Source organism: Paramormyrops kingsleyae, chromosome 25 (assembly GCF_048594095.1).
Source record: "Paramormyrops kingsleyae isolate MSU_618 chromosome 25, PKINGS_0.4, whole genome shotgun sequence".
Lineage (NCBI taxonomy): Eukaryota > Metazoa > Chordata > Actinopteri > Osteoglossiformes > Mormyridae > Paramormyrops > Paramormyrops kingsleyae.
The window spans coordinates 2150382-2222470 of NC_132821.1; the positions used below are offsets into that span (position 1 = coordinate 2150382).

A 72089-nucleotide genomic window follows, 5' to 3' on the forward strand; every position below is an offset into this window, starting at 1 on the left:
GTATGAAGACAATAACTTCTGTAAAGATCCTCGTAGGTAGCAGTTTCAACATAGATGGCTGCAGGACAATGACTTTCTAAAATATCTAGGGAAACAAATACACACAGTTTTTTAATTCAACACAACTCAGACAAGGCCAGGTATAAGGTGGGAGGCCTTCAAGGCATTTCTTAGAGGGCATATAATTAGCTACACTAGTTCAGTATCAAAAAATGGACGACAAAAAAGAATGCAGTTAGAAAAAGAAATGAAAGAACTTCAAGAAAAAAATTGTCAGCAAAAAAATTATCCTGAACTAGAAAAAAAATTGTTAGTTTTAAGGGCAGAATATGACAAATTATCAGCCTCAAGAGCAGCTGCAAGCTTATTGATGCTCAAACAATCTTTCTATGAGCATGGTGATAAAGTTGGCAAATTAATGGCCTGGCAGACCAAAAAGTTGGAAACTAGAACACCAATCATCTATTTTAGTGGAGGATACGACTTTAATATTGTTGAAAATGTCTTTTGCCATCTTGATCACTTGATGTCAACTGTGTTGACTAATGAATTGCTAATAATCAACATAAAGAATTGCATGGCAATTCATTAGTCAATAGAGAGAGATAGAATGCCGCTTCTTTCAAAAAGATTTATGACCTAAAGGTCAAAAGGTTACGGGTCAAGAGTTCACTGGTGGGGCGGGGTTGGGGTGGAGCTAGGTGACGTCACGACTAGTGGTGTTGCGAGAGGGGGTGTGAAATTTGTTGCGGGGTGTTTTTTTTTAATTAATTTATTTATTTTCATTATTATTTTTTAAATTATTTATTTTATTTTGACTAGTTTGGAGAGTGAAATGAAGTTTCTGTGAATTGGGTGCTTATGAGTGGGATTTGTCTGAATAGCCCCGTGCTATGAGGTTGACGGTGCTGAGCGCGGAGCTGAGCGGGTTGGTTACCTGATGCAGTGTCAGCATATGCTGTGCATATCTGCCTGTGGTGTGGTACTGTGGGAAGGTCCCGGTCGGTCCGGAGCATGTAAATGTTGCGGATAAGGACTTTGGACATTCTGCAAAGGAGATTCTGAGAGCGATGTTGGAGCTTATCCCTGTGTTGCGCGAGTCTGATTCTAATAATAATGGAGCTAAGAATGAGAAGAGGAGGTGGGTCTGACGCTATCCTCCAATAAACGCTTAGCAGCAGCAGTTTGGTCGTGTGCCTGTGTCTGTGAGGGGAGGGGGAGTGGGTAGTGTCTGACCCCGCCGCAGCAGCAGCAGTTTGCCCATGTGCCTGTGTGTGTGTGTGTCTCTGAAAGTGGGAGGGGGAGCAGGGTAGTGTCTGTCCCCCATGCAGCAGCAGTTTGCCTGTGTGTGAAAGTGGGAGGGAGTGAGGGTGACCCTCCTTTTTTTTCTTGTTTGAAGTTTTGGTTTTTCTCATGCACCTGTTATTTACATCCCTGTAGGTCATCCCGGGGCCAACTGTATCGGCCACACATCAAATTGGACATTTTGTCTTTCAGTATATAACAAGGTTTGAAGTTTTGGTTTTTCTCATGCACCTGTTATTTACATCCCCGTAAGTCATCCCCGGGTCAAACTGTATCAGCCACACATGAAATTGGACATTTTGTCTTTCAGTACATAACAAGGTTTGAAGTTTTGGTTTTTCTCATACACCTGTTATTTACACCCCCGTTGGTCATCCCGGGTCGAGCGTATCGTCTGCGGATAACTACAAATATGAGTTAAAAGAAAAAAACACCGCAATGTATATCAAATAGACTTAAGAAAAAGAAGATAATCCTAAAACTTGACAGGCTGTATATTTCTCATTATTTCTCATTCTTGTCTTTGCCTACCCCCCAAAAAAAGATGCATGTCGGGAGGCCGTGGAGAATATAGCGAGCTTTGCGCGGTAGGCCCAACAGTAATTTTTAAAAACACAGACATGTCTGGCACTACTGAATGGAAAGATTCACCCTCAAGGCCTAAGATTCAGGAGCAGGAGGGTGGTGTGCGACCTCTGGGGGCTCACAAGAAGATTCCTATGACGCGTAGATGGGTACCTACAATGCCACCGTCAGAAGACCTGAGAGCTACCTGGGAGATGCCCAACCAGGATAAAGTGGTCTGCCTCCTTGACTATGATGAGGAGGAACTGCACATCTTTCAGGTCACTGGAGACGCCGCAGACCCTGCGATAGACGACCCGCATCTGGTGAGTTTTTCGGAAACGGAATGGAAAAACTTGAAGTCTATCGTTATCCCGATGATGAATGAGAGCACCAATCCTGACTTTCAGTTGGACATCGGTAGAATGGAGATGCACTATAGAGATGCTAAGGATGGTAAAGAACGGAGCACCTTTAGGTAGTTTTACTTACTCAGCTGATGGGAGAGAGATCATCACCCGAAAGTCTCATACACGCGTGTCTATCTTGTATTCCTGATGATGAATGAAGTTGCCTTTAAATTTCATAATAAGCAGCCTTTCGATGTTAATCAGATGCTTTCTACTCTGCATACATGTATCGCTGAAAAAGCCACTATATGGACCTTACTGCATGTGACATCGCTAATCTACCTCAACAACTGTCACGACTGTAACTGAATGTATACCCTTGTAATACAAATTTTAAACTATATCTTTGACTAAATGTATGCCCTTGTAATAAAATTTTTAAACTGTATCTGTTGCGTTGCGAGTCCGGGCGATCCGGGAAGCAAGCGAATAAGCCGATGACACGGTCAAAAGGGGTTTATTCAGGGGAACAAAGCCGACAGGGGAGCTCACAATAGACAACGTCAATGACAGACCTGGGGAAACTAACTCAGACACGGACTAAATACACAAGACAGGCTGAACATAACAGGCAACAGGTGATCACAATTGGGGATTAACACGAGATAATGAGGGGGGCGTGGCACACACAAGGATCGTACGGAGCTGGGCATGACAGTATCTTTGACTAAATGTATACCCTTATAATACAATTCTTAAACTATATCTTTGTCAAAATGTATACCCTTATAATAAATTTTTTTAAAAGTTGAATAGCTTTGTAATAGTCTTTTTAAATACCAAGTGGTTAAGGCGTTGGACTTAAGATCCAATGGATCTTAAAGATCCAACAACTCTTTTTTAGGGCTGTCAAAATTAACGGGTTAACGCGGATTAATCCATCATCAGGATTAATCTGATTAAAATTTTTAACGCAATTAACCCATCTGCAACGTAAAATGATTTAAAATCACTGAAATATCTCTGTCAACCCATTTCGGGTAGTTTTAGTGCGTTCCATTTCCCCTCGAAACCGAGTCGGATTCCGGAGTTTTGAAGCCGGAAGTGACTACATGCGCTCCCGTTTCTCGGACATCCGAGAAATATCTCGGAGCAGCACAGAGGATCCCGAGTTCAGAATCCAAGATGGCTGCGCCCTTTATCAACAGAAGGGAAAGTTGTAGTCTTATACTGTTTAAGCACTACTTCTCATTTGTGGCTCATTAAATCGGTCACACACGCTATACCGTCCAACTTATCTGTGGATGTGTTGCTACAGAGTTTTATATGTAAAGCACCGCACGTTATGTGTTGCTAACAATGGCAATTAACCGGGCTAGAATTGGACTTCATGATTAGTTGGATTATTTGTCGGATTTACGGTAGTTCGTGCTAATTGTAAGCGAACGAAGATAAAGACCATTTAAACTGAGGTACCTTAAATCCGACAAGTTGTCCGGCTAAGCAAAAAATCTTGCTTTTTGATATGGGTCCATGGTATTGCACTTCTGTGGCAGATGGAATGCATCCGACTCATGTTCAAGATGTTCAATAAACATGTTAAGTGCATATATATTCCCTTTTTTCTTGAGTCTGTTTGCTAATGCAAAATTAAATGTGATTAATATAGATTAAAAATGAATGATATTTAATCATGATTAATCAAAATTAATCCACAGGAACCCTGTGAATAATCTGATTAAAAATTTTAATCATTTGACAGCACTACTCTTTTTGTAAACTCTACACATATGGGTTAAATGCAGAAAACACACATTTCATTGTTGTGTGTCAACAATGACATTTAATCACGAAATTCTAAAACAAACCCACATATAAAACCCCCCTCCCCAGACACCTATAAAAACGCAGCATCCTCGCTCTCACCCCCTATTCACTGTGTGAAAAGCATGTTTGTTGCCAAGACTACAGCTCGTGTCTTGAGCCGTACATACTATGACCCCAGCCACCCGAGGTCATACGGGGGTGCCTCCATACTGCAGAGAGCCGTGGAGGATGATACGGGGAAAGAAGTGGCTAACGATGACATCAGAGAGTGGCTGTCTATGCAAGACAGTTATACTTTACATAAACCGGTTAAAAAGAATTTCCCCAGGAACAGAGTGTTTGTACAAAGAGCCATGTATCAATGGCAGGCCGATTTATGTGACATGCAAGGGCTGGCCACGTACAACGACGGGTTAAAATATCTCCTTACAGTGACTGATGTTTTTTCTAAAAAGGCCTACGCGCGTGCGTACCCCCCTCTGTAACTGAGGTGGGCGTACCCCTCAAGTTACAGACGGATGCCGGTAAGGAGTTTTTAAATCGGACTTTTCAGAAACTTTTAAAAAGTCATAAAATCACCCATTTCACCACGGGTAGTGAACTTAAAGCTTCCGTTGTAGACAGATTTAACCGAACCTTAAAAGAGAGGATGTACAGGTACTTTACGGCTAAAAACACTCGACGATATGTGGATGTGTTGGACGATCTAATAAAGGGGTACAATCAGTCATTTCAATGATTAAAATGAAACCTTCCGAGGTCACGACCGATAATGCTCATCGTGTATTTGATAATCTATACGGTCCTCTGAAAAAAAAAAGCAGATGGCCACATTTTAAGTTTAACATAGGGGACACTGTGAGAGTATCCAAGCACAGTCAGATATTTGACAAAAAGTACGAGCAGACATTTACGGGCGAGTACTTTGTCATATGTGAACGTGTACCCACTCAGCCAACATGTTCACATGGGCCCCACATGGGTTAAAAATAGGCTACATGGGTTCCAAGTGGACATGGGCTAGAACTGGGCAAATTGTGTGGGTATCACATGGTTTATGTAACATGGGGCCCGATTAGGAAGCCAATGTGGGCTGACTGTACGGGCCCTTTATGGGATAGAAGTGGGCTAAGTGGAAGTGTGGTGGAACTGGGTAACATAATCTAGGACCCATAAGGTTTCCATAACATGGGCCCCAATTGGGAAGTCAATGTGGGCTGACTGTACGGGCCCTTTATAGGATAGAAGTGGGCTACGTGGAAGTGTGGTGGAACTGGGTAACATTATCTAGGACCCATAAAGTTTCCATAACATGGGCCCCACATGGAACGCCTATGTGGGCAGACTGTGTAGGACCAATGAGGCATATATATGGGCCAAATAGGCATGGGCTGTACCTGGGTGTACTTGGTGGGCCTCATATAGGATATTTGTGGGCTTAGTGGGAATGGCTTGGTCAGGGTAACACTCTGTGGGCCGAGTAGGGGTTTAAGTAACATAGTTCTATATATGGGCTGACTCTTTGGGACCCATTAAGGATAAATGGGCTAAGGGCATGGGCTAGAACTGCTTACCATTATTTTAGACCCATTTGGTTTCAGTAATACAGGTTCCCTATGGGAAGCTCATGTGGACTTAGTACATTGTCACCAAAAGGGATCAATGAGATTCTAGAGGTCTACACTGAGTTTGTTCTATACAGTTTTCTTCTGAGCGATGTCGTCACTTGTCAGTCAGTTATACTCAACACCGATGACAGAGAGATATATAGCTTATGGCAAGGTAGGTGACATTATTGAAAAAGGGTGCTTAAATGATCTATATATAGATATAAACTTCATTTGAGTCTTTTGGCGAATTAACTTTCCCTACTTAGAAATGGGCTGGGGGAGAGCTCAACTAGCTATGACATTACTAATCTGACATATACTAACGTCTAACATTAGCCTAATTGTTAATGTTACAGTTAACATTACATAAGGCTAAGTATCACTAACATTGACAAAGAACCAGCTTGGTTTTGTCTGCTCAAAGCCTCATTTAATCATCGATACAGTTTTAATTTCCCTTAGATATATACAATAAGGTTAAGTATTTTGTTTTCAATCATCAGAGGTAAAGGTTAAAAATGAGAGAAGCTAAGAGGAGGAAGCTTAAATGTAGGCAACTCCAGACATCTGTTAAACCATTAACTTGCTGGTCTTTCATAACTAGGCTATGGCCCTTTTGCTTGAGGCATTATGTATTTTGGTAGTAATACACCTCTCACTGGGTAGCCCAATCCCATTATAAGTTAATTTATTAATATTGTAGTGGCTGTTAGTCAACAAGATAAAACAACTCTGCAAAACTAAATCAAACGACTACTGCACCCTGGGCAGGTATAATGTACTCAGGTAAAGAAACAACTCTCCATTATTGTGATTTTGATGGTTTATTTCTCTCATTGAGCAAACAAACAGCATTCCCTTTGTCTCTTTCGCTCTGGTAAGAAACCATATGCTCACCGCCCAGGTGTGCCTGCACTCCTCCCTCCTACCTACCTATATACACACTGCATGTACCCACAGGCGCCTCCCAGTGCATCCAACCAACATTACAATAAAAGAAAATATAGCTCTAAGAAATATAAAAGTACAAAACTGAACACCCAAGATATTATCTGTTGAAAGATGTGTTATGTCATGTCTTCAGTGCTTTCTCAGATTTTCCTTTCTCTTTGACAATTCTCCTCATGTAAATGCAGAGTTGAGCAGCACACTGCAGGTGATGAGAAAAGAGCAGGGGAGATTGCAAAGGAATGCAAGCAAGAATGGTCACAAGTGAAGAGGAATCACTGTTTCTCAAAGTCAACGTGTTGGACAAAAACACATGGCGAAGCCCTATACCTTTAATGTATGGGGAAAATGATGTGACAGAGCTTTGTAACCTTTTTAATATACAGTAGGATTCACTGGTATAAAGCAAAGTCATAGGGATTTCAAAGACAATTCCAGTGCAACAATGCACAAGTCCCTTCTCAAACTTAAACATGCAATTGAAACCATTGCTTTTAGCAGTACAGAGTGTGAGAGGGGGTTCTCTGAGATGAATGCCATTGTGATACCATTTCATTCCCAACTGAGAATTGAAAATATCACCTCAATAATGTTTGATAAGATGATTGGCTCTCCTCTCATTTCTTAGGACCCCACAAAGTTGCTGACCATTTAATATATGAAAAAGGTTCACTACTGCACACGTGTCTCCATCCAATCTGGGATGTGATGAAGTAAATTATATACTAATAGGGAGAAATACCTTATGTACGAAAGTTTAGGAAATTTCATTGAGTTCTTTGTAATAAAACTGTATTGGACTGCATGTTCTAAATTTTTAAAAATTTAGAGGATTATAGAAGACAATAAAGATTTCAATGTCAGTATAACTGAAAGGCCTAAAAGAATTTTTTTTGTCTCAAAAATGTTTTTTCTGTCACAAAAAAATAAATCAATTATTTTAATTAAAAATAAAAAAGCTACCCTTGTTTTCATCATTGTTACTGTAGCTGAATTGTTACTGTCCCACCCCCCACCAGAGCCCCCACCTCCCTGAACACAGCAAATCTCAATTTAAACCCAGATGAAATCCATATATATTGTAGTGATATATGGGCCCAAATACTCAGCCCACATGGGCTGACTGTGGGCCCAACGAGGGAAGTGTGTGTATGTGTGTATGTATGTATGTATGTATGTGTGTGTAATAATTCTGCTGGCATATTTATTGGTCATGATTTAAGGGCAAGGATATTTTGTTTGATAAATCCGGTTTTGATAACAAGGCAAATGCTGCAGCCACCTGTCACGATCGGAGACAGAGGCAAGCAGGGAAGCAGGAGCGCAAGCCAGGACGTCAGGTAAGCAGGGTTTAATGTGCAAAATACGGACATGGACGGACGATACACGACAATACAATGCACAATCTGGGGAACAAGGGGAGACGTGGACTGATATACAGAGAACAAGGCAAAAGAAACAGGAAACAGCTGGGCACAATTGGGGAAGTACACGTGGATAATGAGGGGGCGTGGCACACACTAGGAGCGGACGGAGCGGATCGTGACACCACCCTTAAGTTTTTATTTTTTTATTTTAAATTGTTTTATTTTAAATTTACCGCGCGCGGTCGTTTTCATGAATTGGAGAGCAGTGTCATGATTTATGAAGTGAATTCATCATCAATATGCTAAATTTCAAAACACAGCGGAACAGGGGAGGAGGTGGAGCAAAGTGTGCATAGTGTGAACCACTATGTAATATCTTTAACCTATCATTGTTAACTAACGAAATCCCCAATGACTGGAAATCAGCCTTTGTCATCCCCCTACTAAAAGGGGGTGACCCAACAAATCTAAATAATTATAGGCCAATCTCAAAACTCTCTGTTGTCGCAAAAGTGCTTGAATCCTTGATCAATATGCAATTAAAAGATTATTTATATAAAAACTCTGTCCTCTCACCCTATCAATCAGGTTTTCGTAAAAACCATAGCACTACCACTGCTGTGATGAAGGTCACAAACGACATCATAAAAGCCCTTGATGACAAACAATGTTGCCTATCTTTGTTTTTAGATTTATCCAAAGCTTTTGACACTGTTGATCATAAAATTTTGATTAATCGCCTTATAGATATCGGTTTCTCTAAACAAACAGTTGAATGGTTTGCAAACTACCTCACAGGAAGAACCCAGGCAATTCAAGCAGAAGGCTCTACCTCAGAGTTACTCCATATTCATAAAGGGGTCCCACAAGGTTCAATTCTAGCCCCATTATTGTTCAGCATATATATAAATAACCTGGGTCGGAATATTCCAAATTCAACTTTTCACCTTTATGCTGATGATACCGTGATCTACTGCTCTGCACCTACTCCAGCAAAGGCTTTTGAATACCTTCAAGTTGCTTTTGACAAAGTACAAGAACAACTTTGTCACTTACAACTCAGTTTAAATGCGGACAAAACAAAACTTATGTTCTTCACCACCTCAAAAATAGACAGACTAACATTATCTGGAAAAATTTTAACAAGGGATGGTCACCAAATACAATTCAACCAAGGAGACCTTTTAGGCAGGTGACATGACTGTTTATTTGGTTAAACATTTTAAATGAGTCTGAGAAGAGTGCTTTGGCGAAGCCCGTCTCCTGGTCGTTGGTTCTACCAACTCTGAAGCCGTCAGATCTGGCTGGGCGACCAGGCAGGAGGCGAAGGAGCCTACCCCTTCGGACCAGGACGGGGAGCCGAAGGTGGTGGAGGGGAGGAGGTGGGCGAACCGAATAGCTGTAACGGCAAAGAAGTGGGTTAGACTTATTCTTTATATAGAACTTGGACCGCTGTGATTGGACATGACGACGTCCATAAGGTCTCCTTGTTTGAACTTTCGTTTTCACTTTCATTTCAACCAAGGAGACCTTTTAGGCAGGTGACATGACTGTTTATTTGGTTAAACATTTTAAATGAGTCTGAGAAGAGTGCTTTGGCGAAGCCCGTCTCCTGGTCGTTGGTTCTACCAACTCTGAAGCCGTCAGATCTGGCTGGGCGACCAGGCAGGAGGCGAAGGAGCCTACCCCCAAAGTAAATATAGTGAAGAAGGTGAGAAGTAGGACAACTGTACCACTTGGGCTATCAGGCGATGCACTAGACCTGTCGGGAAGAAACAGAAAGAAATGTTTAAGCAGTGACGTAGACTTATTGAATGTAGAAATTGATCTTAACCTTTAACAACCGTTGAAGGGCTATTGAAATATGTTATGCGACCTGAGAGAAGAGCAGAGCCGTAGACTTCATGGAGAACCGTATGGGGATGCTGAATGATTTCGAAAGTGGTATGGAGCCACTGGTGTAACGAAAAGGCGTTATGGAGACGCCAAGCGTTTATAGGGGAGGTCGTTGTTGGAATGAAGAAGCATTATGGATATGCTTTAGCGCTTTGCCAGCGGTATGGAGCCGCTATGTTACTGCAGGGGCGTTATGGAGACGCCAAGCGCTTTATAGGGGAGGTCGTTGATGGTACGACGAAGCATTATGGATATGCTTTAGCGCTTTGCCAGCGGTATGGAGCCGCTATGTTACTGCAGGGGCGTTATGGAGACGCCAAGCGCTTTTATAGGGGAGGTCGTTGTTGGTACGACGAAGCATTATGGAAATGCTTTAGCGCTTTGCCAGCGGTATGGAGCCGCTATGTTACTGCAGGGGCGTTATGGAGACGCCAAGCGCTTTTATAGGGGAGGTCGTTGTTGGTACGACGAAGCATTATGGATATGCTTTAGCTTTGCCAGCGGTATGGAGCCGCTAAGATGACGAGGCAAGCATCGAGGAGACGACGATGATCGATGACATTATGGGTAAGACATAACATTTCCGCAAGGGTATTGTTTAAACCACCACCAACGGCTATCTGAGAGATACTTACATCCGCTGCAGCGATGATTCGCTGAGCCTCGAGGATCATGGATGTATCAGCACGGACATATGATGCAAAGGCAGAGGAGGACCATCGTCCTAGGAGTTTCAATATTGATGGCGGAACTCCTTGATGTGATGCAGCAGATGCCGCTCCAATCCGAAAGGAGTGCCCAGAATAATGAGAGTGAGGGAGTCCACAAATAAATAAGAGGGTCTTTAAATGAGAGGTGAACCAGGGGTAAGACATGGGTGTGCCGTTAGGAGTTATGAAGAGAGAGATTGAGGGAGTTAAACGAGGTCTTAGACGAAGATACTTTATCATGGAGTCAAAAGGACAATATGAAGTCTTGTTGCATGCAATGTAGAGTGTAGTGCCAGCACCACCCGAATTTGATTTAGTACTGCTTAGAAAGACAGAAAAGAATGAGGCTGAAAAAGAAATATCAGAGATGCGAAGAGTACGATTAGGGAGAGATTTGACGTAGGTGAATTCCCCGGGTCGCATAAGACCATAAAAAGCAAGAAGAAAAACAGCTTCTAGCAGAGTGTCAGTGAAGAGTGAAAAACATCCATGACGAAGAACGGTGATCATAGATTTTAAAATACCCAAAGTGATAGGAAGTCTTTTATCAATGGGAGTGGGAGAAGATTTCTTAAAGCCTCTTAGTAAGAGATGAACAGAGGGGTTCGAAAACAGACTGGGTAAGGAAGGGTTGGAGCAGCGGGCGTGGAATTGAATACCTGCCACCAAACCGTGAATTGAAGCCGGACTAAGGCATTTGTGCTCAAAAGAGTAAGTAAGAAAGGTGCAAACAACAGATGAGGAAAGAGGGAGTGCGGGTAGACCAAAGGTGCGGCAGAAAGAAGTGAAAGCCTTCCAGGCGGAGTCGTAAGATTTTATGGTAGAAGCAGAGAGACCCAATCTGATGTACCTAGTGGTTGAGTTCAGTAGGTGAATGTATTGCGGGTTTAAATTAGTATGAGGTCTGAAAGAGGGGGGCATGAATCTGGAAGGGTGTTGGCGCCTGGGCACAACCGACGGAATTCCTGAAAACGGAAACGCGACAGGGAGTCAGCTATTTGATTCTTAAAACCCGGAATGTATTCGGCCGTAAGAATAAAGTTATGCGAGAGTGAGAGCCAAGTAAGGCGTCGTACAAGGGGCATAAAGGAGATGACCTTAGAGCGACCCTTATTAATTATGTAAACAACAGCTTCATTATCGCACAACACTTTAATCCTCCTACGGGACCATTCTTTTCCCCATATAGCACAAGCGACTACAATGGGATACAGTTCATGGATGGCAGAGGACGCGGGCATTGGGATATAAAGTCACAAAATCTGCGGGCCAACGCGACGCGAACCAGGAGCCTCGATAATAACCGCCGAAACCGACAGAGGGTGCGGCGTCCGTGTAAAAACAGAGAGAGTGAGACGTATCTGTAATTTTGTTGTAAAAAAACGAAATGCCATTCCAGTGATCGAGAAACGCGATCCAGAATTTAAGGTCAGAAAGACAACCGTCGTTTAAAATAAGTATGTCCTGCAACTCCGAAACCGATTTAGCCAGATCGAGCAGACGCGATATAAACGAGCGACCCTGCGGGATGATGCGCATGGCGAAGTTTAAATGCCCCAAAAGGGAAAGCAATTCGCGTTTGGAAACCGAGGAAGAGTGCAGGAATGAGTGGCAGATTTCGCGAATGCGGTTCAATTTGTCTAGCGGTAGAGAAGCTTTCATTTCAATGCTGTCAAGCACGATACCCAAAAATTCCAGGGAAGTGAGCGGACCGATGGTTTTTTCCTCCGATAAGGGGATGCCTAATTCGGAAAACGTAAGTTTTAATTTGGACAGTGAGGTGCCGGGTTTTGAGGAAGGTGGATCGATCACGAGAAAATCATCGAGGAGATGCAGGACAAACGTGATCTGTGCTTTATTCAGCAAGATCCAGGATAAGCCAGAAGCCAGACAATTAAATATAGACGGGCTGCTTCGACAACCGAAAACGAGCCGGACCGCAAAATAGAAACGAGATTGCCATTTAACACCAAACAAGGGCCATTGGGAAGGATGAATTGGAATTATTTTAAAAGCATCCGAAATATCGGCCTTAGCGAGCGAAGAGCCTTTACCCGCTAACATAATCAAGTCTATTGCGTCGTCAACCGAAGCATAATAAAGCGAAAAGGGGAGATGAGGAATGAGGCTATTAACACTTGCGCATGAACCGGAGCGAGGGCTAGACATGTCAAATATCAAGCGCTTTTTCCCTGAGTATTTCCGAGTGGCTACACCGATAGGGCTTGTGCGAAAAGTAGAAAAAGGGGGAGAAACGAAGGGGCCGATCAAATAACCTTTATTAACTTCCCTTTTAAGAAGAGAGGAAACTGTTTCAGGGTCTTGCATGGCAGACTGAAGATTTCGCGCAACGACAATTTTGGACAGATCAGCAATAACGCCCACCTTAAAGCCTTGAGTTAAACCTGTGAGTAAATAATCCACAAAAACAAAATCAGGGTGAGAGGACAGAGCAGAGGAAAGAGCTTGGACGTGGACAGGAGTAGAAGGATGGATTTTTAGAAGGTCTTTGAATTTGAATTGCTCTTCCCTCCCCGCGAAGGACGGAAACGCGATGGGCGGCGAGGGCAGACCATTTTTGGATGAGGGTCCTGGCACAAACTACAAACATGCAAAAAATGACAGTTACCCCATGAACACACTCCTTCATTAAAATTATTACAAATAGGCATGTCTTTGAAATAAATGACCTCACGCCCTTTCTTGTCGGTAGCCAAATTTGCGTATGAGGTGGATGAAGGGAATGTCGTGGGTTGGAGAAGACCAGAACTCGTGGCGGCAGTCGCGGAGGTGAGGGCAGATTTTGGGCAAAGTTCCGGTGAATGACCCTGATTACGGCAAAGCGAACACAGGATAGCTTTATGTCCACCAAAATGTTGGACAAGAAGGTTGGAGTCTAGGCACGACCAGTCAATACGAGTGTTCGATAATTGAATAAGCAAAGCCGCTTTAGCTGAAAATGATTTGTGATATTCGTAAAATAGGGAGCCCCCATATCGCAAATTCAAGTCACAAATCAAAGACAGATAAGTGTCCAGTTCCTTACGTCGATCCGGGAACACAGAGCAAATAACATCTCTATAAATGCCGAAGGCGACGACGAATTCGGAGATGGACAGATTACGGTGAAGCCGGGGATCCGAAGCTTTAAGTAATACGGAAACGTCGCCGCAGTCCACAACACGCCTGTCGCACTCGGGCGAAGGTAAAAGCAAAGAAACCAAATTAACGTCTTTACCTTGGAGGATGCGAGATTGCATACGGGACGGGACGGCGGCGGAGGGTGATATGAATGGTCTACCAGAGGGTGCAGCCGGGACAGCGGTGGCCAGGGAGAACCTCACAGACGCCGGAGGGGCGACTGGAATGGCGGAGCCGACAGGCGGAATGGGTACCGGACGGGCAGGCACATGCGATGAGGTTTCCAAGGCGCGCAGGCGATCACCGAAGGACTCCATGGTGCGGGTCAGAGAAGAGATCGCAGAATGCACTTGCGAAGCCAAGGCGTCGGAGTCAGCAGGACGGGAGCGCTTCGGGCAAGAGGAGCGAATCCGGGCGGCAGACCTCTTGCATCCACGAGACTGTCGAGCAGGGGGGTCCAGAGGAGCGGGCAGCCTAGCGGGCGAAAAGGGCGCAGACGGCGCAGGGACAGCGGGAACCAGCGGAGAGGAGACGGCCGGTGCGAGCACGGCCGAGGAGGATCCGGGCACCCCTGGGAGGTGAAGGGCTATTTGCAAGATCTCCGAGCGGGAGAGATCGGGAGCGACGGGAATCCCCTCGTCCTCCACAAAACTCCGGAGATGCTGGTCGGACCATAGACGGATGTCCCGACTCGGAGACAGTTGAGATAGCCGCGCGCTTCTCCGCAAGGGACGGGAGGCGCCAAAACCTTCACCGAGAGCAGGTGAAGGAGAAACGAAATCCCCAAAAGGGGGCCGACCGTCGGAGTCAGACATGACCCAGACAGGGAGGAGCCTAGACAGCGGAACACGGAGCAAGACAGCGAACCGAATAGCTGTAACGGCAAAGAAGTGGGTTAGACTTATTCTTTATATAGAACTTGGACCGCTGTGATTGGACATGACGACGTCCATAAGGTCTCCTTGTTTGAACTTTCGTTTTCACTTTCATTTGGTGTCAAATTTCAAATACCTAGGACTTTTAATTGACGACCATCTGTCTTATAAGGAACATATTAAATATTTAACAAAAAAGCTGAAATCCCTTTTAGGATTCTATTTCAGAAACAATTCATGCTTTTCTTCCCATGTAAAACTAAAACTAGTTCAATCAACTTTTTTACCTATCATCGATTACGGTGATGTAATATACATGCATGCATCTGCTCATTGTCTTCACATGTTAGATAGCGTTTATCATGGTGCACTGAGGTTTATTTCAAACAGCGGTTCTCTAACTCACCACTGTGTGCTTTATGCCAAAGTAAATTGGTCTTCTTTACAAGCTCGTCGCCTCACTCACTGGCATATGTTCATCTATAAAACCATCAGGGGTAAATTTCCTTCTTACTTATCCTCACTCCTATCCTGGAAGCAAGGACGTCATAACCTTTGCTCGATGGACTTCTTAAATCTGGTTGTTCCTAAAGTAAGAACCGAACTAGGAAAGAAAGCCTTCAGGTTCTCAGCACCTTACTCATGGAACAGACTTCAAGTTGAACTCCGTTTGCACAATTTAATACCCCTCAAGGAATTTAAAACTCTTCTAAAGACTCTGGAATCGAGGTTATCTATATGTAATTGTAAATTCTAACTATGTTTTCTTTTCTTTCTTGTATTACTTTGTAAGACTCTGCATTGTCACTGTGTTGCTGCCACCTTGGCCAGGTCTCCCTTGCAAAAGAGATCTGTGATCTCAATGGGACAAACCTGGTTAATTAAAGGTTAAATAAATAAATAAAAATAAAATGCAAGAAATGAAAGGAGCGATGTTTGAACAAACGTCTACTTTTTGATGAAATGGGAGCACTGTAATGAACATAGAGGACAACAGCACACTGGATGTTGAAAACGCACTGCACCAGTCACACACAATAGCTGGCTCAGGGCCCGCACTGATGTTGAATTAAGTATTGTTTTGTATGTGTGTTGAACAGTGCTTTTACTAGAATTTTATATCTTAACATTGGTAAATTGCTATGCATGCTGGCTTTACAGATGGCTTATTTATTTTCTTTTTCCAAGCTGGCTGTTTAGTTTTTATCTATAAATGCTTTAAAATTGTGAATTTAGCCTATAATTTGATTTTGTAGTTGATGGGTGAACTTATATTTAAACCATAAAAAGTGCATCTTTTAACTTGTCCAATTTTTTTCTTTTTTCCTTTTTGTTAACACATCATGCACAGGTGGACAGTGTTCTTTGCCACGTAAGTAATTTGAATTTAATATTTTGCCATTTTTTTTTACTAATGTATCTGTTGCCAGTTCGTGCTCATTTGTCATTTTCAGCTCTGAGATGATTGCACTTGCAAGCCTAAAATATGTAACAGCTACATGATGGCAAACAGACATTCTCTCCATCCGTTCAGCTTCATTTATCATGTGATTGTGTGTCTAAGATGAAGAAGGAAAGAACAGCGTCAACAGACTGTCTGGTGCTAATGTTTAGGTTGATGGCCACACTATTGGATTCAATTAAATTGAGTATATTTGTTTAAGCTTTTTGAACACACATTTGTGTTCACTGCGATTTTCCAATACAAACGTTAACAAAATACATCACTTACAATTAAATGTAGAATATTACAGACCTCACACCATGCCATTATGTTTCTGTAACTGTCCGTCACAACCACAGTTTTATAAAAGATCTATGAGAAACACTGTCTGTTTCTGTGGTGTCCTCTATGTATTTTAGCAAAATTTATTACTTTCATGTCAATTCAAGGACAAGGAGGAGGAGAATCAAAGCTAGGGTCCAACAGCATTTAATGAACCTTACCATGGAGGCTGTGGACAGGGCAGATAAGGCTGTGGACCAGCAAATGCAGGCCATGGATCAGAAAGTTCACAATGCGGGCCAGGAAATGCAGGCTGTGGATCAAGAAGTGCAGGCGGTGGACCTGGAATTGCTGAATATTGAGGAGGAAATGGAGAACAATGCTGATGAAGCTGTAATCATGGAATTGGACTTTGACTGTGAAGTCGATGACTTGCACATGGCTGTTGACTCTGATGAAGAGCTTAGTGGTGATCTTGCTGAAGAGGACCCCCACTCTGATGCTAGAAGGAAACTGGCTGAAGGGGCAGCTAACCGGCATGTGTCTCGTTCTGCACTGTCTGAGCTGCTTGCTATACTTTTGGAGCTGGGTATGGATGTACTTAAGGATCCAAGAACTCTCCTTAGTACATTGAAAGATTGTACGGTCAGAGAGATGGGACAGGGAAGCTACTACCACTTTGGGCTTGCAAGTGCATTACTGTCAGAATTGAAAATGTCAAATTTGCAGGAAATAACAGACACTTTGACTATTCATGTGAATGTTGATGGACTACCTCTCTTTAGAAACTCTGATATGCAGCTATGGCCTATTTTAGGTCAAATAGTTGAACTACCAAAAGCAAATGTGTTTATTATAGGTGTATATGCAGGTCCTTGTAAATCTGAATCAGTAAATGACTTCATGGATGATTTTATTGAGGATTTAAAAACCATCACAAAGACTGGGGTATCTTTAAATGGCAAGCGATACAGTGTCCCACTTCCAGATGCTTTTATCTGTGACACTCCAGCAAGAGCTTTTTTAAAATGTATCAAAGGTCATGGTGGCTACAGTTCTTGTGAGCGTTGCACACAGTGCGGCATTTATGTTGACGGCAGAGTTGTGTTTCCAGACATGCAGTCCAGCCTGAGGACAGATACTCAGTTTGAGCAAATGTCTGATGAAGACCACCATCACTCTAAGTCCCCTCTCCACGGGCTAGGCATTGGCATGGTTTCTGCTTTTCCTCTGGACTACATGCATTTAGTTTGCTTGGGCATTGTGCGTAAATTGATTGCTCTGTGGTTTAAAGGGCCATTGCAGTGTCGTGTTTCATCTTCTGTTCTCTCTGCCATATCTGATCACTTGAATCTGTGTAGACAAAGTTTTCTACGGAGCTTCTCCAGAAAGCCACGGTCTTTGATGGAGTACAGCCAGTGGAAGGCTACAGAATTCAGGCAGTTTTTATTATATACAGGACCAGTTGTACTTTTTCAAAGATTGCCCAGTCAACAGTACAAAAACTTTCTGATATTGTCATGTGCTATGAGAATACTTTTGTCTCCTCTGTGTAAGGAGTACCGTGGTTATGCTAGAAAATTGTTCATATTTTTTTTTACCAACTATGCTAACATTTATGGGACAAAATATCTCGTTAATAATACACACAATCTTATACATTTAGCAGATGATGCTGAAAAATATGGCCCTCTGGATTCAGTTTAATGTTTTCCATTTGAGAATTATTTGGGACAGTTGAAAAAAATAGTGAGAAGACCACAGGATCCTGTGCAACAAATTGTCAGGCGTGTCTATATTTCCTCAGATGTCTAAAGAACTCCCTGAAGGTGTTGAACTGAAACAGCTTCATGCATTAGGACCAATGCCATCAGATTTCTCTATGTATCAGGGTGTTCAGTTTAAGATGTATAAACACAAAGACATTATAGTCTCCACTTCTAGTGGTACCAATTGTTTTGAACTGGGGGGTAAAGTTGTGATTGTGAGGAACATTGTGCATTGTACTGGAGAAACACATGTGGTATATGAACGTTTTGAGACAGGGGCATGTTTTTTTTCAACTATCCCATTGATTCAACATCTTTAGGAGTTTTTTTGCTATCAAAATTGTCTGGTCAGCTTGCTAGTGCTCCAGTAACAGACTTCACAAAAACACTGCTCTTGTTACCCCAACAGAATGCTTTGACTATGCTACACAGCACATGACCTGATGAACTTTGCAGGATGTCCTCATTCAGTGTGGTAGAGTTTCTGTATGAAGTTGACCTCATTGGCTGCAAGACAGTGGACATCATTCCATCAGAGTGGTTTGAGGGCACCGACGGAAAATTATGCTGGTGGCCACCAGCCACAGTGCTCAATGTACCCAAGGCTGTGAAAGAGGGCACACCACCAGCCAAAAACTGGATTCTATGTGTAACCTTGGGCTGCAAGGTTACGCAAGAGACCAGACTACGCCACCCAAGGCCCTGCCCCTTAGAATGTATAATTAACCCCCAGAACTTCCAACCGCAGCCACGTTGCATGAACACAGAGACGCATATCCCAGAATTAAAACAGTTTATTAACACAATATTTAAAACAACCTCCAAGCCGATAAACAATTACCAGCATATGACACCACTAAAACCAGAACATAACAAATAGGAGTTGAGAGCAAAACCCAGGCACTGGTAGTCCAACTCTATAATCCCGCCTTGACCCCTTAGCCAGCCAGGGAAGGTGCTTACCTGGAGGGAAAGGAAGGGAAGAGGAAACACCACACACATACACACCAAGGGCTCACATATCCAAGTGGGAGTTAACACCAAAAATCACAGCAAACCACATCCTGGAGTTAGTACCTATAATTCACCCCACATTCACTCCATGCAGTGCAGGAAACAACCTCCAGCTCCCAAAACTCCAGCACCACATTCACTGGCTCTATAGATGGGGAAAAGGTCAATAAAATACCCTCAAGACCCCCACCCACTATACCAACCAGTACCCAGTTAGCCCTGGTAACCACCCCTTATTCACAACCATACCAGTACAACCCACATAATCTTACAAAACAATCAAAACAGGCAAAACAGCAGTGACAGTCTCCTGCAAACATACACCCATTTCAGACCATACTCACGAGATACACAAGTTCAACATTTATTGTACACATCATGTGTCCACCTGTGTCCTACCTGAGCAGCAGCATAAACCCAGACACTTGTCACCCAGCACCCAGCCTGGGAAGAGATCGACAATCCTTACATACCTGAAAAGAAAACTGCACCCCGCAACAACCTTCCAACCACTATTACTCATTACCTTGCACTGCAGCCCGGACCCGGAACCAACCGCTCACCACAATTCCCGTCGCTCACAGGAGTGTCACAGCAACAATCGGACCACGCCCCCCCTACCGGCTTCCACCGCTTTTATCCACGCCGATCCTAATTAATTGCGTGCACGGCTGTTTCTCCCTGATTAAAACTTTGTTGCGGAACACCCCGAATTACCTACTAAACAGCCTCTCGTGCATGCAACCCGATACGGGATCCGTGGGTGACGTCATCCCTAGCAATCACCGGTTACATTCGCAATGTGCGCGTGTTGGGAAATGCAGGTAACTTCGATTTTCCTCATTAGTCTAAATCAGGGGTCTTAAATTCCAGTCCTGGGGGGCCGGAGCCCTGTGTAGCTTAGTTCTTTCCCTGTTCCACCACAAACTATTTAGCTCAAGAGCTGTGCGGTAATTAGCACAAGGAGTTGAATCAGGTGTGTTAAATGAGGGTGAACCAAAAACCGTGTAGGGCTCTGGCCCCTCAGGACTGGAGTTTGAGACCCCTGGTCTAAATACTGCTCCATTTAGTTTAAGCTTCTTTGACACCCCAACTTTTTCTGTATAGGGTTGTCCAAACTAATCCATAAAGGGCTGGTGTGACTGCATACTGTAATTTCATTCCATCTCAGCAGGATTGCACCACACAAGATTAGTTAATTCAACTTATCTGAGTCTTCACACAGTTGACTAGTTGTATCAGGTGTGCTCTTGCTTGCTTGGAAAGAGAACCTGTAACCACAATAGCCCTTTGCAGATTAGTTATCTCTGCTTTGTATCATATGCTTGCATGGTTGTAAACGCTTATGAAAACCATAGTTCTGTTTTAATATTTGCCTCTCCATTTATTATGTAACTGTATTTTACAGCTACTTACACAGATGTATGGGTAAAGCTTCATCGAGCAGAGTATTCATCAGACTTGACAGACACTGAAGTTGGCTCAAGAAAAAGAAAGTAGGTGTTTCTGGGGGAAAGCAGGTTAAAAATCATTTTCTCTAGAAATAATATGAAGGCAGTGGATATACTGTAGTGTACCTTATGTTTATGTTAACCTCTCTAGGGCAAGTGCAAAACTCAAAAATCAAGCCAACAAGCAACCAGAATCCAGTGAGCATTCTAATTCAGAGGAGGAACTTCCACCTACTCCCCCAGAAAAACTCCTTGGGCCAGCAGCAAAGAAAAAGATCAGCCGGGTCATTGGCCCCACTGCTCAGCAAGTCTCCAGTTGCGCTGTCCAGCAGGTTGCCAGGCCCTCTGCTGAACAGTTTTCCAGCTGTATAGTCAAACAGTTCGCCAGCCCCTCAGTTGAACAATTTGCCAGTTCTATCGTCCAGCAGGTCACCAGCCCCACTGCCCAACGATTTGCCAGTTCCACTGTCCAGCAAGTTGCCAGCCCCTCTGGTCAACGATTTGCCACTTCCACTGTCCAGCAGGTCACCAGCCCCACTGCTCAAAAAATCACCAGCTCCAATGTCCAGGGAGTTGCTAGCCCCAGTTGTGAAGCCATGTTCACTAAACTTCTTGAACTTGGAGAAGATATTAGAGAGACCCAACGGGTTCATGGCAAGATGTTAAATGTCCTGCTGAAGAAGCAAGATGCATCAGCGATTGAGGTTCCTGAAGGAGTGGTCTTCCCTCTGAAAAGTCATGCTGATGTTGAGGCTCTCCATGAGAAACTGGAGGACCGCAGTTTAATGTCTGCTGTTGTAAGTTTAATTTTTTTCTGAAGTGACATGCACAAATATGTATTGCACTGTACTAAATTGCTTCAAGGCGACAATCTAAATTGTTTAGTCAACTTTCCAGCTTAATTGTGGAATCTTTGTCTTTGTTGTTCATGTCCGAGGTACTTGTGGCTCTCATCCCTAGGTTGCTATGGTGGCAGATGTAGGGGGTACAAGTGTGGATGATGCAACAAGACGAATGATGAAATATATCTTATCCAACGAGCTGGCAATGGAGTACAACATGTTTGGCCGTCACGGCAAAAGAAAGTCTTGCGTCTTTTCAGTGTGGTGTATGGTAAGTAAACTAGAGAACAAAGAGACAACATTGATTTTATGTCTCATCTCTCTAGATGCAAATATAATTTACAAGGGAGACTTCAGGCTGCAAATGTGGGTAGTCTATTCCATTATGGAAACAATAATACAATACAATTGCAACAACATTACCATAATATTTAATGAATACCTCATTTAAATATGACATAATAAGCATATAGTCAGTTATAGACACAGTACCACAGATTAACATCAGCTTTTATTTAAAGAGAGGTTTCACTCAGTCTGAAGTTAAAGGTAAAAGACAGGTGAGACATTTGTTCATTATCATAGCTAATGTCATTTAAACTAGCTGGCTAGCTGTAAGACAAATCTCCCTGTAGACATGTTTAAAGTGTACGTATTTTTAATGGGGGGGGGGGGGGGGTTAATTGTAATGTTACAATATGTATGATTTAGATCTATAATCATACATGTTAAATATATATACAGCCGCGGAAAAAATTAAGACCACAGCACAATTTTTTCTCTCATCTCTCAATTTATGGGTGTGCATCTGTGAATAATGTTTTTTTTTTTTCTTTCCAAACTGCAGCCTGGTTCTTCCCTGCTTCTCATTGATCAAGGACTTCATCCTTACTTCATGGGACTTCAAGTCCTGCTTTTGGGAGCCTGATACGCACTGTCCTAGCAGTGCACCTCACACCTGCACTTAACGTTTCCCATTCCTTTTAAAGGTCACTTTGCCATCCTGTGCCATACTATGATTCATGAGAACCTGTTGGATAACCTAATGGTTATCTCTGGCACTGGAAAGTTGCTTCTGCCCTTTACCTGTCTGATTTCTGGTAGTTCCCAGTATCTCCTGCTTCACCTTATTCTTGTGTACTGCTGTCTTAGAAATTTTAAACCTTGAAGCATCCTGATGCTCAGCGAAGCCTTCTGCTATATGTACCAGAATTAAACCGGGATTTAAGAATGCAAATTTATTTAAAAATATAGAGTGGTCTCTTCATTTTTTCCACGGCTGTATATTTCTAATATGGTAGGCTAAAGCATTACTAGTTAGGGATATGAATTTCAGTTCGTTATTGCTCATGTGGATTTCCAGCAGTGCTTATGCTAAATTTCTTTTCAAATACCTCTCTAATGTACATTATGTAGCATTGTTTGTCTCTGGCTTTTGGCATCGACTCCAGAAAAAGTTACTGGTTACCCGATACTCTGAATGAAGCGGCTAGCAAGAGTGGTGCACATTTCCCTTCTGCTACTGTACATCACTTCCGGTATTTTAAGACGAATGCTGTTCTTAGGCAAGGTGTGGAAGAAAGCCACATAAAAGCCCAACAAAATGACTTTTATAATCAAATATCAACCATGTTTGCATCTGAAATGCTTATTATTCAGCTGTACAAAAGCACCTTGATGTGTTTAACATGGAAGATGCTCTTTAAATATTTTTATTCAGGTAATATGAAACACTATGAAAACATTTGAAATCATATTAAAGAAAACTAGCAATAGAATAGCTGTTAAAAACATCTTCCCTTCTAATCCTGGTCTTGAGTATTAAGGTTAAAGGCTTTTTCAATGTGATTTGCATTAGAGCATATCAGCAGTGGTTACATATAAGAAGACTGATCATTTTACACATTGAGTTATTTGTTTAGCAGGTGTCAAGAGCTGTGATATTTCTCCTCTGTAACTTGTTTCTGTCAAATCCTTTGCCCCTGAAATTCGCCTCAGTTTCATTCTAGGTGGTGTTATGCTATTTCTGATGTTAGCTTATACTGTGTATTATTACCTGAATAATAACCTGAATTTGTTTTACAGAGGCTCTTAAAAGAATTCACTTACAGCAAAAGTGAACCAGCAAGAAGCAGAGAGGGCGCTGTCAAAGTGGTTCATTGGGGCCAGAGACAGAGGAGGACAAAGGGCATCCAGAATGCAGCCGAGACCGACTTAAGTAGGAGGCCTAATGAGCAGCTGTTCTGTTCTTTTGTTGCTCAGTGTTATTTTAGTAAGTGCTGCATTGAGAATGTTGCAAATGCTCTTTTATGATGCTGTTATTAAGAATAGCATATATTCTTTTATCAAGAACAGCACATAATCAAGCTGGTCTTATGGTTTTGAGCTGTTAAGAAGCTATAACAATGTTATAAATAAAAGTTGAATTTGAAAAGCTAGAAGTCTCACCGTGTACTCTAATATTTTGTACCATGGTAATTTAATTAGGTATACATGTCTAAAAATACTGTCATGTTAGTATAGTAGTTCATCTGTGAATGAGGGAGGCATATATAGGTTTTTTTTCAATACCGATATATGTTATTCTAGTCAATAGCAAAAGTAGATGCATCTAATGTGAAGCCTCAATCTGTTCTGTTCAGTTGGAATAGACCTATTATAGAACATGTGTACAAACCCACCTACAACCCATATTTCACCCTGTATTGGCCCCTATTTAGTACCTACATAAATCTTCTACTGAAATTTCCTGTGTTCACCAGTTGGGGCTCACCTAACACCTAGAGTGAAACCCTCTTGCAACCCTTACTTCAAATCATGTTGTCCCCATGTTGCACCAACATGGAACTTGAAGCTGGTCTTGAGATAGGTCTTATGTCCATTGCCCAGTTCGGGCCCACCTGTGGCCCAGTGAAATACTGTTTGAAACCCACATGGGCAATTGTCATGGGGCCAAAATGAAATCTGCGGACAATCCCACGTGGGGCCCATTGGACAATTCCAAATGGGGCCCATTTTTCAGCCCACTTTGTACCCACATGTACCCCACATACTGTACAAATGCTGGCTGGACCCTTACCTCAGACCATGTTGTCCCCATATAACACCCACATGGAACTTGAAGTTGGACTTGATATGGGTCTTATGTCCAGTGCCCAATTCGGGCCCACCTGTGCCCAAGTGAAATACTGTTTGAAACCCACATGGGCAATTGTCATGGGGCCAAAATGAAACCTGCGGACAATCCCACGCGGGGCCCATTGGACAATTCCAAATGGGGCCCATTTTTCAGCCCACTTTGTACCCACAGGGGCCTCACATACAAATGCTGGCTGGGCAGATCCCCGCCGGTGTATAAATTGAGGGACGTGCGCGGTGAAATACTCGAGGGGACATTCTATGAAGCAGAGCTGCAGAAAGTCAAAATATCTCTGAAACGTGCGTTCAAGGTCGAGAAGGTTATAGGTTCTAAGACCGAAAAGGGGAAAAAGTGGATATAAGCAGTGTTGTGCCTGAAGGAGTTCATTGAACGATCGTTCATGAACTCGTTCATATTCTGGGTGAACGTGAACTGAACGTGCTGTATATCTGCCTGATGAACGTGAACGTGAACACGCTCATTCTGGCATTTATGAACGTCGTTCTCTCATAGTTCAATTTTGTTCTAGAGAGTGCCAGATTTCCATGGAGCCAGGCAAAATCCCGGCTATAACCACTGACTGTACAATATCTAGGCTACAACCGCTACAACACAATCTAAAACGGGCTTTATTATATAGGGGGAAAGACCAGACCTGGCAACACCATCCACCACAGAGTCGCACCGCGCATGCGTCATTAAATTGCGAAGGATGAATGGAGACAAAATCCGATGAAGGCAGCGGCACTACTTCTGTCTCAATGATGAATGAAATTTCATATGTCCACCTAAAAGAATTTTTTTGTGGTACATCCTTGTTTCCTACCTCAGCCTGGTTCCTACCTCAGATTGTTTCTTAATTCCTCATTAAAAAAACCATTCAAGCAGCACGTTCTTCCTCATGTTTCTGAGAATATACTGTAAAAAAAAGCTGCAGCTGGATACGAGTGTGGACTGAATGGGGGGCAACAACTGGAAAATGCCAGTATTCTTAGGGTAACAGCTTGCAGTACGGAAAAAATAAAAGAACTATGAACTAGTTCATTTTGGAACCTGCGAACTTAGTTAAAAAAATTTGAATTATGAACTATGAACTGAACTAGTTCAATTTAAAATGTGTGAACTGAACTTTGAACTAGTTCATGTAGAAAATGAACTTTCCCAACACTGGATATAAGTACGTTGGCAGGGTTGGCCCACTAGGTTTGATTCATGGATACCGCAGTCGGACTTGATACAGGTTTAATTCTTTTTTTTTTTTTTAAAGAAAAAAAAATGGAGGATCGCCGCTCTTTTTCAATAGAGTCTGGCTGCAGATCCACTGAGACTCATGTCCACTGAGACGCAGGAAGTGACATCACGTCCACTGACACGCAGGAAGTGGCATCACTAATCCACTGAGACGCAGCCATAGATATCTTCTATTATACATCTTACTTTTAGTTCATTTAAAAATGGTTCGCAGTTATCACTTGTTTGTATGCATATACAGTCGTCCCTCGCCACTTCGCGGCTTCACTCCATCGCGGTTTTTTGTCTATTGATTAAAAAGTTGATCGAGACAATGAAAATGATACATCGCTACGCACCGGAAGCATCTTTGCTCTTCGTAATTAGATGTATAATAATAACAATTATAATGTCTAATATTTATTTTCTATTATTTTTTCTAATATTTTGGGTAATACGAGTGTAATTTTCATGACCTACCTGTCCGATCCTCTTGTGTGCCACGCCCCCTTATTAACCACATATGCAGCCCTGATTGTGACCAGTTGTTTTCTGTCAATTTGATTCTGTTTCTGTCAGTGTCTATAACCCCAGGTCTGTCGTTGACGTTTTGATGTTACATGTTCCTGTCCCGCATGTGGAGTGATTCCAAATAAATCCTTCAATCCTGACTCCTCGTGTCCCCGTTCCTGCTTCCCTGTCCAGCAGTCATAAACTATTGGTGACTAAAGGATGTTATTCCATGTCTAGAGGGCTCTAATAATGTTAAAATCCGTATTTAGAAGGTCGTAAACAGGTTTCCAATGCTCATACTACGAAAATATTCGATTTCTAAAGAATCCTATTTCGCGGATTTCGCCTATTGCGGGTTATTTTTAGAACGTAACTCCCGCGATTAACGAGGGACCACTGTATTACTAAATCATAGATTATTTTAAAAATAGTTTGTGCTTATCACATTTGAATTATACATTTATAAAAGTAGTTTGTACGTATAATTAAGAATTGCATAACTTAAAATTTAATAAAATTGTGTACTTATCAAATTATATCACCTGTAGTCCTGATTGTGACTGTCAATGGTGACCAGATTTTTTCCCCCCTCAGAGTATTATATTGAAGCCTTAAAGACTGCAGAATTATGCTTCTCGCAGAGCTTTACTCCATACTTCTGTTATTCGAAGATAATGTAAGTGTTACATAAATAAATCACTATACATAGATAATTTGGCAAACATTTCTTGTAGTGTATTGATATATAAATTTGAACAAACGTGCAAAAAAAAAAAGTATATGGAACAGAATAAAAAGAATACAAATTTTTCCTTATGTAAACATGGCATGAATTTTAAGACCCATCCTATCAACGCAATTGGAGAGCAAGGTTTCCATGTCCTCCTTATTATTAAAAATAAACATGAATGGATCATTCCTGTTGTCACTTTGACCCTCCAGGACCTCTTGCGAATCCAGCACACGGCACTGCAGAGGTCCCTCATGATGCACGACTCCTATATGACATTGGAAGTGAATATCAGGGATCGAATAAGTTAATCAGGTGCAGCTGGTAATCAACAGGAAACCACCTAAGAAAAATGAGGGACACACACACACACACACACACACACACACACACCACTAGCATTCTATTCTATTACACTTTGTAGAGCAGTCTCACCCTCGAGAGAGGCTCCAAGTTTGCTTTCAGCAGGTGTGAAGCTTCCTCAGTCTTCCTCAGTCCATGTCTGAGTAGTACAAGTACACATCATTTACACTACCAAGACATAATGTTTCAATATCTCAATGTATCAATGGTGAATTACCCATATATGCAAAACCTCTCCATTAGCTGAATGCACTACCACTGATGAATTAATGGAATATCACCTTAAAAAACCTCCCTGCTGAGCTTTACCTGGTATTCTATATCTGACAAACCTCCTTCACTGCAAAGAAAGGGCACGTGATTCTGCATCTGAATGCATCTCAATGTAAAACACAATGCTTTCCATACATACTTTTCCAGACCACTGTTAGGCACCACCATTTCCTTATCCTTTGCATGTTAGACTGAATATAAAAAGACAAAAACCATGCATTCAGAATGTTAGAAAGGGCACCTTTTTCTCGTATAGATAACTATGCAACATTCTACAGCGTCGCAAAGAATATCTTCTTAATGACGTACTTACAGCAGTAAAGTGGAATGGTTCCCCCAAGGCCATGCAGAGTGCATACTGACAAAAACATCAATTGAAAGTATATCACAAGTGTTACACCCGACAATTCAAGGTGGTCCTTCTTACCATCAACATGAACACACCACAGTCCACAGATCCAATCTGTTTTGGAACATCCTGCAAAATACAATGCATGATACTAAGGACAGTTGTTTCCAATAGAAACATACGATGCATGAAATGGTACAACACAAATGGGTACCAAGGAATGCTAAATGTTAGTAAGATGTAGTTAAATAAACACTGTTCTGAGAACATATCTACTTCATACACCAGAGTTTAGGAAAATCCAGTTATGTTAATATGATTTTACAAACCAGAAATTCCTATAGATTACATACCTTGGAATGAAATTCCATTCTTTGCGTGTGAATCTAAATGCACCTGGGCTCGCAGTAACGTTGTCGGTTTAAACATCGTTACTGGGCACAAAGGGCAATGGAAACTATTGCAACAGTTAGCACATCTTGCTAACTGAGGCACGGCATTCCTTCGCCAAATTGACCTGTGCATCTGTTGGTCAAAATGAAAAACAAAGCACCGTGAAAACGATTGTGTATGCATTTATGGGCTTTTGAAGGAGTTAGAGTACTTGAATGCAATTAAGCAACACAGCGATTTGAGTCTGGCTAACTTACATTTACTGTATATATGCATTTCAGTTGCATGAAAACACCATTCAACTGATCAGAGTAATCCACGCATGAAAATAAGTTATTAAGTTAATGTAGCAACAACCTAAGCACGAATTGTGTTTTATAGCAGCCAAACAATAGCGAACAAAAAAACAATTCCAACCGTTCTAAACATAACGAACAAAAACCATTCCACTTCTAAACATAGCAAACAAAGTTCCCATCCTTCCTGAATAACTAATAACTGAACATATATAAACAATTAAAACTGAACTTACCGTTCTACTTTCCTTCGCCAATGTCTTGCTAAACAATGGACGCGCTGCTAATGCTCGTGAGTAAAGTATCCACCAAACTTTATGCGTGACGTCATTTCCGGGCGCTCAGTGGACTTCCTGCGTCTCAGTGGACGTGAGCCTCAGTGGATGTCTGCAGCCAGACCCTTCTCCTCTTTTTACCTCACGCTACCGTCAAACTCTTGTCTCTCCATCTTCCCCGATAACCAGATTTTGGATTACACCATGATGCTGTCGCGACCTATAGAGCTACGGGGCCTTACGAAGTAGGACTGGCTGAAATCATGTATTGTTACACGTGGCAAAATATTACACACCTGGAAAATATTTTTGAATTGTGCGATACGGAGGTGGAGGCAAAAAGAGATGCTGATCCTTTAGTAGATCTGCCTTACCTTTTCCCTCGGAAAATTAAAGTCGGATATTATGAATCTGTTTCACAGATTGTGTCCGAAATCAACGCTTCATTAAAAAAATTAGGTATGGAGTTTACTTCTCATACAGCGAGATTACGCGAAGGGTTAATATAACCAGACATCAGAAATACAGGGTCAAATTTAAACCTACTCTGGCCTACATGCTGGGCTTTTAGCCAGGTAGGTGGTATAACGTACAGATCTGGCCATCCAAATTGCGCGCGGGAAGGAAAGTGATCTCGCGTGACATCGGAGTATTTCCTGTGAACACAGAAAATGCATTGACACAGGAAAGACATGATCAGTAGGGGGCAGTCATGTAATGCACTGAACTGAAGCGGCAGCGAACATCACCGCGAGCTACTGTACAGTAAAAGGCTCATTTGAGATGAGCCAAATCTGCGCGGAATCGATGGGAAACGACTGGCTGAGGACACAGTTGTTCAAACAACTGTGATGTTGCATTCTCTTCTAAAATGTTTTATTTTTTAATCTAATATCATGTCTTGTGTATCGTATTTATTTTCATATAAAAGCAACAGAACTGAAACTATATCTTGTTTATCAGCAACACAGCACGTGAGCGTGAATAACGCGATATCCGCATTTGATCTCGTAGGTATCTGTTCCGCTTCCAGAGCTCTGTTCCACTTTTTTAACTTGACATAGCAACCTGTTTATTATCAAAAATCGAATATAGTTAAAGGAACATATAAAACGTTGTACTGCTCAATTTAAATAGTCCATACAGTCTGTGCTTTAGGCCTGTAAGTGATTAGGCTGTGATTAGGCCTGTAAGTAGTATTTTTAACCAGCAGTAATTTAAAATAATACATTTGGCTATGCTAAATATATATATTTACATTTGCATATTTATGCTGGGTTCATTCTCGAAAGAGCGGTGACTGACAGTGATATCGAAGCAATTGACTGGACAAAAATATTTTCCCCGTTAGTTCAATTTTGTATGTATTGGCAAAGTGATTATATTTAGTCCAATTTAGTTTAGTTTTTTTAGTTAATTTAGAAAAACGTTTGGAGCATTTTTTTATCGTTAAATATAAGGGGTATGTTGGGGTGTATTATTTCCTGTTAGAAAACATACATTTTAAAAGCTGAAAACCCATTAAAACATTCGCTATAAGCTGGAGCTTAACCATCAAACATTGTTTATTTTTTTCTGTAGATGAAAAAAAAACACGGGTTAATAAACAAACATAACATAAAGCAAGCCTTTATGGATTCTTTTAATTCCTATAGCCTATTTCAAGGACAATGTAAGCATTATTTTACAACGAATCAATCAATGAAATGGTATAAAACAGAAAAAAATATATTTCGCGAAATATTTTACAGTTTTGAATTATGTTTAGCTTCTGTCTGTATGACCATAAATTACAGAGTAACCATCTCTTCTCATAGAAGGCTAAAAAATGCAGTGATCACGCAGGCTCCGGTACACGCAATATACTGTATTTTGCTAACTTGACAACCTGTTCATTATCAAAATCAAATATAGTTAAAGGAACACTGCTCAATTTAAATAGTCCATACAGTCTGTGCCATTCAGCATGAGCACCACCTCACTGTGATTAGGCCTGTAAGTAGTATTTTTAACCAGCAGTAATTTAAAATATCTTGAATTACATTTTAACCCCCCCAGAGCCAATGGCGATTTCCATTTGCCTCGGGATCCGATTTTCGGAATCCGAGATTACGTCACATTCGGTAAAAACTCGGAAAAACCGAGTCGGATGCATTCCATTTGCCCCAGAAGTAGCAATACCATGGATCCATATGGAAAAAGCAAGATTTTTTGCTTAGCCGGACAACTTGTCGGATTTAAGGTACCTCAGTTTAAATGGCCTTTATCTTCGTTCACTTACAATTAGCCCGAACTACCTTAAATCCGACAAATAATCCAACTAATCATGAAATCCAATTCTAGAACGGTTAATTGGTAGCGATTGTTAGCAATATCACTTGATGACACATTACGCGCGGTGCTTCACGTATAAAACTCCGTAGCAACACGTCCACAGATAAGTTGGACGATATAGTGTGTGCGACCGATTTAATGAGCCACAAATGAGAAGTAGTGCTTAAACAGGATAAAGCTACAACTTTCCCTTCTGTTGAGAAAGAGCGCAGCCATCTTTGATTCTGAACTCGGGATCCTCTGCGTTATCCGAGATATTTCTCGGATCTCCGAAAAACGGGAGTGCGCATGTCATCACTTCCGGCTTCGAAACTCGGAATCCGAGTTCCCAGGGCAAATGGAACGCACCACAAGCCTGCTCTTCTCACCTTTATTCATAGGGTGGGGGAAGGTGAATTGGCACGTTTAAAAGTGACACGAACGACCCCCTCTCATTAACATTTGTGAGGTTAGATCTTGTAATTTGAAGGGTTGTGAAAGCCATAAGGTATTGCTAGGGTGCAAAGTCCAAGAAGCAATGAATATCTGCGCTGTGTTACTCGTTAGTTGCGCAGTAATAGTTTATGAATCACAAGAATAGGCCAACATGCAATTACGAAATACAATGCTCTGCAGTTTTTAATTTAACTTCTGAAGGCCATTTTGCGATCTCAATCGTCATACACCAGCATAGACCACCGTTTTCTCAATTATTTCTTAGATTTTTGTTTTAATATGCCACTCAAACGCACATAATGCTATGCCTTTATTCTCAAAATAGACTATTAGGATCTCATATTGCTACAACTTTGTACACAATACGGCAACAACTTTACAACGGGACACGTTATTTTTGTTATTATTATATATTTTTGATAACAGCATATACTCAACAACAACAATGCCAAAAAAGCTTATTTATTCAAGTGATCAGAAATATACTGTACAATCATCAGAAATGTGTCATACATATTGTCTCAATAGAATTCTGGCAAAGAGAACAAGCAGAGCCCACAGACCAAAAATAAGACAGGGACTACCCGGCTTGTAAAAAAGAAATCAGTGGGTATTTGCTAATTTATTATTACGCAAGCAGCGCCATGTGCAGTATAGCTTCATATGCCTGTCTGCGGTGGGAACATCATATTCACAACTAATTTTAATGTTACCATCTACAGGCTGTTCTAATTGAACATAGATGTCCTGCTGCAGTCACTGTTTCCAAGGAACAGATATCAGAATTCACAAGAAGGCTTCTGAATTTAGAGGCAAGGATTGGTTTGTTGGAGGCGCGTTTCAGTGAGAAAACTCATCCTCCGACAGCGGATCAATCCACATCCACAGATCCATCCGTTGTTCCTTCAACGTCTGTGGATACTCAAATGGACTGCCAAGTCTTTTGATATGTGGTCATCTCCTCAGTCTGTTCACGAAGACCATTCGCTGTCAGCGCACCTGGGTAATGCTGATTTTGGTGTTCCTTCTTCAGCCTCTACACCATTAACTGTCCGGACTTCTCAACCTACAAACCAGTTAGCGGGCTCAGCATCTGTAGGATTAACCAACAACCCAGTGGTGACGAATTCGATGCTCCATAGTGAAAATTTGCCGAATCAAGATTATTCAGCATTTTATCATCCTTCCGTCATGACATCATTCCATTTGAGATTGCCTGAAACACCAAGAAACACCTCCCGTTCTCATCACCATCATCATATTCGCCGGTCTCTCATGCAGGGGGTAATCCTTCCAGATGTACTTTTAAATCATGTTTCAGTAGAGACCGAGAATAAACTGTATCTGGACTCAACAGGACCAGACGGGAAACCAAGGGCAGATCGTTTCGCTGTTCTGGGCGGGTTCTGTTAACTTTGACGGCTCCAGGGGGAAAAATGCACTACCCAACAACCTTCGTCAAGCACTTTCAGATGCTGTTTGTCGGAGATTCAACCCCGCAGTTCGTGACTGGAAGCTGATGAGACAGACTTAATGAACTTCTCCGAAATAGAAGAACAACTTTTCCACTTTTTAAAAAAAAAAAAAAAAGTAAAAAAAAAAACTTGCAGAACTCACTGGAGCACTTTTTGTTACGATCCGTGCGTGCGGGGGAGCGGGCAGGCAAGCGAAGCCGAAAGTGCAGGCAAACGGGTTTTACTAGGCATAGACAGGACCAACACGGTAAACAACATCGACTAACATCAATGACGGACACCCAACTAAGGAAGACGTGGACTAATATACATGAAACAAGCCAAAATAACAGGGAACAGCTGGGCACAATTGGGGAAGCACACGTGGATAATGAGGGGGCATGGCACACATGAGGAGCGGACGGAGCTGGGCGTGACACTTTTTATACTTAACAGTTGTATCCGTTGTCAGTCATATAATAAAAACTTCATTGTTTAGGATATCGGGGCGGCATGGTGGTTCGAGTCTCTGTGACATGCTGAGGCTAATTGGGGATACTAAATTGCCCGTAGGTGTGCATGTGTGAGTGAATGGTGTGCGAGTGTGCCCTGTGATGGGCTGGCCCCCTGTCCAGGGTTGTTCCCTGAAAAAGACGAGCTACCTGTCAAACATGCCTATCTTCATTTGATGTTGCTTTAAAATGTTGAAATTTATAATGAATTTCTGATCGCGCTTGCGTCATGTCCGAAAAACGTGTTTTAGCTTTCACTCTCCGCACAAATGATTGGATATGCACCTAATTGCGCACATTTATATCTATTATTATTTATATCTATTATTTTACAACTATAGATTTCATTTTAGCCAATTCGTGATTTGAGAAGGCAAATTGAAACAGAGTAGGTCAACTCACTGTCTGCCGCTTGGTCTTTACTTTAAGAAACAAAAAGCTTATGTTTAACGAAAAATTTTTTTTCTAAATTAACTTAATAAAAAAGAAACGAAATTATAAATACTTTGCCATTACATACAGAATGAATTACCGATATGGCGCGAGACATAATGATGATATGGCGCGAGAAACAATGACACCGGGAAAAAAAATCCACTTTTCTCTCTGGCTGCCTGCTGTGAAACAAGACATAACAAATACTGCCCAAATAGCCATCTTTGAGCGCGGAATCACTGCTGAGTTTGAAACGACCGAGGCATTGCTGTCTGTGCAAGCCATATTGCTTGCCATACCAAAGGTGATGATTTGTTTGAGCAAGTTGTTTTGGCAATGAACAAATTTGAATTACTGTACCATTTGACAAGTTAAGTGGCCTTGCCACCGATTGAGCTTCAGCCATGCTTGGCCAGCAAAAGGGACTAACTGCATTGTTTAACTCTTGGGGGTCCAGTGCATCATCGTCGAGTTTTCGCGTCTATTTCAGTTTATATCTCGCTGAAATCTTACATCTGTACAATCATGAAAAAAACGCTGTCTAAATCCGTAATCTGTCTTCTATTGAAAACGTCCATTGTCGGAAGTATGGACCTTTTTCACGAAAACCGGAAATATGTAATCGTAGGGTAAACTTAGTTCCGGTCAAGCGTCAATGCATTAGAAAACCCGGGATCTGAGAAAATGGAGCAGAAAATGTACACGACCTCTCTGACTAATTTACCGAAATTTACATTTGCGGATGTTGCTAAGCTCGTGGAGGAAAACTCCGTCACGAGAACGAGCAAACTTTATAAAGGCTACAAATTTTTCCACAAAGAATTTGTCCATAAGTATCAAGGTAAGTAGGGGGCAATCATGCTAACTGTTACTGAACTGTTAGCTTGAATGACAAATCATTAGCGTGTCCACTTAGACCTAGGGTTAGGTTTATAGGGTTATGAATGTATAGTATAGAGGAAATAGACTACCTTACTAAAGCAATATAACACTCGTGGTTGTGATCATTTAACATTTTTCTCTGACAATGTCTGTTTATTTGCGTGTTTGCATGTCACAGTATCAAATGTAGTAGATGGGCAGGTTTTTGTGAGGGCTAGATGCTACGCATCTCAGAGGAAAAACGAGGAGCCTCACAAGCTAGAGGTTTGACCACTGAGTGCACAAGTTCCCTGTGCTTCTTACTGCCGTTGCAGTACTGTTCACTTGCTGCCGAGTTTCTGCACAGCTACAGAGTAGATAGAAAGGTTCTCACACGCACTCTTTTGTTTGTGTAGCCTTGCTGGCCACAGGAGTGCTGTGTTTTATATTGTTTTGATTAAAGAGTAACAATAGGTGTTTTCACACATAAGTCTGGAAATCTAGCTTAATGATGTGCAGGAGCTTTGACACAGCTCTTTCTTTTCCATTTCATTCCATAAGCTATAAATCTCTACTGCTGTTTCAACCCTTTCCTTAAACTGTTACTTCTGTTTACCATTGACAGTGATGTACTGTTATGAACAGTGATGTCAAGTACACCATGCTTATTAGTATTTCCCTGCTTTTTCTTTTGGTGTATAGGTATCACTTGCCACTGACAATGGACGTCTGGTGGCCTTTTCTTGCAGCTGCGTAGCTGGCAAAGGTTTCTGCAACCACATTGTGGCCCTACTATACCAGACAGCACATTTTTCCCAACTTGGCAATAAGACTGTCCCTCCACCTCTTGCCTGCACAAGTGATTTACAGCGATGACATAGACCAAGAACACAGATGGGTGTAAGATAAGGTTGTTTATTAGCCTACTCTTTTTCATATGACTTAAGGATGGATAATTCAAATACACACACACACACCTGGCTGTTCCTAATGAGAACCCTTCACTTCATTTGATTTGTGCAAGTACTGAAGAAAAAATTAAAATTAAGTGAACGTACGTAGGCGGGTGGAGCCAAGCTACACACACACACACACACACACACAGAGCGATTATATTTTACTTTGAATTTTAGGGAATCCATCCAGAACCTGTGAGTGATGTGGTGGTGAATAAGGCAACAGCAGCAGGCAAGAGTGGTCTTAGGTCCACATTGTACCAGGCATACTCAGGTCAGATGACAATTTATGTCCATATTACTTTTACTGTGAAATCAAAATGTTGAATTAGATGGTTGACTTAACTGAATTCTTTCTTTCTTTAGGACCATTTCCTGACCCTGATTTGATGGCTGCTGGAGCCAAGCTGCGCGAAGTTCAACCTCAGCCTCTCATTGCACTTGTGTTAGATGGGTTGTCTGAACTAGAGCTGACTCCATCTAAATTTGGCCCTGTTCCACGTGGATCCCCCCTATCATACCATTGTCCACCTGAAACATCCAGTGACCTTATCCTGCACCACTTGGCCCCTGAATTCCCAGCTCTTCCTCTTGATCAGCATACCTTCTCTAACCTGGACTTTGTTCCAACAGTGCACCAGCAGCTGCACCTGCAGTCATTGCAAGTGTCACCACAAATGGCCAGTGAAATTGAGAAGGGAAACAGGCAGCAGTTCAGATGTCCTGCCTGGGCGCAGCTACGGCAACCACGTTTAACTGCCAGTTGCTTTCGAGAGGCCTGCTCTTCCTGGGAGGGAAAGGCAGATCCAGAGGCTGCAGCAAAGGCCCTTGCTGGCCAAATGATAAGAGGCTCGAGAAAGCAGACTGCTGCAATGCTGCGAGGTCTGCAAATGGAGTCAGAAGTCCTGACCAATTATGCTCAGTTAAGGCGAGTTAATGTGCTGTCTGTTGGATTTGTCATTTCACCAGAAGCACCACATCTTGGGGCTAATCCAGATGGTAGGGTCTATGACCCCTCAGAGTCACCGCCGTTTGGACTTGTAGAAGTGAAGAGCACCACAAAACATGATGCTTCGCAGGTTGCGCACCTTAAGAATGAAAATGGCTACGTCAGCCTGAGGCAGTCACACCGGTACTACTGGCAGGTCCAGGGACAATTAGCAGTAACCGGCCTTGAGTGGTGTGACTTTGTCACAGACACTCAGGCAAATTTATATGTTGAAAGAGTTTGGCGAGATGATTCATTCATACTCAAAATGAAGGACAAATTAGACCTTTTCTATCACAAAATATACATGGATGTGTACTTGGAAGCACACTGAATTAAATTATTTGCTGTAATGGGAATGTTTTTTATTAATCAGTTTATTATCCAATCCAATCCAATCCAGCTTTATTTATAAAGCACTTTAAATAACCTGTACAGGACCAAAGTGCTGTACAGTAACAAATAGATAAAACAAAGAACATAAAAACATAATAACATAAAAACATAATATATAACTAACTAAAACAATCAAAAATAAAAGCGCAACAACAAACATCTCATTAGGTGTTAAAGGCCAGATTATAGAGATGGGTTTTCAGAAGTGATTTAAAAACAGACAAAGAAGAGGCCTGTCTGATCTCTAACGGGAGATCATTCCACAGTTTGGGAGCTGCCACAGCAAAAGCACGGTCTCCTGTAAGTTTATGCTTAGTCCTGGGTAAAATGAGGAGCCGCTGATCCGCGGACCGGAGAGAGCGGGTGGATGTATAAGGTAGTATCAGTTCCGAAAGATAGGATGGGGCAAGGCCATGAAGGGCTTTAAAAGTAAACAAAAGAATTTTAAAATGAATCCTAAAAGAAATGGGCAGCCAGTGGAGTGAAGCTAAAATAGGGGAAATGTGCTCAAACTTGCGAGTGCCAGTTAAAAGACGAGCGGCAGCATTTTGCACCCTCTGGAGGTGAGCGATGGATGAAGCACTGACCCCTATATATAGTGCATTACAGTAATCCAGCCGGGTGGTCACAAAGGCATGGATTACGATCTCAAAATGTTGCCGGGTAAGAATTGGCTTTATTTTAGCCAGCTGCCTCAGCTGGAAGAAGCTTGATTTTACGACTGCCTTAATCTGACTGTCAAACTTGAGCTCAGCGTCCACGTTAATCCCCAGGTTTCTAACAACTTGCTTTTTGTACTGATCTAAGGAATCTAAGTACACACTGGGGGCCCCAGTAGGGTTACCAAAAACCATCACCTCAGTCTTCTTATCATTAAATTTTAAAAAATTAAGAGCCATCCAGGCTTTAATGTCATCGAGACACTGAAGTAATGGCTGCACAGAGTACGTGCCTTTTTTCTTTAAAGGGACATAGATCTGACAGTCATCAGCATAAAAATGAAAAGCAATGCCATGTTTTCTTAGTATAAAACCAAGAGGGAGTAGATACAACGAGAAGAGGAGGATGTGAACTATCTTTTCAATAATCTTAGAAAGAAAAGGCAGTTTGGAGATAGGCCTGTAATTTGCAAGAACCGTGGGGTCAAGAGAAGGTTTTTTAATCAGCGGTTTGACTACCGCATGTTTAAAATCCATAGGGACCACACCTGACACCAAACTGTGATTTATCAGTTTAAGAACCAAAGGTCCAACTGTGGGCAGAACCTGTTTAAAGAATTTAGGAGGGACAGCATCGTTTGGAGACCCAGCAGGCTTCAAACGACCAACAATCTCCTCTAAATAGAACAAAGTCACAGGCAGGGCTAGACATAAGCCGCGGCACCGCGGCCAATGGCCGTCGTGCCTTTCAAAATTGGCCGCACGCCTCCTCAAAATTGAAGTACCTTACGGCCAAGATTGGCCTGCCTTTAATGTTTGTCTGGCCGTATGCCCCCTTTTTACCGAAAGTAACGTTCATTACACAAAAGACTTGCGCACGACAAGGTTCACTTTACCTCGTCAACAATCGATGCATCTGTACTGAACCCGAACCCAACCTTCGATACGAGAAACGAGGTCGACCCGCACATCTCGTAATTCCCAACTACTGAATGAACCGCAATGAATTCTGGACTAATACGATCATGTGTTCGTCGCATGATTGGCTGGTACGGTATGTATCGTCCAGCCTACTATGGAGCCACAGCAATGACAATGGTGCATCATCGGGGGTTACGTTTTTGATTGGAAAAGCCATCCGACGGTTTCCGAATAACAGATAGGTGTCCTCTTCGGTAATCATCGTGTAGTTGTCGTCTGCTGCTTATGCTGTCACCATGCCTCGCAAAGATCGAGAACGTAAAAGAAAGCAAGCTGAACTCGCGGCTACTGCCGCAAAATGTTGAAAATTATCTACTTTGTTCAGGTAAGTGTCAGATGGTGTTGTAAAAAAACATTTGCCGAGGCAGAGCAGATTTGACTCAGAGAAGTACCAAGCTCTGCTGGGAGGATATAGGACTGGTAGCGTGCAGTGTGCAAAAAACGAACGTCAAGTCAATTGCCATGTACACTAAAAGAATACGGGTGTTCTGAGCAAACAAATACAAAAATATTGACGGCTCCTTTATTGTTGGATTTTGTTTTTTGAAATAAAGCTATATATATCTATATATATATATATATATATATATATATATATATATATATATTCTGTCTCAAATCGAAGGTCGTATTGCGTAGGTTGTCTAAACTTGGTAATTACAGTAATTGGTAATTAGTGACTCAGTATTGGCCCAATGCCTTTTTGGAAAGTTTCTGCTTTTTTGAAAATAAAAAAATGCATCCTTTATGGAAATAAAATTCCTCCACAAGGCCCGAGGTGTCCTATGAAATTTAAATAAATGAAAAAACATTTTTACTCCAGATTTTGGCCTTGTGCCCAGGCTTAATGGCCTTGTGCCCTAGAAAAAATATGAATAGCCAAGGCCAAAGTGGCTGTGCCCTCCTAAATCCTTATGTCTAGCCCTGCACAGGCTCAAACCTGTCAAACACGGCGGGGCAGGGAACAGAGACTGAAGGGTCAAGAGTAAAAGGAGAGATTTGAGCCCTAGTGAAGGAGACCTTCTCAAGAAAAAAGCGTAAAAAATTCTCACATGCTACAGGGGAGGGCTCGATAAAATTTGTCTGCGGTGCATTAAGAACAAAATCAATGGTCTTAAATAAAACACAAGGATTATGACAATTTGACAGAATTAAGTCAGAAAAGTGTTTTCTTTTGGCCTCTTTTACAGTTGATTGATAATGGCACCAACAGTCCTTTAATATCTGAAAAGAGACTTGCAGTCTGTCTTTTTTCCACTTGCGCTCAGCTCGGCGACACTCGCGTCTGACAGCTCTGGTCGTGTCGTTCAGCCAGGGCTCCGATTTAGCTTTAGGCTGTCTGGTTTTTAATGGAGCCACCGTGTCCAAGGCAGTCCGGCAGGTGGAGTAGAACCATGAACTAAGCTCCTCAGTCTGGTTATTGAAAAGCTCCGGGATTTTACAGTTCTGGTTAAACACTGCTGTAAACTGCTCAGCAGTGGAGGAGTTAATAACACGACAGCGACGAGCAGCAGTGCGAGGTTTAACTGTGGCACAGACGAGGGCAACTTCAAATATCACAGGCATATGGTCAGAAAACACAGCATCACAAATCTCTAAGTTAGAAACAGGCAGACCATGAGATAAAACAAGATCAAGTGTGTGTCCACGTTCATGTGTGGGACCGGCCACACATTGCACAAGATTAAAAGAATCGATAAGGTTTAAAAAACCCTTTACCATGGGCATATCAGGACAACACACATGAATGTTAAAATCTCCCACAATAAGAACATGATCATATTTTGGCATGTATTCAGCCAAGAAGTCAGCAAAGTCATTCACAAAGTCTTTATTGTATTTTGGGGGGCGATAAACCACCGCACACAACACAGTGCGAGAGCAGCCCAGCTCAAACACACTGAGTTCAAAGCTGGCGAATGAGAACCGTATTGATAGTTGCTTACACCTAAAACGATTTTTAAAAATCGTTGCTATTCCCCCTCCTCGGCCCAACATCCGCGGGGAATTAAAATAGCAGCAATCGTCAGGTAAAAGTTCAGAGAAGATGCTGCACTCACCAGCACTCAGCCACGTCTCACACAGGCAGAGAAAGTCCAATCCTCGGGAAGTGAAAATATCCTTCAGGATAAAAGTTTTGTTTGTTAGGGACCTAGCATTAACCAGGCCAATCCTGATAGGAAGCGGTACATCCGTATCGTCAGCCGTCTCGGCAGCCCGACACACAGGGCGCAGGTTCCGCAGATTCACCCCACGCCAGCGGGGACGGGGAGAGCAGGGTTTTCGGTGCTGGAACGTACCATCAAAACCAACAACCGGTACCAGCCAGGCGTTGACAGGTTCCAGCGAACGCCGAGGTATAAAGAAGTGAGGCACCGCTCCGTGTTTTCTGAAAAATGGCGTGGAATAGCAGCCTAAGGAAGCTTTCAGCTTCACCTGCTGGCCACTGCGGTGCCCCCGGCGCTTGCGGCCCTTACGGCGGAGGGGTGTGATTTGGGCACGGCACAAATGAGCCGGGATGTCCGACAGGAACGGAGGCAAAGTTTTATGACCAGCAAAGCTCAACTTTACTAGATCATTGGCAGAAAATTGGAGATCCAACAGAGTCTGGCGATCATACACCCAGAAAGAGTTTACATTTATCGTAAGACTTAACCCTCTTATTTTGCTCATTTCATGTTAATCAATTTTGTGTTCCTGGTCAAACATGACCGTTCCATTAAGACTCATCATAAAAACTGTAATAATACATATATTATCACTAATTATTCTGTTAGATTTTTTTTACCAACTTAATTTCTTGTGAACATGACATGTTTTGAACTTCTATTTGTAATTTTTGGCCTTTATGGCTCATTGATCTGACCTTATATATTTTGAATTTGAGTTCTAAAAAACATAATTTCTGGATTATTTTGACTACAAGACATAATCAGATAAAACATAGCATACTGTTTATCACAGACTACTTTGGTCAAAATTACCAAGGACATTTGTTATGAAACCATTTTTAATTTTTAAACAGTCACATAAAATACCACCTGTTGTGTTCCTGGTCAAATGTGACCGGGAATATTTTATTTGCGTACAAAGGAAATTATCCCAAAACTACACTTGACAATATTCCAAGATCAATGTCTTAATATGTTAAAGAACAAATATCAAGAACAATAACATTACAATGTTCATAATTCTATCAGATGTGTTTTTGCCTGATAACAGAAAAAAACTGAAAACTGATAACAAAACCAGGCTTCTAAACTTGGTGGAGTGAGTTAACTCAAATTTCACTGGTGTTTTTTCTCATGCACATGTGGGACAATATGTGCAGGTTGTTGCATGTCTCTTGCAAATATATGCATTGCATTTAAGGCATACAATGCTTGTTTTTACATCTCTTGGTGCACATAGACTGCACCTCTTCCTCTTGTCACCTCTCTTTCTTGCAGCAAGTGAACTTGCTTCTCGGCCTTGTATCTCTGTCACCAATGCTGCAGAGGCTGGTGTTCGGGGAAGGTGTTGGCGTTGTTGAATGTGGGGTGCCAGCATGGCTTTCCCTAACTCCTCCAGGAATATGGAGCAAGTAAGGCGGGAGGCAGCTCAGGCTTGTTTCTTCTGATCGTTCCCAACATGGTCAATTTTTTTTGGAGCAGCTCCTGACCAAGAGCATAGGAGGTGAAGAAATTATCACATCCACCCACTTGTCCCAAACCTCTCTGATCGCTGCCAGTTTGTCTTGTTGACGACGGCATGGTCTTGTATCACGGTTGTCAAAGCGAATCACCCGTGACAACATGTGAAATTTCTGGAGTGACATGGTGGCCCGAAAAATTGCCCGACCAGACTCTGCATCCCATAAACTGCTGGCAGATTCATTTCTGGATCTGTACACACCAGTTAAAATCAAAATACCCATGTATGCCTTGATGTCTGTCTGGTTTACCTCCTTCCAATTGTCTTTGAAAATCCGTTTTCCCTCCAAGTTGGTCATGTTTATCACTATGGTTACGATGGACTCAGTCAGGAACAATTCAAAGCAGGATTGGATGTCATCAATTCGGGATATGGCATATCTTGTAGGTCCTGGGGCCATCCTGATGACATTTTCAGCTGAAAGCCTACCTTGATTCTCAGGTGGGGATGAAGACCAGGATAAGTTCCCATTCTTTGACTTCAATGTGGCAGCAGCCTCAGCATGACCATGCTCTTCATCACTGGATTCCTCCTCATCTGTTATTTCTTGGTCTGGGTTATATTCCGTGTCGTCTTCAGCTTCTGACACTACCTCCTCTAATCCATCCTCACTGTCAGTTTCCTGGCCTCTCTCCTCCTCACCAGTGTGGTAATCAAATATGTAATCAAGAGCCTCACTTACGGTATATCGACCTGCCATGGTGCTGCCACACAACAAACTGTGAGCAAGGCCTCAAAAAAGCATTATATACCAAATCTACGGGAAAAGTTCAATGTTATTGAAACACTGCTGCAACTTCCTGCGAGAACTGCTAACACAGGTGTTGTTCCCGTGGGAAAGAGTTTTTTTACTGTTGTCTCCCCCATTCTGCCCGTTTCTGACCGGTACACTAAGAGTATATAAAAGTTGAATAAAACACAAAACAATTTATGTAAAACAATACAATTTATTTTGTGTGTAAAAATCCTCTTCATGGACAAAGTCATGGAATCATAGGTCAGTCTGATCAAGTTAACAACATTTTTCAGAGATAAAACTTTTAAAACGGTCAAGTTTGACCGGAACACAGCAAGAGGGTTAATAAAATCAACACAAACAAACATAATACTGGCAGTGACAGACGGCAAGCCACACACACCGGCGCCATCTTGAATCTTGAGTCCATGTAATGACCACTATTAATCATTCAACATTTCACATGTTCATGTATTAACCTGTGTAGTTAATTTATTAAGCAGTTAAGTATTTATCACACTGCCTCACTAATGCTCCTACTTGACTTACTGATACTGTAAAATGTAAAGTGAATTGCAATAAATCAGTTTATTAAATCAATGGCTCCTAGTACAAAAAAATTATACTGTTTTGGGCCTGAAAATTCAAAGTGTGTGTGTGTCATTAAGGGGAGACCACATGAGTTTAATAAATAATATTTTTTTTAATCCTTTAAGTAACTATTTACTTAAGTGGGAAAGGGGAAATGGGGAAAAGAAAAGAGCTGCAGCCATATCTATCTTTTCATTCCTACCCTGTTAATGGTGAAGTTTGACGGAAATGGGTTCAGGCTATCTGGCAGGATGAAGGACCAAACTTCACAGTTAAAAAAGGGGAGCACTTACAAATGCAGCAGACACTTCAACTACTTTGTTTTAGATCTGTCTTCACAAGACAAAGGTCCTTGAAAATTCACCATGACACAACAGTTGTGCCAGATCTGGCTGACAGTACCCATCAGAGTGAGAGGTACAGGTGAATCCCAGATGTGATTGGACTTAATTCTACCTATCACCCTTTCGACCACTATCCTGAGATGTGCTATGGCCTGTGTCTTCTCAGTATCCTCTCTTGTGAATTGGGCTGAACGCTTGAAGGTTGGGATGATGAGTTTTGCCCCAACACCAGAAAGAAGATCTTCAATGATGAATCCTTTGTCAGCCATCACTTCATCACCTGACTCAAGTAAGGGAAGGATTCCACTGATCTTTGTTATCTCCTTGTCAGAGATGCTTCCAGTGTACAGCGGCGAGAAGAATGTCACTAAACCATTAGGAGCAACTCCGATCAGTCCCTTCAAGGTTGTCCTGTTCTTGTAGTGGGAGAACGTTTCTGATTGCAGGGTCAGTGAAGAGGCTGCTGCCACAGTAATCTCAGTGCAGTCCAGTATCACGCGGAGATTGGGACAGTACCTCTTGAACTTTTCTGGCATGATGGACTTCACCTTCTCCCTACTCACCCAAAGAGGAAGCGTCCCCAGAATTAAGAAGAGGTAATTGGCCCAGGTGATGGTCACACGGCTCACAGTGGGAACACTTAACTGGAACATGTCAGCAATGACCTGCTCCTTCATGCCGACAGCTACACGCATACTGTAAATAAGAAATTCATCGATTAATGGCATGCTGCGAGGGTGACTGGGACTGATGTAGGGCTGAAACGATTCCTCGAGTAACTCGAGTAACTCGATTACAAAAAATCATCGAGGCAAAATCCTCTGCCTCGAAGCCTCTATTAATTCATTTTAAAGTTCATGTCACGTTTTTTCGCAATGATTTTTGCATTACTGTGACAATGCACTTACGCTTACGTCACCCACGAAGCGGAAGGAGACGGCGGTGTTTTGATTTGAGGGCGCGAGCGCGGACTACTGTGGGCTGCATAATGGAAGGGAGCAATGGCGATGAGCAAAGAGAAAACAGAAGAAAACGACAAAAAATGTCAAAAGTTTGGAATCATTTTAAATTAAAAAATAAAGAGAACGCTGTAGTATGTGTCCACTGTAAGGTCGAGCTAACTTACCACAATAGCACGTCGTCCATGCTGCAGCATCTCAACAGGAAACATCCGCTCTACTCAGAGACCGGAGGAGGACGCTCACCCGAGACCAGGTAAATAAATTCAATGTAGCGTTAAATCAATGCGATTGTTAATCGAGATAGGGGCTGTTAAATAATGTACGTTAATTATGTAAGGGATAAACCACAACGGTCAGTGCAATACTGCACGACGGATGTAGAGCTAGGATACTAGTAGCCTTGATAGCTAGCTAGCGATGCAAACTTGGGCTAACCTAGGTTACTTAAAACACAAAACACAAATCCGATTACTCGATGGAATTTTCAGTAGAATACTCGATTACCAAAATATTCGATAGCTACAGCCCTAGACTGATGTTTTCACTGGTGCCTTCACTTGTCCTCTTTGCTTTACTCCAGTAGACCAGTCGAGAGGCAGATGGTGCAATGGACTCCCAGAAGATGTTAAACACATGCTCAGATGGAAATTTAGTGTAAAATCTCATCTGGTCATCTGACGCACAGTACCGGCTGAAGAGGACGGGGGGTGGCAAGGCTTTCTTCATCTTGGTTTCCAAGTCTTGGATGTAATCCATGATATCATCTAGCAAACCTGTGGTGATTGAGAAGACAAAATTCAGTCCTCCATTCAATTTAGTGAAATTATAAAGCCATGTGGATAGCAGTATTTCTTTTATCAACTTCAAAAGTTTATGGAAATGAACAATTAGGTTTATTTAAATAAGTTTCACATTATGTAGCCATAATGAATCATTATTTCATCCATTTGTTATGAATGACACCGATCATTTGCATTGCATAGCTTCGTAGCTTTCAACCTGTCAACATTACATGTCATGTACCGTTAACAAGCAGGATAGGTAGGCTAGCATTAAGTTTTACAAAATAGGCTACAACACAAAAACATAGCCAGGGAATTAGGCACAGCGATATGAGGTAAGAAATTCTTTTAAACCCTTTACCCTGTTGAACTCTGGGACATTTAGGAGCGTTTTTGTATCCCTTTATTTATTGGGCTATAACATTTTAACACCATATGCTAGCCACTTAAACACTTTCCCCCAACAGTTGCAAACCATTATTTAAAAAAAAACTACAGAATGAAAATAAATATATATTTAGTATATAGAAAGACAGTGGGAAAAATTATGATGAGTAAATAATATGGATGTTTTATGGAGTTTCAGCAGTGTGTTTTTGTGGGAAACCCTTTTAAATTTACTCTCTTTTGCACACACGATTACTCTGGAATAATTTATTGCACAAACACGGGACTTAGTAGACGATCGTATAGGGTAAGTCTTCTAGATTTCAGTGATATGTGTATGATGCTTGTGTGTTAATCCTGTCGCGAGTTATGAGTCTGAGACTAAAGGTTACAAAAATCAATGCAAAATGCCTTCATTGACTTCAAAAGGTTAAGTTATCTGCGGTAAAATATTGACAAGCTGTTTCAGTGATTGAAGAAGGCAATGCACCACTCTACCATGAAGACATAACATTAAAGAAGGTGGAATGTCTTACCTGCGGGCGGAGGAGTCGCATAATCGTGGTCCAGTTTCAAAGCTTTATTTGCTAATTCCTTCTCGACTCCCACAGATGTTAAAGGCTGCCGTTTTTGGCACCGCTCATACACAGGGTCCCTTTTTTCATTAGACTTGAAATCGTTCCAAGAAAAAAGGCTTGGGACAGCCTCTGGTTTCAAGCGGCGAACAGTGGTCCCTAACCAAGATGATGGGATGAAGATGGCGGCGCGCACAGATGCAGCGGCTCACGGCTCTCCTTCCCAGCGCTCTTTTTTCTTTTTGTTTTTGTATGTCTTATTTGTTTATTTTTGCACTAATGGTTCGGCGAACATCCATTACACCCGTCAGAACCTTTTGGAAATCGGCTACCAACACCAGACATCCGTTTCAGATGTTTTGCACCACGCGCACAACATCCCAGACGACATAGCGTGACCAGCGGGCTCTCCGTGGATTGTTATCGGGTCTAAGAGGCGACGCAGACGGAGGAAGGAGAGAAAGCAAAAGCGAGGCTGCCGGTCCGGCGTTATGCTAAGGCTAAAGAAACAACCGCATAAGCCATCTCTACCGAGCCTTTATCTCTCCAATGCCAGATCCCTGGTACATAAAACGGACGACCTGCAATTACAACTCGGTGGAAATCGCTATGTTTGTGACTGTTGTGTTATGATTATCACCGAAACCTGGCTTCACTCTGGGATTCCTGATGCTAGCGTGCAGCTAGCAAGTCGCACTCTGCTCCGCTGTGACAGAACAAAGGACTCCGGTAAGAGCAGAGGAGTTTTTACGTGCATGAGAACTGGTGTAACAACGGGACTATTATACAGAAACACTGTTCCCCGGATCTCGAGTACATGTCCGTAAGATGTCGGCCTTTTTTTCTACCGAGAGAGCTCACAGTAGTTATCATCACGGCTGTGTATATTCCACCGGACGCCAATGTAAATACGGCGCTCTCGCTTCTGCTGAACACCATTAATGAACAGCAGCGGGTTCACCCTAAAGGTGCTCACATAATTGCAGGAGATTTTAATAAGGCCAATCTGAAAACAGTACTCCCTAAGTTTTACCAGCACGTTAAGTGTTCTACCCGAGGAGACAACACTCTGGATCATGTGTATTCCAACATGAAACATGCATTCAGAGCCATACCCCTCCCCCACCTTGGCCAGTCGGACCATCCCTCCCTCCTGCTCCCCCCAGCCTACACCCCCCTTAGATGCAGTGCTAGGCCCATCACAAAGACCATTACAACCTGGCCTGACAGTGCTCTCTCCACACTTCAGGACTGCTTTGACAGCACAGACTGGGACATCTTCGAACCTCAGGATCTGGAAACACTCACAGGAACGGTGCTGGACTGCATCAAGTTCTGCATCGGAAATGTGACTGTAACTAAGACCATCCGAGTTTTCCCCAACCAGAAGCCCTGGATGACTAGACAGGTCCGTTTGCTCCTCAAGGCCCGCGATGCTGCCTTCAGGTCAGGTGACAGTGCTCAGTACAGCACTGCTAGAGCTGACCTGAAAAAAGGTATCAGGGAAGCCAAGATGGACCATAAGAGGAGCATAGAGTCTCATCTATGCAGCAACAATGCACGGGAGGTGTGGCAGGGCATACATGATATCACCAACTACAGAGGATGTCATGTGACTACTGGAGACCTGAATGTGCTGCTGGCAGAGGAGCTAAATAGCTTCTTTGCTCGATTCGATACACCAAGACAGCAACAATCATCAGCTCCAGCCATACCCCCATCTTCACCCCCATTTTCACCCAGCTCCTGCACCACATCGCTTACCTTGAGTGAGCATGATGTCAGTAGGGCACTTCTGGCAGTAAACCCCAAAAAGGCTGCTGGCCCGGATGGTGTCCCTGGGAAGGTGCTCCGTGCGTGCGCCCATCAGCTTGCACCCATCTGCACCAGGATCTTCAACCTCTCCCTGGCCCAGGCAGTCGTTCCATCATGCTTAAAATCAGCCACCATCATACCAGTCCCGAAGAAGTCCCCCATCATCAGCCTTAATGATTACCGTCCCGTGGCTCTCACGCCAGTAATCATGAAGTGTTTCGAGAGACTGGTCCTTCAACACATCAGAGACTTCGTCCCCCCAGGCCTCGACACCTACCAATTTGCATATTGCTCAAACAGGTCCACAGAAGACGCCATTGCTGTAGCCCTTCACTCTGTATTGACCCACCTGGAACAGAGGCACAGCTACGTTCGGATGCTTTTTGTGGACTATAGCTCTGCATTTAACACGATCATCCCGGATATTCTCACTACCAAATTGGTCACTCTCGGCCTCCCCCCCTCCACATGCGCCTGGATTATGGACTTCCTTACAAACCGGCCCCAGATTGTGAGACTCGGCCCTCACCTCTCCCCCACCCAAACACTGAGCACCGGATCCCCACAGGGTTGTGTGCTTAGCCCCCTCCTATACTGCCTCTACACCCACGACTGTAGTCCGACCCACAACAACAATCTCATCATCAAGTTTGCCGACGACACTACGGTGGTCGGACTCATCTCTAAGGGAGACGAGGCAGCCTATAGGGATGAGGTCCTGAAGCTGGAGGCCTGGTGTTCAGAGAATAATCTGACTTTGAACACCAAGAAAACTAAAGAGATCGTTGTTGACCTCAGGAGGCACGGCACCGACCTAACCCCCCTATACATCAACGGTGAACGCGTGGAGAGGGTCCATACTTTCCGGTACCTGGGGGTCCTCATCTCGGACAATATCTCATGGACCGAGAACATCACAGAGGTCGTCAAGAAGGCACAGCAGCGGCTCCACTTCCTGAGAGTTCTCAGGAAGCTGAATCTTAACCAGGATCTGCTTCTGATCTTCTATCGCTCGTCCATCGAGAGCCTCCTGACGTACTGCATCACAGTGTGGTACGGCAGCTGCACCATGGCAGATAAGAAGAGGCTTCATAAAGTTGTCAAAGCTGCCCAGAAGATCATCGGCTGCCCTCTCCCCTCTCTTATGGACATATACACCTCCCGCTACCTCAGCAGAGCAAGGAACATTATCAAGGACACATCCCACCCTGGCTCTGATCTGTTCAACCTGTTACCCTCAGGAAGATGCTACAGGTGCATCAGGACTAGGACAGACAGACTCCAGAACAGTTTTTTCCCTAGAGCCATACTCACACTGAACACACACTGAACACACACTGTACACACACTGAATGCACACAGAAAAAAATCACTCCCCCTACTATGGTCTTCCTCCCCTTTCTCCCTTTCACACACACACTAAAAAATCTTACCACATCTATTTATTATATATTATCACTGTGTAATAATCCGGTCAATGTGAAATTGTGCATTCGTTCACTTTATATACATATGCTTGTGCAATAAGATATATTACACTGTCACTTTAATACTTTCTATTTGTTTACATTGCTTATTTTTATACATATTTTATACCTAATTTTATACTACTTCTCTTTTTATATTTTATATGTATATGTTTGAGCACTGACCCAAGGAGATGCTTTTCATCTCATTGTATATGTAAAAAATGTATAATGACAATAAAGGGCATTCTATTCTATTCTATTCTATTCTAACACAAAGTTGTCTGAGGTGAAGTGTCTGCTGCAGACGTAAGTGCTCCCCTTTTTAACTGTGAAGTTTGGTCCTTCATCCCGCCGGATAGCCTGAATCCATTTACGTCGAACTTCACCATTAACAGGGAAGGAATGAAAAGATAGATATGGGTGCTTTTGGGCATTACAAGAACAGCCTGGTACACTACAAAAAGAAGAGGTCCCTGCTTGCGCCATTTTTTTTAAACCGGTGGAAGTAAAGATACCCTACGATTACGTATTTCCGGTCAAAAATGCGTAAGTTGTGAAAAAGGTCTATTACAGTTTTTAAAATTGGGTTAAATCGGCATCGGGGGCGTGTAGTACCGCTCTCACCCAAAGATCGCTATTCACATTCTAAATAGCCGCATTAGCGCGTATTCAGATCGCATTCGCATGGTAATTTGATTAACAGCGCAGCGGTGAAACGCGATCCAGATACGTCCCCATCAGCGCCATAAAAGGGGGGTAGGGACGTGGCCAGGTGACAATGGCTCATTCATACACATGAAAGTTGCTACATATTCAATGAAAGGAGCCAGAAATAGTTACGAGTTAGCTTTTTCTTATTTATTTATCCAAATGAATGTTGTGTCGCAGCGCTGGGCTCAGAGTTTGGGGGAACCACCACTTAAGACACCAGTTACGCCACCCTGGGAATTGCACCCAGGGAAATAGTTCCTAAGCTAAGTAAAACTCCAAAAAGGCACTCAGGTCCGTTATACAAGGCAGCAAGAGACGTGACTCCACTTACAGTCTTTTATTAACAATCACAATAAAACACCATCTACACGGCAAATTAAAACCTCTGGGCTGGTCCACACAGGGTAGAAGGTTAAGCAGTCAGGCAGAAGATGGCAGCCTGGAACAAAAACACTACAACTCCCATGCACACATACCAGCGCCCTGCTGCTGCACACAATACAAAATGCCACCACAAAGTTCCCTTCCTCCCTAATGGCGTCCCAACCCAAAAACAGTCTTAAAACACACAGAAATAATAAAACCCCTCGCTCTATACAATTAATCCTGGCAGTGAAACAGGGAATGACAATCCACCGATCCCCACATTCATAGTAGAGAAAAAGAGGCAAAGCAGCAGAATCCGTGTATCATTCGTTCATCCATTTTTAATATGAAACCAAAACAAGAAAAACGGAAAACCACTCGTATTTATCAGTTTTTGTTTCCAAAACCAAAACGACAAAACGGATAATGGCTCGTTTTCCAATTTCCCATTTTGTTCTCAAAACAAAAAGGAACAAACGGATAACGAGCGCTCATGTCCGATTTTGTTTTTTTCATTTAATACAAACGCCATGACCCGGAAATGACTGTACTGATAGTAAAACAAGCCCGAACAACGGTACTGCACCGCGGTTAAGTTAGCCTCATATTCGGTATTCAGTTTTCTAGCTTTAATGACTTTTCATGGAAGTAAGATGGGGCGTTTCTAATGACAGAATCGTGTTGTCAAGTACACAGACAACGATGCTGAGGGGTGCATTAGACAATAATGAAGTGGTAGTTTCACTATAATCCAAATATTAACTTACTAATGTTTAATAACACAGTGTCTAATATAATGCAGACACTAAAAACGGGAACTGGTAGACAAGAAAACAGGTCAAGATGACCTCGTCCTAAATAGATTGAGGGGTTAATCATTTAAGAATGCAACTAATAATTCTTCCCGACAGTAAAAGAACAGGAACCGAGCAGGGCAGGAGGGCCTTGTTCCCGATAGTAAGAGAACAGGAACCGATCATGTAGCTGACACTTATTTTTACTCTTTTCTGGGGACAGGCACACACAATGATTAGAGCAAAAGTCAAAATCTGTGGTAGTCACGTAGGTGGAAAAGTACAGAAAAGGGGGGCCACACCCCAAAAGGCCTATAAAGACCTAGAGCCGACACCTATGGTTCGAGCTTCTTCCTGTACATGCTGAATGTATGTCAGATAGTTGCTCCCAGATTGCAATCTGTTAGAGAATAAACTGGTGACCTGCAACCACTCCTCGACTGTGCAGTGAATCTCTTCTCATCAACGGACTCCGGCGGAGTGGTGACTCCAACAATGCACACCAATTATTTTGGGGTTGGGTCATTCTCCATTTGGAGTGGGAAACCATGTTACAGAAGTTGCAGGGTTTAAAAACATGCTTAACAATTAGGCACATCTGCAATTGTCAGCATGTACTTTCATATATACAAAGTTCCCTCATGATTTTTTTCTTCTTTCAATTTTTATCATGTTTAAAAGTTCTTCACTAGTAAAACAGCTCAGTGTATGACTAAATTTCATCATTTGAGAAGCCATTTTTAATAATATATTTATTTTAAAAGTATACTTATTATTGTTATTACTTATCCAATATTTGTTACTAATAGTCCAGGCTATATTCCAATTGATATTTTAATTTGTTCCAAATGAACTCGGACCACAAAGTAGCAAAGTTATACATCAGGATTCTGGTGTATTTATTATTCCACTTTTAATCTTTTGTTAATAACATTTATTGTGACATCTTTTCAAGATGTTGGCATCCTGTCAAGTGTGCTGCAATCTTGCAGTAGTTTAAGAAGACCTAAAAAAAATTGATCAGAGCTGCTTCGAGACGCAGATGCTTAAGTCAGTCACTCTTGTTCTTTCTATTCGTATCACGAAGCTGTAAAAATATATTTAGTTTCTACCTATATATATTTGGAAAGTATAAGGTTTCTGAGGGTGTTTTTTAAATGTGTATATGACAAAAACTTGCGGAGTTATTTAAATGGTCTCGCGAGAATTCTGTCAGATCCCGTGCTGGCGCCCCCTAGAGCTGGCCATGGTGTTTGGCTACAGAATGTTGTTCCTTGCGCCACCTGGTGGATATTATATGAAATGCAACAACGTTTTTAAAAAATCTGAAAAAGCGCTTGGAGGGAGACGCGTGATCACGCGTGCCAAATTGCAGGATGCCGCGTGAAAATAGACGCATTTTTAATGGCCAGATCTGTAGGAGGTACCACGTCGACTTCACACTACCCCGCTGACATTCACGCGGGATTGTATAATATGTACGTCTATTGTAACATCGTGGAACCGCAGCACGTAGGGGAATTTGTAGTGCCACTCCTCAGAACCGTTAAAATAGAGGGGTGGTTCAGCGACGTAGTCACTTTACTGTTCCACAAGCTGCACTACGTACCGGTGAACAAGCCGAGCCTCCAGAATTTGCATATTGAGATAAAGAATGATCAGAATACTCTGATTAATTTCTCCTATGGAAAAACGATCATCAAGCTACACTTTTAAAAAAGAGAAAGCGGAGGGGGAGCATGGCGTACCACAATTCGCAGAGATTTATTCAGTATTACAGGCGGGGCATGTACGGGCGTGGGTTGGGCTCCATGCTCAGTAGGGCTTTTAGATTCGTTGTACCCTTTCTTAAGCGTGGGGTTGATATAGCGAAACCTCATTTGAAATCGGCGGCCAAAGAAATAGCTTTGGATCTCGCCGGTTCTGTAGTCAGTGGGCTTTTTACAAACACCAGTGACCCCAAGCAGGTCTGCTGCTCTCTCAGAGGGGGAGGAGGAAGAGAGCCCCAGCGCCTTTACACAGGCCCGGTCATAAAAAAAAAACCTCGCAGAGCCGTCAGGATTCCCAAGTCTCGACCTCCTCCTCCAAAGAGAAACAGGAAACCCCCCAGGGACATGTTTTAAGAGAGAGAGAGAAAACAACATAAGGAAGAGAATGGCTCTAGCTCACCGCCTCTCCACAGAATGCACCAAATCTGAGCTGGACCTGTTTGCGGCCCCTATGACGCAATTATCCAAAGATCAGACCAATTATGTAGAAATCAACCTATTAAATTCCATTACCGATCAGGATGTTTTGGATTTCCTAATACTGGGGTCAGGCAATTTCTATTTGGACCTGAACTCTTCATTGCTATATCTAAGGCTCAGGATCGTTAGGGCGGACGGAGCCCCCCTGGTTGATGCCAACCCCTGCGGTATTATACAGTACCCCCTAAACTGTATATTCTCTCAGCTGGATGTGAGTCTGAACAACGTCCTGATCAGTTTTTCATTGGCCACGCACCCCTATAGGTCATTCATAGAGACCCTGCTCAATTTTTCTACACATACGCTAGAGCAGCGGTCACTAACAGGCGGACCACGGTCCGGGTCCGGACCCAGATGCTGTCCCATATGGACCCGGACCGACAGCCAAAACATTTAGTTAATATTTAAAACCTAACGGGGCGCTTTTATTTTAACCGGCGCAGCGTTTTGTAGTCTTCTCGGTAGTGGTTTAGCAGTAGAACCGCCGTTTCCCACGCCAATGAACGTCAAACGCCTTTGACCGCCAAGCAAGACGTATAGTTCGGCGTATGCAGCCCTTTGTCTGCGCTAATGTGCCTTTCGTGTTAATAGCAGCAGCGAAGCTAACACCCGCAAACAAAAAGCGTAATGTTCCTAACAAAGTGGCTGCGCTCTCCTGAAATCTTAAAGCTGAAAAGTTTCCAAATACAATATGTATTATATAACACATTGGATAAATAGATGTAGATTATTGTTGATTTCATGTTCGTTGAAGTTTCTGCATTTTAACATTTGTATAAAGTAATGTTATCTGTTATATAAATAAACTCATGTAAAACGAAAAATGTACGTTTTCAGGGTTGCCAAATCTCAAGCATCTGGCATGACACTCTCGCTTTCAGACTCATGCTGGAAATCTTACGGCAAATCTATATTATTCCATTATAAAACCTAAAATTAGCTACGTCAAAAGTGTATTTACACGGTTAAATACAAAAGCAGACTATTTACAAGGTAAGAACTGTTACATGTGTGCAGACATCTCGAATTGAAAATCTCACTACAACCAGCTGGCCGAAGCTCTACGTCACGTGACAATAAATATTGTCAAAATGTTTTTGAATTGTACTGAATTAGTTTGATTTGACAGTCAGGTGCTGATTATATACAATGTTGATGCAACTAATAGGCTACTTAAATATATATCACACTATTAAATAGTTAGACATTATGATCTTCTGGACCTTTGCTTCAAGAATTTTTCTCTAACTGGACCTCTTTAAATTTTAGTTGAACACCCTTGCGCTAGAGAGTCAGTTTTTGTCAGGGCTCTGGTACAAAGATGTCGGAGCCGACTTGGATAGCGTGGACATCACCCCCCAGGGCCCTAACGTGGGGTTGCAGAAGCGAACTGCGTTCTGTAGAAATTCAAGGGAATTTTCTCTGATCGACCCTATACACACTGATATTTCTTTCAGTGAACGAATGCTGTTAAACAATGTGGATATATGCTTAAAGTTTGTAAAGGCTAAAAGCCATTTTAGTCTCATGTGTAGAAATGACGCCGATTATGAACTGAAAATACTGAGGGCCAGCCTGTTTGTGAAAAAAGTGGACGTCTCCCCAGCAGTGTCACTGGGTCACTCGGCCGCTCTCATGAAAGCAAATGCCCTGTACCCTATAAGCAGGGTAGTCAGAGAGGTTAGGTGGTACCTTGGGCATGGGCCTATTTTGCGGGCGGAGCTTAAAGCTCTGTCCCATCTGTGACGTCATAAGCAGGAGGTGGGTGTATCCTTTGTTCTGATTGGTCGGGGGGAGGGGGGTTTTGGCCAAATGGTATACATGCTTATGCCACGTGTTGCCGATAGGGGGGTCGTAGTGTTTGGGGGTTGTTAAACTTTAATAGAATAAAAATACATTACATGTATTTTATTAATGTGTTATTTTTAATAACGTTTTAAGGAATAATAAAACATATAGCAGGATGAACGTAAGCTAGGGCAAAACTTTAGTGATACATTTAAAAGAAAGAAAAGCAGGCGAAATTTAAACAAGTAGAGACATGTCCGAAACACCGTATTTTTAAACAAACGACACGTCCCAAACTTTAACTTTTAAAAGAAAGAAACACTGACAAGATAAAACACCGTGTTTTTAAACAAATGACACGTCCCAAACTTTTAACTTTTAAACAAGCCCAAAAGAGCAAATGCGAAACAAGTACAAGCATTTTAAACCCATTACATTTAACCAACGTATTTAAAGAAGAACAAGAAAACCTTTTAGCGATATTTACCAGTGTTAGGTTGAAGAAAACATTTAACCAGCAAACATCTTAGCCCCGCAGCTTGCCCCGTGTGCGGCCGGCCAGTTCAAACTTCCGCGTCAAATGGCCGATCGCTGGGGGGAAGGGGAGGGGCATAAACACATGTTCAAAATCGCCGGCGGCGGCGGAAATTGTAAACGCAAGCCCTTGGCCCTTAATTGTGTGAACACGCCACCATACTGACAGAATGCGCATTAACTCTATTTGTTAATCTGACTTATTTGTAAACAGTATAAAATGATCTATTTCTAATTAAAATAAAAGTCGGACTCTAGCACCACAAGTCCCGACTGTTTAGCAACATTGAGCTAATTTCATCAACGGACGACTAATCACAAGGAATAATAGAATTATCCGCTCCCAGGCTATTAGACATATGGTGTAGTCATAAAAAATCACTGATGTTTACACGAATCCATGCATCAAACAAAGAATAACGGTTCGTAAGACAACCATTTCAAAATGGTAACAACAAACGGAGCGAACGCTATTTCAAATAAGTCCCTTAAACGTGACTTTTTTAAAGTAATGAAGCACTTTTCGGCCAATGTGAAAAATAAAGTAAAACGCCCTAAGCATTTCGACAACAAAAATCAAGGAATAACGGCATTACCCCAGAAGCGGTGGTGGCTAAAAGACGGCCTGCCGCTAGTTTTAAACTAGAAATAATTCTCTTTAACATGAATGTGCTGTTTTAATGCAATGTTTAATACAATGTATGTGAACAGCCTAGGCGCTAAGTTTTAGGGAATGAATCTATGTGTTTTTAACATAAATTTAGAAGCATGGGTGGGGTACGGCCTCAGCACATACCGCTAGGTGGGGCTGTCTACTTTTTTTGTTTTTTTGTTAAAGGGTTCACACCAGGGGCAATGAAACAGCGGGGGGCACGCACCTGTTGAAGCCTAGGTCGGAATAGACCGGGGGGTAGAATCATCCGTTCCCAGGCAATTATCCATTTGTCGTAATGTCATAAAACGTCGCTAATGTTTTTCCCGAAACCGCACATCTAACAAAGAATATTGATTGGTAAACCAGATGACAAGTATACCCCCACCAAGCTGGGGGCTTATTAAGGGGGCGAGCGCTTGGTCCACATTAACACTCACGTCAAGGAGCGAAAGAAGCGGACACTTCATTTTTCTGAGCTGCGACATATCAGCGTTGGAAAATGGAACTCTCGAGGTAAGCTACATTTTCATTTAAATGTGTTTTACAATTGCTGATATAGATTTTTTCTGCTGTGAAAACATATTATTGTTATTTTGACCAAGAATTTTCCATGCTGTAAAGATCCTGGCAACATGGTGATACAGAGGATTGGAATAGCGGTAAGTTTTCGAACATAGCCATGGATTTTACTGATTAAATGTGACAAAAGACTGAAAGTGTTTTTGCTCACATTTTGCAGCTAACGACGACGACACTGAACTGCGTGAACTGCTATGCACGGCAACGGTTATTTTCAGAGATAATCGTGAAGGGCCCTGGCAAGTTAGCCATAAACGGAAAAGAGCGGATAGTTTTAACGGTACGTTGGCCTATATCGCTTACCCGTATCATTGGTTTTTCTGTATGAAATGCTTAACAGTGACTGTTCTTTAATAGACAGGGTTGATGATGAATTGCTGGTCGCGGCGGCCGAAAAAATTTAAGCGGAGCTAGCAACGGAAAGCGGGCAGGACCAGCCGACTGGACAACTGGAATTTGAGCGACCTGGGGCTTCACAAAGTGCACCATCGGACCAAGGAGGATCTGCGTGCGGTGTTCCAGCATCCTCGCCCCGGGCCTTGCCGGAATCACCGCTGTGGTCGCAAGATACCTCACCCTTAACACCTTGGCAATTACCTGTTGTAAATTCCCCAGCCGGAGCAGATTCCCGGGAGGAGCGTTTAAAGGCGCTCAAGCTTGCATTCTTCCTTTTTCAGGATCAGATGTGTGATTTTTTGGCGGATCTGTCTGACCAGATCTAAAGAATAAGCAGGGGACATGTCTGAAAAATGGTGGATGTATAGTTTTGATGGGGCTGGGGGGTCTAGAAGGATGCATGTAAACGACGACGATGGAGAAGCAACGATTAACCCTGATCTTCAACAGATGATTTATGAACTGAATCACGGACCCCAGGGTGAGGTTAACCCCCTTTTGCTTGCCATGATAAATGAGTTAAACTCACCAAATGACTATGTGCCTATGGGTGTGGAAATGGCGGACGGGGACGCGACCGAGCCTGGTGTTAGGTGCGACAACGGACTGGACACAGATATTGAAATGCATGATGTAGATGAAGGTGTGGCCATGCACTCTCAATTGCATCAGATGCTAACAGAGTTGAATGGCGAGAACCCGGGTGAATTTAACTTCATCTTGCAAAACTTATTAAATGACTTAAATGATGATGGGGCAGAGGAGGTGGATCCAGAAATTATGAACATTGATAATGGGGCACAACAAGGCGGGGAGGGGGACGTGGCAATGGATATGGATCCAGAAAATATGGATGTTGATAATGCGGTACAACAACAAGGTGGGGGTGTTGTAGCTAATGGTGATGCAAATGTTAATGTGATATGCAGGCCGCAGTTTAACAACACTGAAATAAGGCAGCGTTTTCATTTTGATGGAATCCAGCATGATGATATAGTAGACGTTTACAGGGCTGTGATACAGACATTCCAGAATTTGGTGGACAGAGTGAACAATTTAGCGGGGGCTGGGGATATAATACAGGTGGAACTGCAGGGGGCGTCAGTAACCAATAACACAGCTATACATGTTCGAGGCGAGATCGATCTAAATGATCTGCTATCGATGATAGACAATCTTTCACAGAGCAATGCCGAGGTTTTCAGCGATGATACGCTGGAATTGGTCGTACAAATTATACATAATCGAAATGGTGGTGCAGCCAAACAGCAGAAATTAACAAAGCTTTTAAAGTCTGACATTCTGCAAAAGAAGCTCAGATGGCTTATCGTTTCTGAAAACTCTGGCAATAATCTATGCTTTGCTTACTGTGTAGTTCGCCTGTTAAACCCCAACATGCCACATCAGGTTGCTGAGATCGAAGCTAAGCGTTTGCAGGAAGCAGTAGGTCTAACTGAGGCAGACATGGTGTCATTCTCAAACATAGCAGAGTTTGAGCAAATGCTCGGGGTCAAAATTGTTGTGTGGTACCGCTGTGACAAGTCTGACATTTTTAAGAAATTTCAGACAAACCCCGAGCCTTGTGATAAAACAATCTTTCTGTACCTTCAAGATCAACATTTTTTTGGTATAAAAAGCTTGACTGCGTTTTTTGGGGAGTCGTACGTCTGTGATTATTGCTACGCTGCATTCAGTGTCAAAGCGCATCACAAATGCAAGTATTACTGTAACGTATGTCTCACCCCCGAGTGCCATAAACACACCACAACGCACATCCATTGTGAGGACTGTGGCTCTTTCTGTCGCTCGCGGTATTGCTATGAGCAGCACAAAATCTCAAAGCAGCAGCCAGACGGCAGTTTTTATATTTTGTGTGATTCGGTCAAGTATTGCGACAAGTGTTGCCGCCGGTACGTCGTCACTAAAAAAAAAAACCCAAAGGCTCATAAATGTACACCTAATACAAGGTGTGTTTTTTGTAAAGAGGACTTGACGCATGGGTGTGAACATCAGTGTTTTATCAAGCCAGTAGCACCTGAGAACCTCTCAGAGCGCTATGTGTTTTATGATTTTGAATGCAGACAAGATGTGGGGGTTCACATTGCAAATTACATCTGCTGCATTGACTATGCAGGCAATCGCTGGTCCGCTAAAGGGGACGGGTGTGTTGAGGCATTTTTTAAGAAGTACCGCAACTGTAAATACAAGGGGTATACATTCATAGCGCACAACTCTAAAGGCTATGACAGTTACCTGCTTATGAAATATTTAGTTGAAAATGGCGCCACCCCACACATTATCACACAGGGCAGCAAACTGCTATGTGTGACAGACGAGGACTTTAACCAAAGATACATTGACTCACTTTGCTTTCTCCCTATGAAGCTGAGCGCATTTCCTGCAGCTCTGGGGTTTGAGAGTGAAAAGAAAGGCTATTTCCCCCATTTTTGGAACACTGTAGAAAATCAAAATTACATCGGACCCTACCCGCCACCTGAGGCACCTGTGCAAACCATGATGGAAAAGGAAAAGAGAGAGTTTATGGCTTGGTACGGCACTGTTGTTGGGGGTGTGTTTGATTTTAGGAAAGAAATGGCAGAGTACTGTAAAAATGATGTTGTCATCTTAAGAGAGGGCTGTCTCAGATTCAGGGGTGAGATCATCAACAGTTGTAATCTAGACCCTTTTCAATGTGTGACCATAGCCTCAGTGTGCATGAAACAGTTTTGCATGAGCTTTCTGCCTGAAAATACGGTTGCGCTAACCACTCCAGATAATTATATCAAGCGCCAAAAAGCATATTCCACACCATCTATTGAATGGCTGGAATACATAGCCCATCGCGAACAAATAGAGATTCAGCACGTGCTGTGTAGAGGGGAGGTGAAAATGGGTCCCTACTACCTCGATGGCTATGCCGAAACCGGTGGGGTTCATACGGTGTACGAATCGGCTGGTTATTTTTTTCACGGGTGCCCAGAATGCTTTGATTCACACGAAGTGAATCCTGTAACAAAGCTGCGTTTTGGGGACATGCATCAACAGTTTCAGGACAAAATCTTTGCCCTTAAAAACACATACAACCTCAATGTATATGTTATTTGGGAGCACCAGTGGAATAAATTGAAGGCTGAAAAGGCTGATGTGCAGGCATTCTTGAGGGAATTTGACTTTCCAGAATGCATCGATCCTCGGGACGCTCTGTTTGGTGGCAGAACTAACGCTCTACAACTGCACTATAAAGCGCAGAGTGATGAGCGCATAGATTACTACGACTTTACTAGCCTTTACCCCTCAGTCAACAAGTTTAAGGAGTACCCGGTAGGTCACCCTGTAATCATTTACAGTGATTTTGACAGCATTGAAAACTATTTTGGGGTGATCAAAGCCAAAGTTTACCCACCGAGAGGCCTTTACCTACCGGTTCTGCCTTACAGATGCGGCGGTCAACTCATATTCACGCTTTCCAGAACATGCTGTGAAACCGAGACGTGGGGGGTCTGTAATCATACAGATGAGCAGAGAGCTCTGATCGGCACGTGGTGCAGTGTCGAAATCAACAAGGCTGTTGAAAAGGGCTACAAAGTCGTAAAGATTTACGAGGTCTGGCATTTCCCCGACCGGACAGACACACTTTTTGCGGGGTATATTAATAATCATTTAAAGGGAAAACAGGAGGCTTCCGGCTACCCGTCTTGGGCAAAGAGTGCTGAGGATAAAGAGAGATACATTCAGACTTACTTTGAGAAGGAGGGCATCCGTTTGAACCCTGAGAACATCGGGGTTAACAAAGTGAAACGCCAAATTTCCAAATTGTTTCTAAACAGTCTTTGGGGAAAGTTTGGTCAGAGAATAAATCAGGCGAGCACGACGCTCATCAAAGATCCCGATGAGTTTCTCACCTTCCTTTTTTCAAAGCTGGTCAATGTGTTTCACTTTTCCCTCCTGAATGACAATGTGGCCATGGTCCAATGGCACCACATAAAGATGGCCTCTAGCATGCCGCGGCATGTCAATGTTTTTATTGCCGCTTTCACTACAGCTTATGCCAGGCTTGAGCTGTACAATCTCATGGACCGCTTGGGACGGCGCATGCTGTATCATGATACAGACTATGTCATTTTTGTCAGCAAACCGGGTGACTGGGTGCCCCCTCTGGGCGATTTTCTCGGTGAACTAACAAGCAAGCTGGACCCAGATGATCACATTGTGGAATTTGTCTCAGGGGGACCCAAAACTTATGGGTACAGAACGGCAAAGGGCAAAACGAGCATGAAAGTGAAGGGGATCACGTTGCATAACACCAATTCAAAAGTTGTCAATATTGACAGGATTGGTTCAGGACTATGTGAGTAACCCACGTGACACCCCTAGAGAGATCAGGACATCCACGCAGCAGATTGTGCGGGATAAAAGGGGTTTCCATTTAAAAAATAAGACAGTCAGCAAGTGTTTCAAGGTCGTGTACACTAAGCGGCAGCTTCAGTCTGACTACACGACCTTACCTTATGGCTACTAGTGAAGGGTTCGACAATAGACTTCAGCATCCGTTCTCTTGTATTATATCGGGACCGAGTAACTCTGGCAAGTCATATTTCATTAAAAGACTGTTGGAAAATGTGGATTGTACATTATCCAGAGTTCCTGAAAATGTTGTATGGTGCTATTCTTGCTGGCAACCGCTGTATGATGAATTGCTGTGCAAAATAAAGAACATTAAATTTGTGGAAGGAATTCCAGAGTCTCTGTGTGACGATGAACTTTTGCCTCCAAATAAAATCAACCTAATCATCATTGACGATTTAATGGAAAAAGCCTGCGACAATAACGAAGTCGAAAAAGCTTTCACCAAGTATACGTATCACAGAAATCTGAGTGTTATTTATCTGGTGCAGAATCTCTTCTTCCAAGGTAAGAAAAGTCGGACCATCAATCTGAATGCCAATTACATCGTATTATTTAAAAAACCCCAGAGATAAATTACAGACAAGCGTACTTGCACGTCAGATGTACCCGCGACATTCAAAGTTTTTTCTAGAAGCTTTCGAAGACGCCACAAATACCCCTTACGGGTACCTGCTCGTGGATTTAAAAGCCGTGACACCAGAGGATTACAGACTCAGATCTGGTTTGCTTCGACCGGAGACGCCTGTTGCTTACGTTCTCAAGAAAAAATATTAACGATGTCGGCTCGTATAAAAAGAAACTGGAGTGCCCTGAAAGCTTTATTTGACAGTAACGCCAGATAGAGAAAGAAAATTTTAAAGACGGCATCGCCGGGTTTGCTGAACACTCTTTGTGAAATAGCTTTGAACGTACTGTGTGGTAACATCCCGCTAACCAAATCGCAGACTGCAAGACTTAAAAAGCAAAAAAACGGTATTAAACTACTTGCGAGCAAACGGGCATCGTTAAAAAGAAAGAAGAAGGCTATTAACCAGACCGGTGGGGGGTTCATTCTACCCCTTTTAAGCATCGCCATACCGTTTCTCACCAGTCTTTTTCATCGGGGTTAAGTAAAATGGATTACGCTAGGAAAATGTATCTTGTCCCGAAGTCACAACTTGAAAAACTGCATGATGCCACAGCTCCTAAAGATACAATAAGACAGACTGCCGAAAGCGAGCTGGACATTGCAATACGCAACATTTTATCAAGAACTGATGTTGTTGATCACGAAAAGGTCCGCTTGTATACAGAGGTGTTACAGAGATATTTGAATCTGGCCAGGCAAGGTGATAATGAGCCGTTATCTTTGACACTTCCCACTGAAGAGACGGCATGCGCCACTGAAGAAACAGCACGCACCACTGTTGATGCTGGGGACACAGTCATAGATGATGTTATATAAAATGCAGCACCGCGTAACAAGAAAAAGGTTGAATATATGATGGGTAAAATGCTTGAAAACTCTGCCGTCACCGCGTGGAACCCGCACGGGGAGTTTGTTTTTAATGGAAAGACTATCGCGGGGTCGCACATGCTCGATTTGCTTAAAAACATTAACAACCCTCGTAATGTGGGCGATGCGAGAAGACCTGTGGGATGGGGCGAGTTTCTACAAGGACTGGCAAGGCTCAACATGCCTTGCTCCCTCATACCTAACCAAGATGTCTGCCTTCTCATAGAAGCGATCAAGAATCCCCCCGATGTGTCGCGTGACAGTACCCCCAAAAGTTTTTGTCATTCTCCACGGACCCGTAGCACCCCACGGAAATTCTTAAAACCAGATTGGCTTATGTTTTAAAAATGTTTTTTTGTGCTTACTTAATAAAAACACTGAAACGTGATATTTTGTCTTTGTGGTTTTTATTTAACATGTCGTCTTTTTCAAAGCCTTACAATAACATCTCACCGTTTGCATTCTGGTAAACACATTTTTCACACGATTGGTGTATTTAAATTTAGAAACAAAATGAGAAACCATGGCATCGTTCTTTTTAAAATCATTGCTATAAAACGATAGAATTTTAGAAAAAGAAAAGCCTCTGCAGCGGTTAATTAAATAAAAAAGGCAATGTTGGCCGCACGTCACGCTGAGATCGTCTTGAAGCTGCTTTGCGTTGTAAACAAGCCGGTCACAGTTCCTCGTCATGAATGTCTTTATGATTCTCGGAAAGTTGGAGTGATCAGGTGGATTCCCGTACGAGTCGAAAAACTCTGCGGAGCTGTCATGGTTGATAAAAAGCACCAGCCAGTGTTCTCCGGGGGCAGAACTAGGATGTGTATTGACGATGAAGATTGCGGGTAATTTATCAAGCTTTACTTCCTCCAGCTCATCACAAGCTAAAACACCATACAAATGTCTCGCAGTCCATCGGTTTCTACTAAGGATATTAGATAGCTCCAGGGTATTCATAACTAGTAGTAATCATACAAAATGTTTCTCCTTTGGTTAATCTCGATTATATTGTCAAAGGTCGCGTAAACTATCAGTGTGACAGTCCTGGTCAGAGGTTGACGGAATCTCATCTCTAGGCGCATGTTTCCGCTTTTAACCCCCTGGGGCCTGAGGCCTTTTTTCCACTTTCGAGGTAGTCTGACATGCCTTGACATTTTAAAATATTTCACCTATCTAAAAAACATTTATCCCAAAGTGATACATTTGCTTTTATTCAGCACAAACTCAGCACCAATAATCTGAGACCTCTTAGAATGTTATTATTCTATTTTTTGTTAAAATCAACTTTAAACATATACTTTTCAAAAACCTATTTTCAGACATGCTGAGAAATTGTAAAAAATCACATTATAGACATTTCTAGGTAAGACTTTTGAGCTCTGAAGCTTATAGACACAGGGGTTGGCTACACATAGGTGAAAGTGACATTCAGAAATTTTATATGGTTTGATTACTAAAGTGTTAGAACTTTGGAGTGACACTCTTTTTCTCAAAGTCAGTGGTCTTCACAATGAATATTGATGAGATAGGTGTCCTCACACCTGTAGTAGTTTGCATACTGTCAATGGCCCATCAGTCTGGAATGTCACTGCACCCCACACCCATCACTTTGGAAAAGCAGTTTGAAACGCAAGAAAAGTAGCAACAATAAAATCCCTTTCACAGTTTATTGATAGATGGAATGAAAAATGAAAAACTGTGACTATATAAATATAGAAAGCGATAAATATGATGCAGTGACTATTATTGACGCTCTGGGGACGAGGGCATCATCGACCGCGTATCTTTCTCGTGTATTTCAGTTTATATCTCGCTGAAATCATTATGTAGAATCATGAAAAAAACACTGACTAAATCCGTTATCTGTCTTCTTTTCAAAACTTCCATTGTCAGAAGTATTAAAGTTTTTAAAATTAGGTTAAATAGGCAAAAAAGCAAATCGTGTCACCTTTCTTTGTTTTACTTGCGTCGGGAGCGTGTAGGACCGCTCTCAGCGGAAGATCGCTATTCACGTTCTAAATACGCTGCGTTTGAATCGGCGACCACGTGATTGCAGGCACACAGACTTAGCCCACTGAGCCATGAACACAGGTATGAGCTTCGCTGCTGAAAGTGGCAACACTGGCGCAAAACTTCAGCGGCAGAGATGTATCCATGTGCTATATTGTAGCCGATCAGTGTAAACACTACCCAGACATGTGCTCTTGTTTATTTCGGTCACAATGGGCGTATTCACATATTTCTTCACCCAATACTAACTGTCGGATTATCATGTTATTATCATGCGAATAGCGCGATTTGCAAGTGGGTGGGTGATCAGAGCCGCTTCGAGACGCAGACGCTTAAGTCAGTCACTCTTGTTCTTTCTATTCGTATCACGAAGCTGTAAAAATATATTTAGTTTCTACCTATATATATTTGAAAAGTAGACCGTCCAAAGTTTCTGAGGGTATTTTTAAAATGTGTATATGACAAAAACTAAACGGTCTCGCGAGAATTCTGTCAGATCCCGCCGGCGGGATCGCCGGTCCCAGGGGGTTAACCATAGACAGGTGTTGATTGCATCCTTCGTCCGGTGACAAGTTAAAGGCGTACAAAGTGTAGCCGCTTATGTACTCGTTTCTGTCAACAGCTACAGGGTCGTTTTTCAAATGTCTCCCCGTGGCCAGAACCAAGCTGTAATACTCACGGGCAATATTACCCCTGTTAAAATCAGGCTGAAATGGTTTTGCAGGGAATTGCTGACCGTCGACATAAAGCGCTACAAATTCAGCATCGTAATGTTGAAAATTGAAAGGGTTTCGATCGTATGCTCCCATAAATCCCATGTTGTCCACTAGCCCGATGACAACGGTTTTAGGCAAGTGGCCTAGAAACAGATTTTCTTGCGCGCAGACCCGGCTGCCTGCAGCAACGCTGAATGTTTTCATGCAGACTCTCTCGATCGGGTATTTCGCGTTGGCTGTCAGCAAGGTGCTGGCGTGCCCCAGTTTGACAGCCGTCGAAACAGAAACTTTCTTAACAAACAGGGAAGCCGATATAATTTTGAGCGAGTACTGTTCAGCATCTCCGCTCATGAGGCAAAACTCATCTTTGTTTCGAACCATTTTAATTTTGGCATCGACCCCATTTAGCATTAACCTCTCTTGAAAAAATATGTCAGAGTGTATGGGGCCAATCAAATCGAAAACGCCGCTTCTTGCTGAAAATGCTGCTCTTTTCTCTAAGCCCTTGTTATCGCCATCAGGGTCTGTATCTTCCATTGCACCAGAACTGTCTTTATAAAACAGCCCGCAGGTAAACTGCCTGGATAGCGTTCCGGCGCTGTAATTAAGCAGGCACTCTATCATGGCTCTGTAAGGGTACGTATTGCTAGACTGGCTTACTAGCCTGTCACCCAAGGATACGTCCACCTGTGAGAAAATTGAGGCGATAGGGTAATTTATGGCTGTGTATGAGGGCCATAGTTTTAGAAAATGTATCTTCTTCTCTGTACTTTTGTGGACGCCTTCTTCTCTCGCTTCTTTTTGCCTACTGAGCTTCTCTTGGTCGACACCTTGCGTTTTTTAGATGCTGTAATTCGAGCCCCGGGGGGTCTTTGACGCTTTCCACGCGCCAACACCATGAGCCCAGAGCCCTCTTGCTGTTGTGTTGTTAATTGCCCCGTAATCGCACCGGAAATTACATCCTTTGCAATATTTTGCGCCGCCGATTTTAAATGCGGCTTCGCCATATTGAAAGTCCTTTTCAGAAATGGTACGGCCATTCTCAGGAGCCCTCGAAAAAGGCCCCCCAGACCCCCTCCGTACATGACGGGGGCTCCGTTGTAGCGGGGACCCAGCTGTTAAATTTGTCGGGCCACCCCAGCCATTTCACTAAAAACATTTTTTTGCCCCTCTGCGTTTTTTCCGCGACGATTTTCTCAACTTTGAAGTTTTTGTCTTTGTCTATTCTGATCTTTTGTAGCTCTTCTGCATAAAATGTGCCGTCTATGATCTCCTCATCATAATCTTTTATCCTGTACACCGGTGGTGATCTAGGCAGACGTTCAGTGACTGTGAAATACTCGTCCGTAAAAGTTTGCTCATATCCTTTGGTAAATTTCCCCCGTGCTTTCGACACCCTGACCACATCACCGATATTAAACTTATAACGACGCTTTTCAGCTGCACCAGGCGTCACGCCATATATGTTGTTGAAAACCTGTCCAGCATTCTCCGTATTCACCTCAACCGGCTTCATTTTAATGGTGCTATGGCAGGTGTTATTGTAAGCACTCGCCAGATCTTGTACAATGTCCACATACCTTCTTGTATTATAAGCCGTAAAATAACGCCACATTCGTGTCTTTAAAGTGCGGTTAAATCTTTCTACTATGGATGCCTTAACATCATTACAGGTTGCAAAATGTATTATCCCGTGTTTCTCCGTAAGCTTATGAAACGATGTGTTAAAAAACTCTGTCCCTCGATCGGTTTGTAGCTTTTTGGGTATCCGGCCTTCAGAGAGAATGTTTTCAAACACTTTCTTTACCTCTGCACCTGTCTTGCTTTTAAGGCAGCGCACCCATGCGTATTTTGATAGAATATCTATACACGTCAACAGGTATTTAAAATCATCATTCTGGTCCGCGTAAGCCGACATATCCACCAAGTCAGCTTGCCATTGAGAATCGATATTAGTCACAAAGACTCTATTCCTTTTAAAGTTAAATCTGATCGGTTTATGTAATGTGTATGCATCTTCACCAGACAGCCATGTCGCAACTTGCTTCTTATCCACAGTATGTCCACTTTGGTCATTTATCTGTGACCTGTATAATCTATCGACACCACCAAACGAACCGGGGTTTGAACCGGCGTATAATAGACACGTTTCAAGTGCTTGTTATCCATCTTGAACCTCTATCAATAATGACACAATGTTTTCATGACTCAACTCATTTTATTTAGAAAAGCATGTAAAAATTGCCATCCAATCACATTTTGACAGACGTTTACACACCAGCCAGAGTCTGCTCGAACTTGTGCATATCACAGAAATCGCTAATTGCCCCATCTACAGCACACTCATAATCTTTCCCTTCAACATCGCGTTTCAGCTCGCGTAATTTTTCCCGTACATTAATTTCGCTTTTAAGTTCAGAAATTACTGCCTCGACTGCACCTTGGACTTTGACAGGTGGGGGGTGAGGGTGAAACATGGCCACCGCTTTTGTTATAATATGTTTAAACCATGGTCTATACAGTTTTTTCATCAGTTTTTCAAAAGTGTTACAGAAATAAAACGCTTCAGGTTCATAGAGGCACGTGTGCCTCCGCTGGCTCGGGTGATTCACAGAACAGCCGATACAGTTCGCCTTCAAGTCATCTTCGATGATCAGATCCAGAATACAGGCCAGTGACCCTTTGATTATCTTCATAGCAGCATCGGTGATGCTCCCATCCACAGCATCTTCAGATAATGACAGTCCCGCAAAACGAGCGCTGAGCTCATCCATCGTCGGCAAAGGGGGCATCGATGTGTCCATTAGGTTGGAGGTCTCCTGCGGAGGTTGCTGTTGTGACCCCGACCACACAGCCCAGGTCGGGCTAGAAGGCGGTGGTGGTGGTGGCAGGAACGGTGCCCCATACGGGCCCCATGATGCGGGCCGCTGCGGGATGAGTTGAGGATGCGCTAATGGTTTGTCCAGTCGCAGCCCAAAACCTGATGCCCGAGGCAATGATGGGAATCGCAGGCCAGAAGGCGATGAAGGCTCCAGTAGGCTGGCTTCAGGAGATGTCAGTTTGCTCGCCATTGCTTGCTGGGAGATGTGTCTCGTCGGGAGTGCTTGCTCACAGGATGGCAGGGTTTTAATACGTTTTCAACATGGTCTTCTCTCATCTCATTGGTCGTCTTCACCAGAAGTGGGCCGCCCACACTTTGTTCAAAATTTTTTCTCGAGTTTTATACAGATACATTCTTTATGCGAGAATATGCTGCACAGTGCTCCGTGCTTGCGCTGTCTCGACGGCTTGCGTGGAGCCCAAGTCGGGTTTAGCAGTACCAAGTTACGGGTAGGTGTCGTCGTCAAACTCATTGCAAGCTCTGTCTGTATGAGATCGGAAACATTTTGTCCTTCGGTCGCCATTTTTGCCACCGATTTGACAGCGATGCTGCTATTTAAGTGTCTCTACGTGGAGAGCGAGAGAGAGAGAGCCCAGAAAAGGGTTTACCTGGGTGGGGTTCGAACCCACGCGGACATACGTCCATTGGTTCAACCGCCGCCATTTTGAACGTGTGTTTACGCCCCTCCCCTTCCCCCCCCCCCACGATCGCCCATTTGACGTGGAAGTTTGAACTGGCCGGCCGCACACGGGGCAAGCTGCGGGGCTAAGATGTTTGCTGGTTAAATGTATTCTTCAACCTAACACTGGTAAATATCGCTAAAAGTTTTTCTTGTTCTTCTTTAAATACGTTGGTTAAATGTAATGGGTTTAAAATGCTTGTACTTGTTTCGCATTTGCTCTTTTGGGCTTGTTTAAAAGTAAAAAATTTGAGCCTTGTGTCATTTGTTTAAAAACACGGTGTTTTATCTTGTCAGTGTTTCAGCCATGTCTCTACTTGTTTAAATTCCACCTGCTTTTCTTTCTTTTAAAAGTTAAAGTTTGGGACGTGTCGTTTGTTTAAAAATACGGTGTTTCGGACATGTCTCTACTTGTTTAAATTTCGCCTGCTTTTCTTTCTTTTAAATGTATCACTAAAGTTTTGCCCTAGCTTACGTTCATCCTGCTATATGTTTTATTATTCCTTAAAACGTTATTAAAAATAACACATTAATAAAATACATGTAATGTATTTTTATTCTATTAAAGTTTAAGAACCCCCAAACACTATGACCCCCCTATCGGCAACACGTGGCATAAGCATGTATAACATTTGGCCAAAACCCCCCTCCCCCCGACCAATCAGAACAAAGGATACGCCCACCTCCCGCTTATGACGTCACAGATGGGACAGAGCTTTAAGCTCCGCCCACAAAATAGGCCCCGCCCAAGGTACCACCTAACCTCTCTGTAGTCATTAAAAATTACATGCTGCCCGCAGGACAATCTTTTCCTGGGTAACTTATCATCGTTTTGGGGATTGTGGACCACGCTGCGTTCGTGGGGACGCTAAACAGAAACCCATTTAGGTTTCAGCATTGTGACCTGGAATTTCTGAGCCTCTCTGTAAACAGCCGACACATACCCAGCAAACTGTTCCAGCCTGATTTTTAACGCGAGGCAGTCGGTCAGAGAGTTTTACAACCTTTTCCTGGCTACAAACAGGCATTTAAGGGATTCGGCTTGTAGGAATTATTAGCTCAAATAAATTTTAATATTCTCCACCAATATGTTTGAATTAATTAAAGTTTAATTAATTATTATTTAATGCTGATTATTAATCAATTGTTATGCCGAATGGTCGGCTCCTCCAAACTCGATTGCGGTATCCCCGTGAGTCTGTTAATGTGAGACTTAAATTGGATTCACTAATTACCAGTATCACTTAGTAACCTGGGTTAGAAGGCTCGTCCACCGAGCTGCATCACCAGGTAATGTAAACGATTGGTAGCGAAGCCCCCCTCATGGCCGATGAGAGAGAGTCTCGCAATGTTTCAGGCGAGTTTGAGGTTCAGAGCGTGTAGCAAGATCGCACAGAGGCAGGAACTTAGTGTGAGTACGCAATGACGGAGGCTGAAGTTGTGTAAAAGACATGCATTTATTCCTAGCTAACACTACAACTAACATAAGACAGACATTACACCTAACA

General features: G+C 42.7%; 2 long non-coding RNA genes across 5 annotated transcripts; both read right to left on the reverse strand.

Annotated features, from left to right (window-relative positions):
- Positions 1–27005: 27005 nt before the first annotated feature.
- LOC140583078 (uncharacterized) lies at positions 27006–29081 on the reverse strand. 4 transcript variants are annotated; one of them, XR_011985865.1, is made up of 7 exons: positions 28918–29081; positions 28346–28517; positions 28071–28121; positions 27783–27834; positions 27680–27710; positions 27443–27509; positions 27006–27275 (listed from the first exon to the last, which is right to left on the reverse strand). It is a non-coding gene; the product is annotated as an uncharacterized lncRNA (long non-coding RNA). The 4 variants fall into 4 exon arrangements; XR_011985864.1 differs by having other exon boundaries at positions 27957–28121; XR_011985862.1 differs by lacking the exon at positions 27680–27710 and having other exon boundaries at positions 27008–27275; positions 27957–28121.
- Positions 29082–43886: 14805 nt separating this feature from the next.
- LOC140583034 (uncharacterized) lies at positions 43887–46011 on the reverse strand. The gene is made up of 3 exons (XR_011985825.1): positions 45458–46011; positions 45240–45312; positions 43887–45027 (listed from the first exon to the last, which is right to left on the reverse strand). It is a non-coding gene; the product is annotated as an uncharacterized lncRNA (long non-coding RNA).
- Between the last annotated feature and the right edge of the window lie 26078 nt (positions 46012–72089).